Source organism: Platichthys flesus, chromosome 16 (genome assembly GCF_949316205.1).
Source record: "Platichthys flesus chromosome 16, fPlaFle2.1, whole genome shotgun sequence".
Taxonomy (NCBI): domain Eukaryota; kingdom Metazoa; phylum Chordata; class Actinopteri; order Pleuronectiformes; family Pleuronectidae; genus Platichthys; species Platichthys flesus.
Window position 1 is genome coordinate 2,320,946 of NC_084960.1, and position 67,312 is coordinate 2,388,257.

At 45.9% G+C, this 67,312-nt stretch overlaps 9 protein-coding genes across 15 annotated transcripts in view; 2 read left to right on the plus strand and 7 right to left on the minus strand.

Annotated features, from left to right (window-relative positions):
- Window positions 1-8,273: 8,273 nt before the first annotated feature.
- foxd7 (forkhead box D7) lies at window positions 8,274-9,898 on the plus strand. The gene has a single exon (XM_062408637.1). It carries the CDS (start codon window positions 8,786-8,788, stop codon window positions 9,713-9,715), a length of 930 nt encoding a protein of 309 aa, XP_062264621.1. The 5' UTR covers window positions 8,274-8,785; the 3' UTR covers window positions 9,716-9,898.
- A 19,529-nt stretch (window positions 9,899-29,427) lies between these two features.
- Window positions 29,428-31,494, minus strand: si:dkeyp-69e1.8 (uncharacterized protein LOC100001340 homolog). Its single transcript, XM_062408398.1, has 3 exons — window positions 31,377-31,494; window positions 30,963-31,108; window positions 29,428-30,672 (listed from the first exon to the last, which is right to left on the minus strand). Exons 1-3 carry the CDS (start codon window positions 31,399-31,401, stop codon window positions 29,821-29,823), a joined length of 1,023 nt encoding a protein of 340 aa, XP_062264382.1. The 5' UTR covers window positions 31,402-31,494; the 3' UTR covers window positions 29,428-29,820.
- A 568-nt stretch (window positions 31,495-32,062) lies between these two features.
- On the minus strand, window positions 32,063-37,042 carry hmgxb4a (HMG box domain containing 4a). The gene is made up of 13 exons (XM_062408399.1): window positions 36,969-37,042; window positions 36,241-36,346; window positions 35,677-35,813; window positions 35,473-35,548; window positions 34,810-35,397; window positions 34,505-34,708; window positions 34,047-34,231; window positions 33,859-33,940; window positions 33,690-33,754; window positions 33,452-33,548; window positions 33,198-33,361; window positions 32,962-33,084; window positions 32,063-32,795 (listed from the first exon to the last, which is right to left on the minus strand). The coding sequence occupies exons 2-13, from the start codon at window positions 36,275-36,277 to the stop codon at window positions 32,751-32,753; spliced, it is 1,803 nt and encodes a 600-aa protein (XP_062264383.1). The 5' UTR covers window positions 36,278-36,346; window positions 36,969-37,042; the 3' UTR covers window positions 32,063-32,750.
- Window positions 37,043-37,272: 230 nt separating this feature from the next.
- Window positions 37,273-40,873, minus strand: ankrd54 (ankyrin repeat domain 54). The gene is made up of 8 exons (XM_062408402.1): window positions 40,215-40,873; window positions 39,362-39,409; window positions 39,172-39,270; window positions 38,916-38,987; window positions 38,671-38,718; window positions 38,341-38,465; window positions 38,144-38,251; window positions 37,273-37,954 (listed from the first exon to the last, which is right to left on the minus strand). Exons 1-8 carry the CDS (start codon window positions 40,600-40,602, stop codon window positions 37,880-37,882), a joined length of 963 nt encoding a protein of 320 aa, XP_062264386.1. The 5' UTR covers window positions 40,603-40,873; the 3' UTR covers window positions 37,273-37,879.
- Window positions 40,874-41,155: 282 nt separating this feature from the next.
- On the minus strand, window positions 41,156-46,642 carry foxred2 (FAD-dependent oxidoreductase domain containing 2). Its single transcript, XM_062408401.1, has 10 exons — window positions 46,508-46,642; window positions 45,180-45,385; window positions 44,767-45,072; window positions 44,432-44,683; window positions 43,610-43,936; window positions 43,364-43,530; window positions 43,125-43,290; window positions 42,732-42,958; window positions 42,420-42,590; window positions 41,156-41,978 (listed from the first exon to the last, which is right to left on the minus strand). Exons 2-10 carry the CDS (start codon window positions 45,380-45,382, stop codon window positions 41,746-41,748), a joined length of 2,052 nt encoding a protein of 683 aa, XP_062264385.1. The 5' UTR covers window positions 45,383-45,385; window positions 46,508-46,642; the 3' UTR covers window positions 41,156-41,745.
- Window positions 46,643-48,483: 1,841 nt separating this feature from the next.
- On the plus strand, window positions 48,484-50,172 carry hmox1a (heme oxygenase 1a). Of its 2 annotated transcripts, none has more exons than XM_062408406.1 (6): window positions 48,484-48,523; window positions 48,625-48,687; window positions 48,814-48,925; window positions 49,011-49,226; window positions 49,302-49,574; window positions 49,887-50,172. In XM_062408406.1, exons 2-6 carry the CDS (start codon window positions 48,638-48,640, stop codon window positions 50,058-50,060), a joined length of 825 nt encoding a protein of 274 aa, XP_062264390.1. In that variant the 5' UTR covers window positions 48,484-48,523; window positions 48,625-48,637; the 3' UTR covers window positions 50,061-50,172. The 2 variants fall into 2 exon arrangements, with proteins under 2 accessions (XP_062264390.1, XP_062264389.1); XM_062408405.1 differs by having other exon boundaries at window positions 48,491-48,556; window positions 48,629-48,687.
- A 46-nt stretch (window positions 50,173-50,218) lies between these two features.
- mcm5 (minichromosome maintenance complex component 5) lies at window positions 50,219-55,163 on the minus strand. The gene is made up of 16 exons (XM_062408403.1): window positions 54,849-55,163; window positions 54,014-54,140; window positions 53,774-53,902; window positions 53,513-53,685; window positions 53,266-53,421; window positions 53,003-53,172; window positions 52,735-52,906; window positions 52,539-52,650; window positions 52,304-52,447; window positions 52,150-52,215; window positions 51,731-51,907; window positions 51,526-51,638; window positions 51,304-51,432; window positions 51,066-51,208; window positions 50,762-50,889; window positions 50,219-50,629 (listed from the first exon to the last, which is right to left on the minus strand). Exons 1-16 carry the CDS (start codon window positions 55,019-55,021, stop codon window positions 50,528-50,530), a joined length of 2,214 nt encoding a protein of 737 aa, XP_062264387.1. The 5' UTR covers window positions 55,022-55,163; the 3' UTR covers window positions 50,219-50,527.
- An 846-nt stretch (window positions 55,164-56,009) lies between these two features.
- gcat (glycine C-acetyltransferase) lies at window positions 56,010-60,850 on the minus strand. Its single transcript, XM_062408404.1, has 9 exons — window positions 60,566-60,850; window positions 59,199-59,329; window positions 59,019-59,120; window positions 58,787-58,933; window positions 58,469-58,623; window positions 58,275-58,357; window positions 58,005-58,176; window positions 57,024-57,145; window positions 56,010-56,750 (listed from the first exon to the last, which is right to left on the minus strand). Exons 1-9 carry the CDS (start codon window positions 60,783-60,785, stop codon window positions 56,599-56,601), a joined length of 1,284 nt encoding a protein of 427 aa, XP_062264388.1. The 5' UTR covers window positions 60,786-60,850; the 3' UTR covers window positions 56,010-56,598.
- Window positions 60,851-61,684: 834 nt separating this feature from the next.
- tom1 (target of myb1 membrane trafficking protein) overlaps window positions 61,685-67,312 on the minus strand; it is a 6,753-nt gene continuing 1,125 nt past the window's right edge. Inside the window, exons 2-16 of one of the 6 annotated variants that reach the window (XM_062408707.1) lie at window positions 67,149-67,233; window positions 66,959-67,037; window positions 66,724-66,873; window positions 66,473-66,607; window positions 66,246-66,383; window positions 65,537-65,653; window positions 65,213-65,343; window positions 65,066-65,108; window positions 64,847-64,955; window positions 64,684-64,744; window positions 64,089-64,158; window positions 63,689-63,754; window positions 63,223-63,285; window positions 62,755-62,794; window positions 61,685-62,400 (exon numbers count right to left, since the gene is read on the minus strand). In XM_062408707.1, coding sequence (XP_062264691.1) covers window positions 62,312-62,400; window positions 62,755-62,794; window positions 63,223-63,285; window positions 63,689-63,754; window positions 64,089-64,158; window positions 64,684-64,744; window positions 64,847-64,955; window positions 65,066-65,108; window positions 65,213-65,343; window positions 65,537-65,653; window positions 66,246-66,383; window positions 66,473-66,607; window positions 66,724-66,873; window positions 66,959-67,037; window positions 67,149-67,233 — 1,376 coding nt within the window. In that variant the 3' untranslated portion in view covers window positions 61,685-62,311. Of the gene's footprint in view, window positions 62,401-62,754; window positions 62,795-63,222; window positions 63,286-63,688; window positions 63,755-64,088; window positions 64,159-64,683; window positions 64,745-64,846; window positions 64,956-65,065; window positions 65,109-65,212; window positions 65,347-65,536; window positions 65,654-66,245; window positions 66,384-66,472; window positions 66,608-66,723; window positions 66,874-66,958; window positions 67,038-67,148; window positions 67,234-67,312 lie in introns of all 6 variants that reach the window. The other 5 variants (XM_062408705.1, XM_062408704.1, XM_062408710.1 and 2 more) reach the window with 5 other exon arrangements.

Here is a 67,312-nt window from a genome sequence, read left to right on the forward strand (position 1 = left end):
CACTGAACACACACACTTGCTGGATCAGTTGTGTTCACATTGTTTATTTAGCAGCTGTGTAATAAATGTTATGAGGCTTTTAATCACTCAGCTTGTCAGACGTGTGTTGACTCAACCGAGGCTCCCGGTCTAACGTCAGGACAAAGTGCAAATTGGTGAGAGTGGTGTTAGTGGTTCCAGGTGAAATACCAGTGAAATCCTCAAACCAGTCACGATAGCATTAATCCTATTTGTTATATATTTAAATTGTACAGCTAAATAACACAAAATGTGCTTTTCATTTGTTTAATGAGCCGTTAGTCTTGTTTTGACGACATGTAGAATAAAAGTACTTTAAATACACATCTATAAATAAACTGATAACCCTTCATTAGTCCACAGGTTTAATCTGAACCTTGTTATAAAGTTGTGAAGTTGCGTTAACCTGATTGACATCACTTCTCCTTTTCAGACCGACCCCCCCACACGCAGCTCGTTGTATTTCACTCTCACTTTCCCTCCCGCTGCTCGACTGTCAATCTGTCAATCCAAGTCCACAGCAATAAAGATTAAATCATTTATTAAATAGAAATCAGTTCAGAGGCCAGGAGTCAAAGACAGCTCGGACAGGAAGTCCTCTCGCTGGTTCCTGTTTTCTTTGGCTCATCGATAAGCTCGGACTCCGGAGCCTTCAGGAAACGTTCTCATCGTCTCTTTGGACATTTCATAACTCAGCTCTTTTCCCACGTTCACGCTGACACAGTCATCGATAATCTGTCATAGCTGATCATCAATCCTTTTCTCTCCTGATGTGATGTTCCCGTTAACGACGTCAGGTCCTGACTCCGACATGCAGGACCTGTCAGAACCTGTTCGCCCTTTTGTTGCTGCTTGAGATCGTGAGGTCGGACTGACGGCTGGATTCCAGTCAGAGGAGAACACGCATGTAAACATGCTGCATTGATGTAAACACAGGATTTGGCAAGAGCAAACCGGGTCAGACAGGTTTCCAGTTAATTATCCATGTTGTGTTCTACCCTGGAAGCCGGAGCTGATGATGATGGTTGTGTTCTTCGTCTGCAGCAGTTGTCAGCGTCCAGAGTTTTTAACTTATACAGGACCAGAGGCCTTTCCAGATTTTTAGATCCAGAGTAGATGTGTCACCTCAGCAGAATTAACTCAATTTGGCCTTTTGATACTTCACCTTCTCCAAAGCCAGCACAGGGTTTGTGCTAGAGAGTCTAAAATCCATGAATCTGAAGTTCTTAGTGAAGTTTATTGAGATTTGAAAACATTAGGTTTAATATAACTTCGTGACACTGACCCCACAGAAGAGCTGTTTCCCTTCTGTTCGAATCTACACACATTCGTCTGTCAACAACTGATCTGGAGCAACCTGCACGAGCGACGTCGGGGGGGATTCGTGCTGCGGAGCAAGAATGAAAAACTGGAACCTTCTGCCGCCTGTCATCCTGCACGGCCTCACGTGCTTCCAGAGAAAACAGTCTCGCGCCAACAAAAACACATTCTCCCGACATTAGCAGTGGAAAAACCAGCGGCGAGGGCACAGCGTCCACCGCAAATGAGACAAATCTATTATGTGTCTCAATCAATCCTCTCTGCGCCTGTGTTGCAGCGGCTGTCAGAGGTCAGAGGGGTCACGGGGCCGGGGACAGTGGAGCCTGCGGAGCATGTGGCAGCTCACAGGCACCAGGTGGGTGTGTGGAGGCATGTCGGTGCAGGAATGTAACTGTCAGCGTTGAACTTGTCCGGTGGGAATCGCCCCTGGAATGTGTTTGGAATCACAGCTGAGGGCGTCGGGATCAGGTGGCCGAGGGGGGGCGGTGTGAGCTCGAGTGTCGGTGGACGTCCTGCTGAAAACTGTCCTTCAGAAAACTGTCCTTCAGAAAACTGTCCTTTAGAAAACTGTCCTGCTGAAAACTGTCCTGCTGAAAACTGTCCTTTAGAAAACTGTCCTTTAGAAAACTGTCCTGCAGAAAACTGTCCTGCTGAAAACTGTCCTGCTGAAAACTGTCCTTCAGAAAACTGTCCTGCTGAAAACTGTCCTTTAGAAAACTGTCCTGCAGAAAACTGTCCTGCAGAAAACTGTCCTGCTGAAAACTGTCCTGCAGAAAACTGTCCTGATGAAAACTGTCCTTCTGAAAACTGTCCTGCAGAAAACTGTCCTGCAGAAAACTGTCCTGATGAAAACTGTCCTGCTGAAAACTGTCCTGCTGAAAACTGTCCTGATGAAAACTGTCCTTCAGAAAACTGTCCTGCTGAAAACTGTCCTGCAGAAAACTGTCCTGCTGAAAACTGTCCTGCAGAAAACTGTCCTGATGAAAACTGTCCTTCTGAAAACTGTCCTGCAGAAAACTGTCCTGCAGAAAACTGTCCTGATGAAAACTGTCCTGCTGAAAACTGTCCTGCTGAAAACTGTCCTGATGAAAACTGTCCTTCAGAAAACTGTCCTGCTGAAAACTGTCCTGATGAAAACTGTCCTGCTGAAAACTGTCCTGCTGAAAACTGTCCTACAGAAAACTGTCCTGCAGAAAACTGTCCTGCAGAAAACTGTCCTGCTGAAAACTGTCCTGCTGAAAACTGTCCTGATGAAAACTGTCCTGCAGAAAACTGTCCTGCTGAAAACTGTCCTGCAGAAAACTGTCCTTCAGAAAACTGTCCTGTAGGATTTATCTTTACCGTTATTTCTATTTTTAAAAGCTTTAAGAAGATTTGAATCCTGGTTCCTCTTTAATAAAACAGAAATCTCAGGTGGCAGAATGAAGCTGGTGTCCTTGATTGTGTAAAACTTACAAATATATATTTATAAAACCGTGTCTGTATGATTCATCCAGCAGGGTGCATCGTGTCTAAGTGTGTGTGCACATACAGACTAAATATGAATAAGATATAAAGATGATAATATGTCATGTTAATATATGTTTAGACATTTTTCAAACCACAGTAACACACGTCCCAAATTACAAGGATATTTCCACCAGATCATGTACAAGAGAAACAAAATAAACAAAAAAACTTGGAGCTTAGATCTGTCATTTTATTTGGATTTGAACCAAACTCATAAATATCTGGATCTGACCCCTGATCCCGATCAGCACCAACGTTTAATGGCTTGTCCCTGAACGGCTCGACGTCCTTCGAAGTTTCCATCAAGTAGTTTTTGTGTAATCCTGCTAAAATAACTTGACTGGAAACACAACCTCCCTGACGGAGGTAATAAAATAATAAAAAACAAATCTACAAATCCCCTCGTGCACATGTGTGTGTGTGTCAGTCGGGTGCTGATGGCTGATGAAGGGGCCGGAGCTGGGAGGACGCCCGGCCCTCGCTGTAGCAGCCTGACCTCTAAACACACACTGCAGCCCCCAGAGGTCGTGACCCCCGGGCGTCCTGGGACCAGTTGCCGTGTGGCCCCTCTCCCCTCACGAGAGAGCATGTGACCCAACCACTTGCTTCACATGTCAGGGAGTAATTTACTGCGGCGCCTTTGTGCCACAGCAACAGTTCTGACAAATGTTCCAGCACCTTCAGGAAGATTCTGTGAGCGTGTGAACGATTCTCTCAGGGAACCTGGAAGAGTTCTGCAGCTGTGAGGAGATCTGTGCTCAGTCAGAGGAGAAGTTTGGTTTTCTGAGGTTTCAGCTGAAGAAAAAACATCTTAAAGTTCAGATCTGACCAGAACCAGGTGGTCTAGCCCCTTTCCACCTCGGAGAGTTCTTCCATCCAGACTCTGGAGCAGCCTCATGAAAGAAAGTGTGCGGCTGCAGCTCGGCATCATCGCCCACGACTCTGTGCATCTGCCTGATCTCGACCCAGCAGCTCTCAGATCTGCTCATCTCTCAGATCCTCGTCTATACAAACACATGCACTTCTCTGTAGCGGCTCCTTCTCGACATGATGTCATCAACACTACTTGCGTTTTGTATAATCTATTTTAATTTTCTCCAATTAATTTAATGCCCCAATCTGCGTCTTCGGTCCAAATTCAATTTCCATAAAGCCTCCATTGGTACATTTTGAACTTTGCTGACATGTTGTCATGATGCATGCTCATACAGGAACCTTCTTTTGAAATAATAACATTAATTGGTTCCAGAGGAGGTTTCATATCAACTTAACTGACCCATTATAATCATAGTAATGTTTTTATGTCTAAATTCAACTCTGATATTCTGATAAATGTTCGATCTGCATGTACACACACACTAATACAAGATGCAGGATGGTTTTTTATAGATGCATTTGCCTGAGTTACACAAACACACACACAAACACACACACAAAAAAACACACCAGTCCCTCTCGGCCTATTGAGATTTATCTTTCTCCGAAGCCGGGATTTGAACCTTCACGCTGGGAGGCGCCTGTGGCCCTGCTGCAGTCTAAACTCAAAGTATTTCACATGGTGAGATCAAGATGTACAACATGGCAGAGAAACCCACATTTACCAAACGCTGGGTGACAGGAGGTGTCAGACTAGTTGTTATTACGCCAACAACAGCAACGTGTCATCGATACCACCTCCATCCTCCTCCGTCCAGCTCCATCAGGCCCAGCCTCACCTCCTCTCATCACCCTCCCTGCTTCATGAGCTCACTGGTTGCAGCAGCAGCCAGCTCCCTGACCCCCTGACTGGGCTTTCAAACCCGACTCGTGCATTCCTTCCATCCTCAGGCCTCATCCGGCTTCAGGGGTGAACTCGACACTGCAGACAAACCGCCGCTGTCAGTCCTAATATGAAGAAACGCTGGAGGACTCCGCTGTGTGTTCCAAAGAGCGTCTGGCAGAGGGCAGGAGGTTTTCAGCCGAGCTCTGATGTGTCCTGACACCAAAGTGTGTTTCTGTGTCTCACGAGTCAAACGCTCGATAAACAGTCGGGGCTCTGACAGCATGATGATGTCTGGGAGGAGGAGACGTCTCCAGAACCTTAAAGAACCGAGGTGGATAAGTGTGTGTTTGTATAAAGACTAGTGTCTGTCCACATCTTCAAAAGTATAAAAATAAGTGCCACTAGAGGTTTCTTTGGAGAGAAAGAACTTATATTTGGTGCAGGAGCGCCACCTGCTGGACGAGGTAAGGAGCGTATTTAGTTGAGTTCAGTGCAGAATACTTTAGGTGTTCAATAAATTCCAGTTACATCACCTAATTGATCATTTTCCTGCTTTTAATTGGTTTTACTCTCACATTAAAAAGTTGTGTAAACTCCCCCTGTAACATAATGATGTGGTTTGTCCCGAATCATCATCTCATTGTTCAACACATCAACATATTAATTTGATTTTAGAGTTAAAAGAGATGAATAGGCCACATTATCCTGATGAAGGTTGAACCAACTTCGTGTTTTAACATATACATATTATTATCTCTATTGAATTCATCATGAAATTCCACAAAATAAAATGTGTATGACACAAATCCAGTTTAATATAATTTTGTTTATTTATTGTTTTGTTTAGGAACGACAGTGATTTAATAAGAAAAAGTTATAGAGTCATCTTAAAAAAACGAGTTGATGATATTGTGATGAAACACTTTGAATTTTTTTTACTTTCCAGATCGTAGTTGTGTCATTATTGTTCAGTAATTTCTTATCCATACAGTCTGATGTTCCTTGAGTGGAAATTACAACGGATCTTAAAACACAAAGGAATTAACTTCCAATCAAAATGGTGCAATGGAAGAAGCTCGTTGCTGATTGGACGGACACACTGTTTGTTTTTATTTATGAGGAATATGCTGACAAATGCGTTCTTTAATTGGGTGTCATGTTTTCAAGTGTTTTTAATCTGCTGTTGTGTTTTGTTATTGTTTTGTTATTTAATCACTTGTTAATTTGCTATTGTGTTTTATTGTTCTCTGTTGTAGTGTTTTCTTCTTTATTGTGTTTCATTTTTTTTTTTTTATTGTGTAATCTTCTTTATTGTGTTCTTTATTTGTTTTGTCTTTTGAATGTTTCCCATTTAATTGGTTGTATTTTGTGGTTTGTTGTTTTAGTGATCTGCACTTCAGGGCCAATGCACCACCCACTGAGAACCAGCAGATGTCGCCAAACCAACCTCTCCTGTGATTGACAGGCCCTCAGATCTTCTGCTTCCGTCACTCCTCATAAAAAAAGTCTACACACATACGCACGCACACACACAAACACACACACAGTGAAGGGAACAGGTTGCATCCGCGTGCATGTGACAGGGTCACTTCATCAGCTCATAAATGTGAAGTCAGTGTTTTACGCTCCGAGTGTCTCACATGTGTGTTTGGCTCCTCTCACTTTGGTTTCTTGCAGTTATGATTCACGATACCTTCAATTACACGTTATATTATTGTCCGGTGCTCTGCCAAGACTGTAAGGGAATCAAGATGAGGGAGGAGGAGGAGGAGGAGTAGGAGGAGGAGGAGGAGGAGGAGGAGGAGGAGGAGGATGTGAAAACAACCTCAGCTCTTTGAAGCCGTTTCAAACTCTCCCAATGAGAAACACTCTTCTCCTTATTATCAGTCTCTGAATCATGCGAACGGCTTCAGGTTTTCTCTGAGATAAGAAAACATTTCTAACTGAAGGAGCCAGTCGAGGCTTCATCAAGCCGCCGGAGTCTGACCCGCGTTTATCCCCCGTGATCCAGCGAGATCCCCGGGGCCTGTTTAGTTCCTGCCAGATGATGTTATTACACCGAGCCCCTGGTGGCTGCTGCTCAGCCTCCCACTCATTCATCTGCGATACAAAACAAACAGAACACCGCTAACAATGGTGCTTCTTGTGATATAGAGTGGTTCGAACCTGTGCGTAAAAAGGGGCCTCGTCGACTCGCCTGTTTTATAAGAAGAGAAAGAAAAACACCTTAAACTGAGTCGTGGGTTATTTTTTGTCACGATGGGGGGGCTGGGGGGGGGGGGGGTCTTTATTACCAGGAATATAAATAATTCGAGGCCATATCTGCACATATATAACATCAGGAAACAGTCAGGTCTTTTCAATCTCCGTCATCCTTCGTCCCCAGAATTGACTCCAGCACGAGACTCCACACGATCGAACCCTCGGTGCCACATTCACCTTCAGCTTCTCGCGGGGATTTGACGCCCCTGCTCCTGCGTGGAGCCACACAACGCGCACACGCAAGGGGGGGGGGGGGGGGTTGCCTGTTTCCAATCTGAGGACATGCGTGATGAATTTGGGGAAATCATCTGCAGCTTTAGCCTGGTACCGTGTGGCCCACCCAGCCCGGACCCAGTCCCCCTCGGCCCCGGGGTATCAATACGATTAGAGGCAGGAAATGTGGGAATCCCCAACAAAGGGCTCCATCATTAAACACAAACAACCAGAGGCCTCCCAACGCTACCAGCAGCGCCCTCCTCTCCTCGCTCCTCTTTTATGTCTGCGCGAGTGAAAATCTATCACTTTCATCCCAAATATCAGCGGCCTGCTCTCGGTTGCCCATTATTAAAGAAGATAATCCAGCGGACTCTCAGGTCTGAGCCCCAAATGGAAAACAGAGCGCGCACGTTCTGCCTCAGAAATCTCAGGTTATGCAGATTAAACTTTATCCCTTCTCCATTTCACACACACACATTTTTCAATATGTCGTCTGAGTGGGGGGGACGGGGGGGGGGGGGGACTGAGGTGTGAGCGAAACCTCCCGAGTCTGAACCTCTTCACCCGAGAGACGCCGCGACGCAGAGCTGCAGGCGACAAATTATTATTTTCCCCCAGCAGCACAAAATCAGTCATTGCAGTTGTTATCCTCTGTTGTACGTCTGAAAACGTGTAATTGTGCGTCAAGTGTGTGCGTAACGTGCGTCTGCAGGAGCCTTCCAGGGGGATTAGGGTTTAAATCCCTGCCTCACGTGGAGAAGTGTTTGGGGATTTCCCCCCCTCGGTGTTAAAATTCGCGAAGGTGATGTGATGTCCTCGAATAGTCTTTGAGATTATTCAAAAATCTTTATTGTGTCTCGAGTATTTTGTATTTTATTGGTTCCTTTCTTGTTTCTATATATTAAAAATACGTTTTAAAATTTGTTTTTAACACAGAAATACACATTTCACGTAATTTTTTCTCATTCTGTTTTACCCTGGAAATTTCTGAATCATTTCTGAAAACTTAAAATTATATAATAAAGTTAAAGCTCACGAGCAGCCTCCATAAAAGATGGTTGATCACATTGTTCCAAATGATCAGAAACTTATTTTTTACTTAAATGTATTCTAAGTTTTATTCTTCTCCAGATAAAATTCCTTCTGCTCTTGTTGTTCATGCGGATGTTTTCAGAGGCTGGTTTTCCATCGCCCGCGTCCACTTGGCACAGATGCTTGGATGAAGATGATGATGATGATGATGAAGATGATGATGATGAGAGTGAGCTCGGAGGCTGGTGTGTCGACCTCCTTGGTTCCGTTTGCGTCGTTTCTATTGGTCAGGATCCTTCTCCTCGCGCCTCGACGTGACATCACATCCACCCGAGCCGCAGGAAGCAGCGGAGGCTGCAGAAGATGCTGGACACCTCGCAGAGCGCACGCACTTTTACGCGTTACGCACGACCACTCGCCGACTGCACTCCTGCGCTTTAAGGCACCAAAACACAGGAAATCAGCACCGATGTGTTGCGGTTTGGAGAATCCGGTTCCAGAGAAGTAGGGGTGGGGGGGAGGAGTGAATTTGGATTTTCCACCGTTGCTCCATTTGTTTTGTGAATGGAGAGGAGTCGTGCGTAAAAAGGCTTCCCGGTTCAGGAGAAGAGCTGTCACTCTCCCACCTGTTGGCAGGTGGTGTCGGCTCACCCGCGGAAATCTACTATGACATTGGGTCTGGACATCATGGAGGATATTGTTATCGACGTGGTAGGGGAAGGACTCAAAGACACTGGAGAGGAGCAGCCGGACCCTCTGGATGAGAAGGAGCCAGGCACGGAGGCTTCCAGCAGCCCGAGCAGAGACCGGGACACGTACAGCCCCGCGCCGGATTGTGGTGTCCCCGTTAAGACCAAAGGTCCCACGTCGGTGAAGCCTCCATACTCGTACATCGCCCTGATCACGATGGCCATCCTGCAGAGTCCGAAGAAGAGACTCACCCTCAGCGAGATCTGCGACTTCATCAGCCATCGCTTCGTCTACTACCGGGAGAAGTTCCCCGCCTGGCAGAACTCGATCCGGCACAATCTGTCTCTGAACGACTGCTTCGTGAAGATGCCCCGGGAGCCCGGCAACCCCGGGAAGGGCAACTACTGGACCCTGGACCCCAACTCCTCGGACATGTTCGAGAACGGCAGTTTCCTGCGGCGGAGGAAGCGCTTCAAGCGGCAGCACTTTCGCTTCGACCCGCTGAAGGAGCAGCACCTGGAGCCGAGTGGACTGCACGGCTTCCCGGGGGCGTACGGTCTGCAGCTGCCCAGCCTGGAGATCTACCCGTACCTCCATCACCACGCGCCCTCCCCGTGCGCCGGCATCCCACCTGTCAGCAGCATCCTGCCGGCCCTGTCCAGCTTCTTCTCCCGCAGCGCGCTCACAGCCAAGGCTTTCCTTCAGTCGCAGCCGGGCATCGAACCCTTCTCCGCGGCCCAGTGTCCGGCCTACTCCTCCCCGCTGACCCCCGGGACCGCGTACGGCTCCCCGGGTCTGTTGCACCCGGCCGCGGCCCCGCACTTCCTCAGTTTGCAGCAGGAGTATCAGAAACTACAGACTCAGCGCGTGGCCCTGGTCAAACACATGCACAGCAGCAGCGAGTGACGCGGCAGTGAACTCGGGCTTCTCAGGTAAAACAGACAATTCGAGCGGAAGCTCCGAGTTTCTGCAGCGATGGAAGATGGAAGATCTGCTTTTAAAGAATGTTGTAGATAAAAAAACAAACTCTTCCCCTTATTCCCCCTTTTTGGATAAAAACGTTTTTTAACAGGTGCTTTTTTTTATTTGCTCGTGGATTGTCTTCATTTTTATTTCTAAAAAATATATTTAAATGACGAGTTTCCTATACGTTTCTTTTCTGGAAATAAAAAAGTAAATATTTAAACTTTTGGTTCAGTTGTATATTTTGTGCAGATCCGCGCGCTTGTGTTTTATTTCCCTCGTGGAGGAAAAATCATTTTAGGTTTAAAGCTTTAATTTCTTGCTTCGAATTAATATTTGGATCAAACTCGTGATTCTGATATTTAAACAAATTATTCCGCATTATTTAAAGCTTTAAATATTTTAATTGAAATGTTGTTAAAGGGTTGAATTGGCAGATAAAGAAAACGTATTAATAGAATTATAGAAAATGTAATCTTCCTTTTAAACCAGCTGCAGCTCGATGAGGCCTTAATGCATTGAATCACAGTTCAGCTCCAGTTATTTGCCTAATTGTAAATCATAAGGAATTATCTATTATATTGGGATAATAAAAATAAAACTGCAATACAGCTTGTAAAATAATATTATCACATATTTATGTGATCAAATATTTAGTTGATAAAGTGACCTTTTGCATCACGTTGGATAAAATCCTGGTGCGTCAGGGTCAAAGTTAGGAAACGTCCGGATTAACATTAAAATCAATGCAATTAAATTATTGTTATGTTATATTATAATTATTTATAATACCAGATATAATCAAACAGGATGAATTATACTGTTAATCAGCAGAGGATGAACTTCAGACCAAAGATAAGCGCACAGGCCTGTCAGTGTGTGTGTGTGTGTGTGTGTGTGTGTGTGTGTGTGTGTGTGTGTCTGTTTGTGTGTGTGTGTGTGTGATTGGCTTAATTAAAAAAAATGCTTTATATTGCTGACACACAAACACACACCCACACCCACACACACACACACACACACACACACACACACACACACACACACACCTTGTCCCCCTGTTAACACAATAAAAGTAAGACACGCTCAATCATAATCTTCTGTCAGATGTTTATTATGAGGAAGTTAAATCCCAAATATGTTTCTAATTATGTTTTCATCATTTCATTTGAGCACATTGAATAAATCTTAAAAGTCCTAAATAAACATATCAATTCATAATTTAAATATTAGGTCACATGATGAATGATAACATTTAAAAGACATTTGTCTTCTGTGGTTGGTTTAATTAGAATCTAGTTTATTCTTCTTAGTAAATAATAATCCATCTGTAACTTCTCACCACAATAAAAGTTGAATTTTTCCTGTTTGAGTGACATTTCCCAGTTTGACCTCTCACAGGTTATTTCTCCTTGTGTCTAAAAGGTTAAATATGAACTGGTTGAATCAAAGTCAACTATATTAACTGGTAACTATCACCAGTTCCACCTAACCAGTCATCTCCTCTGCAGCAGACCTGGTGGGATTAAGACCCACGAGCCTGGAACCTTCCCCCGTGGCTCCACGGCCCTCATTCACATTAACTCATTTATTTGTCCTTTCTTCTTCACTTAAGAGAGAGGCAGCGCTGCTCTGCCCCGAGATTGACAGTAGTAAAATAATTCTAGGTTTCCGAGCATGGAAGTATTTATTTAATTCTATTCCGAGTCTGGTTTATATGGATTACCGCGCTGGAGCTGCTGGACGGAGCTGATGGATCCCACCACACGCTCATAGAGCTCCAGAGAGAGAGAGAGCGAGAGAGAGAGAGAGAGAGAGAGAGAGAGAGAGAGAAGAGCTCATTCTCTTCTTCTCTTCTTCTCTCTCTCAGCCTCCTCTTTTATTTCCCTCCGTTCAGGGACATCTTCATTTCAGATGGTTAGATTTAATCCAATCTGTTTTGAGGTTTTCTCCCTTTTTCTTTTTATTATTTCACCAAAGCCAAATGTCTAATATTTGCACGGCTGATCTCAAACAGTGCGGCACGAGCTGCGGTTGGAATGAGATGCAAATCACACACACCACAGTATTTCTGCTATTAGAACTTATCTGATTTATAAAAACCAAATATACAAATGAACGGACGGATGTTTCCTCTGAGATTCGGTACTTTGCTAAAGTCGTAAAACTTTTGAAGAGGTCCTTGTGTCTGGAAATCATCGATGCAGGAGTGAACGAGTCCTGATGAACCTTCTGAGCTGCAAGTTCAGCTTCATGATGCATCTCCTCACTTATGTCCTATAACACAGGCTCCCAGTAAACCCAGTTAAACCACTGAAATACACTGGAACCACTGTCTTCCTCCTCATGCACCTGCAACATGAAACAATCTGAACCTCAACTCATTTTCATCCTTTGAGTATTTGAAGTTCCTAATCTCACCTCATTTTACCTCCTGCTCTTCTGGTTTGAGTGGATTCATTTGCTTTAAATCAAATGTTCTGTATTTATTCCTCAGACTTTTACTTTTCCTCTTGTTTCTTCTTCTTCGTCTTTTTCTTGAAATGTTCTGTTTATTTTCTGTTCTTTCTCATAGTTAATGAGATCCTCTGTCTCCAGAGGTGAAGTAAAGGTTGAATGAATCTGGTTCAACCTCAGAAATCCGTTTTCATTATAATGGAGCCTGTTTTCTCTGTGAGGAACTCAGAGAAGAGAAAGTGAAGCAGTTACAGCAGCTGATCAGCAGCCAGGGGGGGGGGGGGGGGGGTCAGGGTCTTTTCTTTGGAGGGGGTGTTGGGAAGCTGGTGCACCTGATAAAATAAGCAAGTCAGACACTCCAGACTGTGTGTGTGTGTGTGTCTGTGTGTGTCTGTGTGTGTGTGGCTATGACTGCACATCAGTTTTCCATCCTGGAGGAGGTACAAGTTGCCAGTTGCGCCGCTGCAACTCTTTCTACTTTCCCTTTTTTCCTTTGTGCGTCACTGAGTGTGACACGCTTTATTAAATCTTCGCCGGTATTAAAAGGCAAAGCCTCGTTTTAATGACCAGCAGCAAGATTTTCCTGTTTTTTAACATAACTTTTCCTTTATGGCCCTTTTTTCGTTTTTGAGACGTCTCAAAACTGTAAAATTTAATGTAATCTGCAAAGTCACTCAGGATCTGAAACAAGGGGCATTGTGTTTCAGATTGGATTTGTCACCAGAGGACTTCACCCGGTGTCGTATTAACATGATTCATCTCTGCAGTGGAAGTTCTGAATGTACATTCATGTGACAGCCTGTCAGTGGAGCGTCCCATGATGCACTGCTGCAGCGTCCCAGGTCCACGAGGACGATCGGCTCTGAGGTATCGTCCCTGTGAGCGAGTGGATCCAGTCAGATCTGCAGTGAAGCCTGACATGGCCGCTCTGCCATGCTCCCACTCCCCACTCCTCAAAGGCCAAGGCAAACAGGCAAGATAAACTCCATCTCCTCCTGCTTCCAGAGGCTGGGAGAGAGGTGCATTCTGGGACGACCCCCTGCTGGTCCAGTCAGGACAGAAACACCAATGAGTTCATTTGTGTTTTTTTCCAGATGAATGTGAAATGCACCATTTGGATCAAATTCCCCTCGAACGTTTTATTCCTGTCTTCGAGCCTGATGGGTTTTCTTTTAACTTTTGTAATTTGGAGCAGAATGAAACTCACAAAGGTCAAAAAACGTTCACTCATTCAGATCTGAACAGTGTCAGTCACAGTAATGTGGAGTTAAAACAACACAACACACTGTATTAGAGTGTGTGTGAGTTATAATTGAGCACCAGAGCAACATGTTATTGTTTCCTTGTGTGTAGAAAACACAAGACAACGATTATATTATAATGAGAATAATCCTTCGTCTTGGGCGACTTTCTGCCCAGGATCTATTTTAATCCAGCGTTCTATAGTTTAATAACATAGGACAGTTGAGAGCTGCTGTCTGCTTTCCAGAAGAAGTTCATCCTCTCTAGAGTGAAAGTCACGTGCACGTAGTTACCTGATGTTTTACATTGTTGGTTTAAATCCGCCCAGTATCTTCCTTTCAACTCACTTTTCTGTGGATGGACATTTTACCTCAATCATCAATTACCTTTTATTTGTTTAGGTCCACATTCACAAATCACAGTTTTAACATCCTCTGATCTTAACGCTCAACTATAAAGTGAGGGAAGCTACCAAATAAAAAATAAAAAAACAAATCAACAGGAGAAGAAAACGTGGAAACCTCGGGGACATGTGATGGATCCATCGCTGAGGACGGACAGAAGAGCAGCAGAGGACATTGATGAGGAAAGACAGCGTCTAACATGAGGTGTGTCAAACAGTATTAATACTTAGGAAAACTTCAGACACAGATGAAGTGAATCAGTAGAAAACTCAGTCAATCCAATGTTTGAGATATTGTTTTTATGAGTCTTAATAAATTCATTTTGAGTTTTCAGATCTTTATAATCCTTTGTCCTTGGTGACATTTAGTTCAAAACTCCAGAAGCTTCACGTCAGTGTTGGTCTTCCGTTATTGTCATTAAATACTCAAACCAACATATAGTTCAGCTCTGAACTGTCAACATATTAAAGTCTCCTGCACATGGATCTGTACGATTGAAAATGAATCTGTGACAGTTTTAAGTTCAAACTTGAGATTGTTATGTTTAAGACTTTGTCAAAATAATCATATTTCAGGTGAGCAATAAAAAAATCACATTAAAAACCAAGCAACTTGTTCTTTTTGACCCAGAGACGGTTTTCTAAGTGCCCGAGGCTGATGTGTGTTTGCTGCTGTGGAATCAGAGTTCGTAGAATCCAGAGGACGGATCGGTGTTGTGGTTTTTTCGGTTATCATTCGTAAATCTCGCACCTTCCTCCTCTCACTTTAATGGCCGACTTCCACAGGCCTCGCTCGCTCTTCGGCGTTTGCTTTTCCTGGCAGGGCCAATCCCCTCTGCCCTGCTTCAGGGAGTTATTCAATTATAAATCTCCCCCCCCCCCCCACACACACACACACAGACACACACACACACACACAAACACCCCTGCCTTCCCTCTCTCACCGGTCCTTGTGTTGCCCTGCCAAGCCCAGTAAAACACACTGCTCCGTTGGTGCACCCCTCTCCAGTCTCGTGCCCAAGAATTTATTATGCTCCGGGTGGCGAGGCGGAGTGCGGTGTGTTTCTGGAAAAAAGGGACCCCCCCTCTCGCCCCAGTGCCAACAGATGACAGTGACATATAGCAGGAAAGCCACCCAGAAGGAGAATGATCTCACACCTCAGCCACGCGCTCAGAGTGGGGGGGGGGGGGGGGGGGTTGGGAGAAAACAGAGGGATCTGCAGCTGGGGGTGGAGGGGACAATAAAATCAAGATGAAAAGGAGGAAAGGATGAAGGAAGGAGAAATCAAAAAAAGGTGGAAGGAAGGAAAAAGCAAACAGGGGATGATCTGCTGAACCCAGACATAACCGACACGTCTATAAATACTTTGCTAAACTTGAACACGTTGTCCTGATCTTTTCCAAATTAACCAAACTCCGCTGATCGTCTAACAGATTCTGCCTCGCCCTCAGACCAGTCTGCAGGAAACGCACAGCTCCATTAGGCCTCTAAAGAAAATCCACAGTTGCATTAAAGGTTTTATTGCAGATAGATCCTCCTCCATTCCACATCTGTTTCTGCAAAGCCCTTGTGTAGAAGCCAATCTGTACGTAACTGGCAAACACTTGGTCTTGACCCCCCCCCACACACACTCTATTTTTCTTCCCGGTGCCGGTACCGTTCCCCAGCTGGCGACCTCATGCCCTCTCGCTGCCCATGGTGCCTGGCATCGCCGCACCGCTCCCCCTGCCAGGTGTCTGCATATCCCCACGTGTGTGTGTGTGTGTGTGTGTGTGTGTTCGTGTGCGTCAGGGACGAGGCCTCCGAACGCCAGGAGAGGTGCTCGCCCTCCACGGGGCCGACATGAAAGGCGGCGGGAGCGTGATGTCACCCACAGCAGCCCCTAAACCACTTATTGCACCAAATGAGAGCCATTAGCCGCACAAACAAAGACTTAAAACGCTGTCATTTAATCATAAGGGGAGCAGGAAGCACAATTAGCATCTGGGCCGGGATGTGTCAGCGAGGGGCCACGCCGGCTCTCGCAGCGTCCGAGGCCCCAGCGGTCGGTGCACGGCCTAATGAGAGCAGTGACCCCGGCCTGGTCCCACTGATCTCTGAGGAAGACAAAGTGGTCCGCCCTCCCCACCAGGCATCGCCATGAAGCGCAGGATGTTTGAAAAGCAGCCAGTTAATAGTTGGAAACCTCCCTCGCTCCCTCCACTCACCCTCAACGTCCCTCTCTCTCTCACTCTCTCTCTCTCTGTCTGCACTCTGCCTCTCCACCTCTCTCTCTCTCCCCCCTCCATTACATTTGGTTTTCTCCCCTCAATAACGTCTGCAGTGGCACATTACAACTTGGAAATGGATTTTTCGAAGGGAGTGGAGAGAGGGTGCCAGAATGGGAAAAACATGGATTGGCTCGCTGGGAGCAGAATGAGTGGGCAAGCCAAACCTCACGCTTTGTAAGAAACAAGAAAAAGAGCCCTTTCTCCATTAGAGCCCCCGGAGTTAAGGACCAACCGCATCGTGGGGGGAAATCAAAAAATCCCACCCTCCTGGAAAAAGAGAGGATGAAAATACCAGACGGCGAATTGTCACCTCATACGAAGGAAAATGGTTTCCTCCCCAGTGTCACCAGTGTGAAACGACTGGGTGCCGGGGTCAGAGGGCAGGCCGGCGGTTCCCCGTCGCTCCGGCAGACCTGTGTGCTCAGGGAACCTGGAGCCGACTCAGGGGCCTGCAAACATCCTGCAACAGCAACACAAATCCACTAATTCAGGCCTTTGTGTTTGGTAATGGATGTTGTGCCGTGCTATGTAGATGTGATATGATAGGATTGATTGCTCTGTGGAACGCCGAGGCTGCCGTCTAGCTCCGCCCTGCCACCCAAACCGTCGGCCAGCGAGCCGTTCATCCCCACGCTGCCTCTGTTGGTGGTCCCTGGTGTAAGCTATATTTTCCCCTCGCTTCTCCCTCGCTCTCGCTCTTTTTTTATAGCTAACACAAAATTGTTCCTAATTCGCTGCTGCTAGAGGGGGGTAATTTGCGGCTTTTGGCTGAGTGTCGCAAGCCCCAAATTTGAAAAAGCTGCTGAGTTGAAGGCGTTCTGTGAGAGGCAGCGGCAGCAGCAGCAGCAGGGAGAGCAGAGAGGGAGCCGGGTGGCCTCCACTCAATCAGCTGAAGAGGGGAAAACAGCAAAACATGATAAGCCTCAGAAGGCAGAGGGCTGAGATGTAATAATAACTGTTGGGTAATGTGAGACTCAGCCACTAATAATTGTGGCTGTTTTAATGAAATTACTGCGATAATGTCTCCTCTGCTTCTCACAGTTGGTTTGATTTTCTCGATTTAGCCGTTAGCGTAAAACACTCGAGTTCTGATCAGACTCTTCAGGCCAGAATGATGTCCCTCGTATTTCATCTGACTTTAGTTTCTCGCAGATTTAAACTCTCGCCAGTTTATTCTGTTGCAAAAAGGAAAAACACGACTACATATTCCTTAAACCAGATTAATGACAAGCTGGTTTAATAATTATCTGTCAGGCTCACTCACGTTTTTATTTGCCAAACAAAACGATCTCTGTCCGGTTGAGAATCTCGGCTCCGGTGTTAATCTTTAACATGTCGCAGGTTGCTCGAATAACAACTCGTCTCCAGCAAACATTGTGTTCTTATTTAAGTGCAGCTGTTTGCCAAAACAACAGGGTCAGAAACACGTGTGATAAATTATCCATGTCGTTTTCTACACTGGTAATTGAGGCTAAAGCTGTTTCCTCCCAGTAGGGGGTCATGTGATAGGAGTCGGACGAACCAGCAAAGACGACAACATGACCGAAAAGAGAGTCTACTCCATCGTTTACAAACTTTCCCCGTCCAGACTAAAATGCAGCTTCTGTAGTTTTAAAACTAAAACGGGTCCAGCTGTGTTTCCGAACTTTATTCCGGGTTCGAAAACTCTGGAGCAGTTTGAGCTACAGGCGATGCTATGTACTAGAGTGTTTTCAAACTAAAGCGTAGTCGTGTGGATGAAGCTTCAGTGTGTGAATGGTTCAAACTAATGGAGTTCCTCAAGCTTCGGTGCTCGGCCCACTTTTGTTTCCAACTCCAGCAAACAGCTAATAGTTCTACAGATGATATAGTTGCGTGTAGCTTTGGCTCTTCTCTCCACATTCTGATATCTGACTGAGCTGCGGTTGAGTGTAACACACGATGGGAGTAACTGAAACCAAAGCTGAAGTAAAACTCCAATAATGTTTTTCAGTTATTCTGACCTGCCGAGGCTGGACGGATCAAACCAGCAGTAAGTGATGGTGACTTCAGATTCCAGGCCTGTGGACGGTGGCTGCTCGCTGTGTACAGGAGGACGTCCGGGTCTCTGCACCCGGAGGGCCGAGTTCCCACAGCTCCTCTGGGGCCTCGTCCACACCACGGCCCTGAGAGGTGCTCTTTCATTATGATTAACAGGCCCCTTCACACTCTCATCCCATCCTCGGTGGTTCACTCTCTCCTCGGGGGGGAAGCCCACATGGATGTTTTTTCCTTTTTTATCCCACATGGTTTTTCGCTTCGACAACAGCACATCATTACCCGAGTGTTTAAACACTTAAGAACAGTTTAAAAAGGAGGGCGAGGAGGAGGGAGAGGAGGAGGAGGAGGAGGAGTGAAAAAACACTCGCTAGCAATGAGCAGTTCTACATTAACTCTGTATCACTCGGGGGAGCAGTAAAAGCCGCCCCACAAGCGAAATGAAGTCAATAAATAAATGTGGCTGTTGTCAGATGTCTGGAAAAGCTTGAGAGGGTTCCAGCGCCGGGGCAGCCCACCATGTTGGAATGAAGGGTGATAAGTTTGGGCGGCCCCCACAGAATTAGACGCTACAACTTGCTGAGAGCCTTTGACTAATGAGGGTGGGTTTGCTGCAAATGATGAATTCAAAAAAAAGCGAGTGGAACGTTTGATCTGCAGCAAACTGCAGTTTGTTGAACGTCACGCCGCCTGCGCCGCTCCGGCTGCAGGGAAACGCCATCGCAACACAGAGGAGGTGTTTTGTGTTATGCAGACCCCCCCCGCCCCCCCTCCCTCAAGATGGCTGCAGCAGTCAATCAAAGCAGAAGAGACAACAAACAGCAGAAAGAGACAGGAGCTGTCAATGGACCGAGAGACGCCTCCTTCATCACGTCACTTCATCGGATTAAAATATGTCCCCGAAACTCTGCTGCAACTGTGGCCCTTCCTCCGCCGGTCGGCCCTGAGGGACACCGGCAGAAAACACACAACACAAGGAGAAGCAGTAGCAGCTGGATGAGTGTTTTTCCAAGTTAAGCAATTGATCAGTGAGGGTCCAGAGGGTCCGAGGAGGAGGAGGAGGAGGGGAGGGGTTCAGAGGAAGCTGCAGGTGTGGGGAAGAGAAAACACAATCACATCTCAAGTCAAACAAATGCGTCGCCCCTGATGGAGATGGATGGAGGGTCAGCATTCCAGTCCACGCTGAAGAACCCCACCGCGCAGCCCCAGGTCTTCCCTCTCACTGCTGCTGCCGCGGCGGCCAAACATCTGGACAGAGAGGGAGAGAGAGAGGGAGGAAGCAACAGAGAGGAGTGGAGGAGAGAAAGTGTTGGAGAGGGAGAGGGAGAGTGGAGGGATGAACTGAGGTCAGCGGAGGAGGTGAAAGATGTTCAAGCCGTGTTTATCTTTGGGTCCTCTGAGGAGGAGGAGGGGGGCCACATAAGTGAGCTTGTGTCGGGGGGGGGGGGTTCACACCCTCCTGCCTGCTCTCTCTCTTCATCTTCATCTGCTTCAGCTCTTTCCCAACATGTTTCTAACATGGTCCAGGCCGCTGAAGGTCAGAGGCTGTGGTAAACGGGGCAACGTTCTGTCTAATCCTGCAGCCAGCGCTCCTCCTGCCCGGCTGCCGGGAGCAGAAGCTCCTCAACTCACTGCTACAAACTTTGCTGCGTTTTATTCTTCTGCCTCCGTCGCGGTGGTTTTCCCCGGAGTCCTGTAAAAACCAGCTCTGGTCTTGTTTTCTCTGCAAGTCAACAGATGAGCTGGAGCTCATAAAGAGAGAGCTCAGAGGGCACACCGAGGTCCTGGGCTCTGTAAAGAGGCTGCGTCCACAGCTCTGCTGGTGGAAGCAGCAGTGGAGAGGGATATTACACACACACAACACACACTAACACACACACACACACTAACACACACACACACACTACACCTTGGGAGTATTTGATCCCTGTGAACGGTGCACGGCCCGAGGAGGACACGCTCTGTAAAGTTCCCTCCCGTGTGCTGTGTTCTCTGTTACAGCAGCGTGAGCTTGTAAAGAGAAAAAAGAGAAACCACACACATGACAGGTGCCAGAGTCGGAATGTGAGCAGAGTCAAAGATGAAATATTATCACTGAGGCTGCTTGTTATTTCCTCTGCTTTTAATTGTTTTTAGAGGTGTGTGTGTGTGTGTGTGTGTGTGTGCACATCTGTAAGAAATTGTGTTTATGAGCTTGTATATAAACATTTGAACATGCAGTACTGGAGGAAGTACTCACATCCACTACAAGTAAAAGTCCTGCATAAGCAAAATGCTCTCTGGGTCTCAAAAGTAAAAGTATTGTGTTATACTGTATTATATAATTGGATTATTAATACTGATGCATCAATGTGTGAGCTGCATTTTTCTGCTGGAGTTATTAACTATTTTATAAACTGTTGGATTAAAGTCCAGTCTTTTTTAAACTTGTTTCCTGCAACAAGCAGTTTTATGCCATTACACATGTTTCACTTTTAAAAATACATTTATTCCCCCTTTTTTTTCCAAATAAGTTGAGCTATACTTGAAGATCTGTCAACACAAGAAAACTGTGGAAGTAGAAGTATCTGTTATTGGGAATGCAAACAATATATAAACTTATATTTACCATTTTCTATCACTTTTAGGAAACGTCTCAACTTCTCTCAGTGTGTGGATTCTTACAGAAATTCAAATTGAGTTAGTTTATAGTTCTTCAACTCAAAGTGGAGGTAAAGCATATATACATACTTGTTTTTGATATATTTATACTCTGTTATGACTTATAGCCAATGGTTTAACACTCGTTTTAACATGTAGTGAAATGTTGACACTACATATGTCTCAATATGTGGATTTTATTAAACTGTAGAGGAAGAAATATTACATTTTCTAATCTCATCATATGATGTAGAATCTGAAAAGTCATAAATAACCAACAGAGTAAGAAACACATTTTTCATGAAATGTAGTGGAGCAGAAGTTCTTGAGTAACTTTGTTATATTCAGCCTGTGTGTGTGTGTGTGTGTGTGTGTGTGTGTGTGTGTGTGTGTGTGTTTTCACTGCTGATGGCACAGTGGAGGTTTATTTGAACAGATGTGAACTCTCAGTGCCAGGCTGACCTCAGGTCTTACTTGGCTACTCTGCAGCTGATCTCTCCGCCCTGGAAAAATAACACTCACTTTAACAGACTGACCTGAGCAGGAGAACCGCTGGCTAACACACCGTGTAATAAGTCCAGGAGTAAAGCTTCACTTCCCCTCCCGGTGGAACTGAACCTCAGCGCTGCCTTATCAGTGCAATGCAATGTGCAGAGCACGTGGCCGGCTCTGTCCTCGTCCTCTGTGAAACACCTCGGCTACAGAAACCACAGTTTACAGTAAAAACCAGAAGTCCTTCTCCTCTCAAAGTCAGATCCACGTTGAGCAGAGGATTTACACTCTCATTGATTGAAAATGGACGTTTACACCCCAGATGCAGGGCGCATAAACGGCACGGAGCGTGAGTTCGGGGGGGGGGGGGGGGGGGGGGAAGCAGAGGTTGCCGACAAGAGCCATAAAGGAGGTGGATTTATGTGCTGGAGCGATGCAGGCGGGAGGTCAGAGGCAGAGTGAAGTGTGGAGGGTCGACAGGGATGAAGAGACAGCAATGTTTGGAGAGAGGACAGGAGAGAGCGGTGCTAATTTATACTCCGCTAATTGGAACCAGCAGAGTCCTGCACCTGAACCGCATTCTGGGCCCTGTGGCCGCGGCGGGCCCCGGGGCAACGTGGGAGGGTGATGAGGGCCGGGGGGGGGGGAGGGATGGGATGGAGGTGAGGGTCAGTGTCAATGGCAGCCTTGTTGTTTCTGTCCCTGCAGATGGGACAGCGAGGCCAGAGGTGCGTGTCTGAGCAGAATGTGTGTGTGTGTTGGAGATTTTCCGGGGGTCATGTTGTTGTGACAGTCTCACACACACACACACACACACACGCACAGACACACACATGGCCGGCCGAAGCAAGAGTGAGGACCACCCGGGAAAAATCAGCTTAATGTGTCATGGTTTCAATCCGACACGTTTCTAACATAGGACACGGCCGGACTTCAGCGGTCTTAGCTTCCTGCTTAAATAAATACGACAGGCTCCTCAGATAATCACCGAGCTGCGACCATGTTGAGTCATAGCATCCGTTAATTATTAGACGGGCCGTGCGACTCCGAGGGTTCGTTCCTCAGATCGCCGCCGCCTGTGAGTTCCTGATGTCTGTAATATTTCACTGAGTGATGGTGGATTCAGATGTTGGCTGTGACTGGGCTCTGGCACGGTGCTAAACAATGAAGTAATCTTTGGAATTTAGATTGAAAAAACATTGGCCTTTGCTTGATGTGCTTTCATATCTGCACGATCTGTTTGCTCTGCTGAGTCTCGCTGACGGCCTGGTTAGGCCGGCGAGCCCCGAACTGATCTGAGAACAACGAAAAGGACATTTCATTATTATCAATAACAGTTTTTAAAGGACTCATTGTCTCAACTGTAACAGCTGGACACATGATGCAGGAGAGAGGAGATGAAAACCATGAACTTTAAATAAAGATGGACGACATGTCTCCACTTCCTCCAGCTATCCAGACATGAAGCTAAGAGCGTGAACTTTGACCTTTTAGATAAAGGGGAAGCGGAATTTACGACGAGTACTGCAGCCAGCCACCAGGGGGCGATCATTAGAGACAGTCTGTGGAGAAAACTAATTAACGCAAGAGCAGTATAAACAGGGAGCTGGATTTAACAGTTCAAATAGTTAGTTTAAAGTTATAAACTGTTTAAATTATTATATAAGAAGTTTGGTTAATGGTTAAAAGAGTTAGCTAAAAGTTTTTAAATATTCATATTTGTAATGAATTAACAGTTAAAAGCCTGAACCATTAAATGAGTTCACTAAAATGACAAAATAGTTTAAATTATGGGTTGATTGAAAACAATTTGCTCAAAATATAAAGAAGGGAAAATACCTAAACTGCTAAAATAGAAATAAAAAATAATGAATATGTTTTAAATAGTCACATAGAATTACTGGATAAATCATATAAAATATAAGATATATTAAAATGTCAGAATTAAATAAACAGTCGGGGTTGTTAGGGGAGTAATTGACGGATGACTGAAATGTCCAGCTTCAAAAAACAATGAAACAAAAAATAAAAATGTACAGTTACAATTGTATGATTATTATAACCTTATATATGGAACATGTGGTGTTGATGCAGAGGTCCCAGAATCCGGTTCTTCTCAAAACTCCAGAGCTTCATCACATCAGAGCCGAGCGACGCAGAACTCCTCTGATATCCAGGAGGCTCGCAGCAAACAGCAGATAAACACACGTGTGTCCAAAAAGCCAGATTCCTCCCGAACAACAGAGCGGCCTGGGACATGTGGGCAGCACATTGGTGGCGGGGCTGCGATCACACACGTTTCTAGTGAGCAGAAGAGAACACAACACGATTTAGATGTGGTAGGGGCTGTTTTGTTTCCCTTTAAAGGCGTGTCAGTTGTCTGCTCTGCTCCGGGGACATTTGAGAAAAAACCCTCTTTCTACTTCATCACTCCCTGAGATTGACATCTCAATAGTCTGCACACATGAATGAGTGTGTGCAAGCCATTTGCGAATTACAGCACCGAACGTGCACAACACAATCCTCCACTGTAGCGGTTGGCTGAGACATCGGTCCTGTGATATTCCTCTTTTTCCTTTTTCCACCTAGTGTCTATTCTGAGGCCCGAAGCTTCAAAGCCGCCACAATCTGTCTGTTTCTCTCACGACTCGTCTCTCACACACGCCTGTGCACAAAGCGTGCACAAACTGAAACACATTTGTGTAAGAGCATGTTATGAGAGGGACTCGATGTGTTCTTTGATCAGCGGCCGTCTGACAGCGACACACACTCTGTCCAGAGACGAGGCCGATCCCTCTCTCCACATCCAAGCTGTGATTTGAACCATTTCTTCCTTTGACAGATGATATTTAGAAACATTGAGATGACACATCAGAGTGGATGCTCATGTTCTGACACTACACACGTTAGGATTGGTTCTGCTCTCCTCTCGGGTCCAGAGCGACGCTGCTGCACGTCTTCATCTCCTCTCTCCTCCGTCCGGCCTGTCATGTTGACTTGAATTTCCCCCCCCCCCTCTCCTCTCTCTCTCTCTCTTCTGCAGGATGCTGGGTTTCAAAGGGACCACAGAACAAATCAGAGGCCCGCTCCTCAGCACCGATGGCCTGTCTCTCATTTCGGATGGAGATTGAAGGGCATGTCTGCCCCTGGGGCGTCAGTGGGGATCAGGGGCCCTCAGCAGCACCCTCCGCCCCGGGGCCTCTGTGTTTCCACTGCGTGGGAGCCGGACCGTGACACACACTAAACGTCGAGCCCACCGCAAGAGCCTGTGCGCCGCGATGCTCCGTCTGGTGCACACTGTCATTGGGAAAGCCCTGAAAGCTTCGCCTGCATCCCTTGTTAGCCCAAGGTTGTGTGTGAGCGCAGTGTGTGTTTTGGGTTTCGCGTCCTTTGAAAAGATACGACAGTAACAGGCTCTTATTATGTGTTCGGTCGAGTGCAGGAGCTTGTGTTGCCGTGATGGAAGCCGGATGCTTCCCGGTGTTGTTGTGAGGCGCTCTGGGTTTGTGAGTCATAGCTTACTGTGAAATGTCTCCTAAGACGCTCCACTTGAGGGCTTGTTTTGAGCAGCGCGGCTCTGAAGTGGTGCGACGGGTCAGCTCCTCTGGGCTTTTCCTGGCAGAGGATGTGTGCGGCTTTCGGATCTGTGAACACAACACGGCAACACAATATCAGTTCCAGGTTGACGGCGCTCACAGAATCTCCCTGCACGTCTGTCTCCGGCTCCGCTCTCTGCGGGCCTCCATTAAGCTCCCTCGGCTTCCACATGACACGCTGATACCCATCGTACACTGCATGACAGCACATGGACCTGAGTGACATGTGATGTGTGTGGCAGGAGGGAGAGCAGCTCCTCTTTGTGTCTCCCCTTCATGTGGTGAGGGCAGGATTAGGACTTGATCCAATAGAGCAGGAGTGGAGGAGAAGGATCTGGGGTCAGATCTGCGTTGAGTTAAGTCAGTGTTGCAGCCGGAATAATACAATCACCTCCCCCAGAACCCTTTAATACAACTGGAGGGGAACGTATGTGTGCATGTGTGTTTGTTTGTGTGTGTGTGTGTGTGTGTGTGTGTGTGTCTGTGTGTGTGTGTGTGCTGAGCCTGGCCTGTGCCGAGGCTGCGACCAAACCACAGGGTGGTGTCCTTTACAGAGAAGAGGGGTCTCCGCTGACGGTTCAAACACAGCCCACGGCCCCCAGCTTCAAAAGCCCCCCCCCCCCCCCCAATCATCGCACCCACTTACAGCCAACGGCGCATGTCACTTAATGTGGACCACACTATTCATCAATTATGGTGAGCTCAGGGGCCATCCAACACCCGCACCGCAGCTCCACAAGTAGTGAGTTGTCTTCCTCCCTGACTGGAGCCCCCCCCCCCCCCCCCCCGCCCAGGACTCCTCAAAGCCCATGTGTTGCAGGAGGTGTGGTGCGAGACCGCTAACTCCTCGGAGCTGTCACACTTACAAAATCCAGCTTTTCTCGCTCCTTTCATGCAGCGTTATCTCGCCACAACCCCCCCCCCCCCCAAAAAAAAACTCCTCTTCCTCGTGCGGCCCTGTCCTCCTGCTGTCCGTCCCCGTCTGTCCCCTCCGTCCCTGTCCGTCCACACCCCCTCTCCTCATCCCACAGAGGCTAATCCACAGGCCTGTACGACACGCCGGCCCTTGGCAAGTGAACCGAGTCAAACTGGAACTCATTAGAGCGCCGTCTGATTCCGGCAGGTCCGCGGGTTAGGAGCTGAGCCCGGGTGCTTTGCTCTCTGTTATTCAAGTGACATGTTCAGGTTGTTGCAATGAAAAGTAAATGACATAAATGTGGCGGCCATGTTTGGAATTCCCTCTGAACGAGCAAGATGACGGAGAGCCGTGCAAACCTGAACCAGACCACACAGCATCAGCCGAGTCTCAGGCCTCCTCCTCCTCCTCCTCCTCCTCCTCCACCTCCTCCTCCTCCTCCTCCTCCTCCTCCTCCTTCACCTCCTCCTCCTCCATCATCCAGGGCTCGGGTCAAATCGGCACGAGGAGACGGAGGTGTGACGGTTGTGCACCTCCACTTGAGTCGTGCCTCTTCTCTCCACAAGAGCTGCTGGTACATGTGCAGCTGACTGAGTGTGTGTCCACCAGGCCTGTGACCTCAGCAGCTGTGTGTGATTGTGTGTTCATGTTGTCTGGTGGGCTTCTCTCATGTTGTATCATCCCCCTCTTGTCGGTGCTGACACCTTGTTTTCCGTGTTCTGGATGTAATCTGCTGTTCGGCTTCTCTCTTCACCTGCGACACATTAGATCAAACTCACTCCACAGACACTCGGCAGGAGAAAGAAGGGAACACGTGAGATCTCCTTCTTAGAATTAAACGGAAAATCTTTTTGAATTTGAAGTGATTCTTTGCAAGTTGCCAAGATAAGTAAAAAAAACTAGGTTGCATTTATTAAGTTTTGTCTTTTTATAGTATTTATTAACCATTAAATTAGCTGTTGTGCAGTTTTAGATTATAACCAATGTATAAATTGTTGAAATAGCAAAAAGAACAGTTAAGTTGCAGATTAACTTTTTGCAGAATTAATGCAATCATGACTTTTACAAATTGAGGATTTTTAGTTATATAAAAAGCATGATAATATCCACTTTTATATATTATTAAATGATGACCCTTTGAAATAAAAGAATCTAAAATAAAGTCATATGAATATTTTCGAGTTCTGGGCTGTGAGGGAACATCTGAGTTAAAGAACACTGGGTTTGGAACCACTGCTTTAAATTTAGCTGCTTTCCTCTTCCAACTGTAAACAATAATACAAAGAGAGGAAAATACAAGTTGCTGCTCTTGAAATAACATTTTGTGGATGTGAAATATTTTAATAGATAATTCAATGAAAGATGATTTTTGTTTTGGTGTTTTTTATGAAATTACGGTCAACCTTTTGCATGAATTTATGTTGCACACACACACACACAGACACACACAGACACACACACTTGGACGGGGCGAGCGCGGCTTCATAAACAATCGGAGCCACACACACTCACGCTAGGAAAGAACATGAAAACAGCACTAATGGGAAAAAGATGAGAGGGCTCACAGTGAGCACGACCAGAGAGAGGAGAGAGAGTGTGTTGCACACCGCTGTCTCTCACACACACACACAGACACACACTCACACACACACTCTCACTCACACACACACAGCCCTGGGATCAGATAGAAAGTTTGCAGCCTGAGGTCACATTGTTAGGAAAAGTCCACAGAATTGCTGGGTGGAGGTTTATGCATTTGAACTGCAGCACATGTCTGTTATTTTAAACCGTTTCTCTCCCTGTTTATGATTTATTTTTTTATGAATTTTACTGAACTGAATCGTTTTATTTAATATATTGTTACGCTACTAAATATATTAGTCACACGTATCATATAATTATATTTTTAACTCTTTTATATTTCTAACATTTTTCTGGTGGCTATAATGTTTTATTTCCGAATAATTTGTAGTATTTTGATCTTTGCAAATAAAATTCAAAACTGAACAGGATCAATTTCTTTTGAGACATTTTACATCTACCATCCTTTTTGTGTAGAACTCTGTAATTGTTTGTTGTCTATCTTTTTTTTGTATCCAGGGCTGTTCTGCATTATTATGCATCATTATGCATCATTATCCCGTCCAGATAATTTACATTAATTAATTATTCTCTCAATTTTAAATGTTTGATCGTTGAAAATTGACCGACAATATCCAGTTCAGTTAAAATACGTTTTAGAATAAAAGCTGTTATAAAGTTTTGTGCAGTCACTGATGAAGTTTGACGTCAGTGAGAAAAGCACCTTTTGCTCTCAAGGAAAATCTGTGTCATCCTGTGTTTGCCTCTGGTTTGCTGTCTTTTCCAGACGATAGATGATAACAAGGAAATATTGCGGTGTCCACGTCTCGCAGTGGACCCCCCCCCCCCCCCCTCAGTCCGACCAGGGACCACGGGGCCCTTACAACAACAGGCAGGCTCCGAGGGAGAGGAGCAGAAGTTACAGCTTGTGTGTTAATGATGGCTCACTGGTGATTCCCTCACATGTTTGTTCAGATTTTGGCTTTGCTTATACACACATTCACAAATCAACTGGGCGTCCCCTCCTCTCTGCTCCTCTCTGACCCGGCGAGGCCTCGGCTCCACTCAGCAGATAGCACCTCCTCGATCTGAGCTGCGTTTGATCCAAGGGAGAGATTTTCCTCCAGAAATAACCCCCCCCCCTCCCCCCCTTCCAAAGAAATTTCTAATTAATTTTACTTCATAACACCGAGCTCTGTGCGTGTGTATCCAGTAAGACTGGATAATATTTGGACAGGTGCTCCCTCACATACATTAACTTCAAGGCTCTGGTTTGCTGTTTCACTGCAGCCTCATAAAGAGCGGGCAGCAGCAGCAGCAGGCTGGTGGATCCTGAAGCTGCTGGATGTATTTCTTCATGCTGCACGTGTAATCCCCAACAATAAAAAACTGTTTAGCACCAATTTTCCTTTACTTTTAAAACTTTTTTTTTTTTTTTTTTTCCTTTTTCAGACAAACTGTGGAGGCCACATCTGGAAGACAGATGTGGTCCCAACGCTTGTTCTCTGCCTTTGACTCTCTCTCTCTCTCTCTTTCCCTCTCTCTCCTTTTGCTGCTTCTCACCCACTCTCTCGCCACTCTCTCTTTTTCTCGTGTCTTTCCCTCCCTCCCCTCTCTCTCCCTTTGGGAAACATGAGAGCTGAGTTAACTCTCTCTCTCTCTCTCTCTCTCTCTCTCCCACCCTGGCCGGACCACCCACATTCGGAAACGCCTAGCTGCTTCTCCTGAGGCAGAGCCGGCGGCAGTTTGGAGAGACAGGGGGGGGGGGGGGGGGGGAGAGATGTAAGGATGGGTTATGACTGACGGTTTTAGCAGAGTATCAATTACATCAATGTCAGAGCCCTAACCTGCCATTGTGTGTGCAGGAGAGAGAGAGAGAGAGAGAGAGAGAGAGAGAGAGAGAGAGAGAGAGAGAGAGAGAGAGAGAGAGAGAGAGACATCCCAGAGAAGACGTGGCCTTGTGCTTCCACTTCCTTGTATCCATGCAGATTAAATCATTTCACATTCAAAAGGCCTCAGAGGAAGAATAAAGGAGATGATCTGAAAACAGCAGCTTTTATTTGCTTGGTCGAGCAGGAAGTGAAACGTCTCTTTCAAACTTGTACAATTAAAAAGGTCAATGTCTCCATCTAGTGGTTGCTTCTTAGTTTTGCAAAAAAGTTGTTTTGAATGTTTCTTCATAGAGATTATGACACTTCTTTTATTTAGTTACTTTATTGGTATAATAAATAACTTATAAGTTCTTATAGCTTGGTTTGAATACTTCCTCCACTTCTATATAAAGTGTTTAGATAATACAGAGAGTGGTCAAATATAAATACCTGCAGGATTTCAGTGGTAAGTACTATCCTGACAAGGGCTAGCTGTTAGCATGTAGCTTAATCACACAGTGAAGTGACTTTAAGGTGCACGTTATTCTATAATAGATTATCTCTTATTTAGTTTTCTGTGTTTTCCTTCTGCCCACCTCAGTGGCCACTGAACCCACAGTGGTCCCCAGCATGCCCCCGAACGGCCCCCCCATAAACAGGCCGACCAGGGCCCCCAACAGGGCCTCCCTCCTCACCAGTCCAGGCAGCCACTTCAACCAGTCCCTCAGCTTCTCCCACAGGCCCTGGAGGAAGGAGGGGGGGGAAGGCGTGACGCTGGTGGACGGGAAGATGTCACCTAGGTCCACATCCAGGACGCCGACGCTCCTCTCTGCTTCGTCTCGCACTGATTCCATCTCCTCCTCCGTGACGTCCTCCTCCGGCTGGGAGTCAGTGGGAGACGCCTGCTCCTCGGCTCTCCTCCGTCTCACCACCTCCACCTGCCGCTCCCTCACTCTCTCCTCAGCCTCGTCATACAGAGGGCAGCTCAGGTGACCCGTCTCGCTCTCCTTCACCATCTGCTCCACCTTCTCCAGCAGCTCCTGAACAGGGTCCCTCTCCCCCGCCTCTTCTCCGCTGCGGGTCTCCAGGGTGTGGTAGCGGCCACCGCATCTGTCCACCAGCTCCTGCAGGTCTCGCCACGTGGCCAGGTATTCGTCCAGCTGCTGGTCCTCCTCCAGCTCCTCCGTGTGGGTGAAGAGCACGATGGTGTGTCTGCTGAGCACAGAGGGGCCGAACAGCTTGGTCAGGGCGTCCAGAGCCTTGTCCTGTCCATCGGTCGGCTGGTTCAGCGGGACAAAGAGCAGGAAGGCGTGTGGCCCGGGGCTGGACAAGGAGATGAAGGAGGAGATGTGTTTTCTTCTGTCCTCGGGGCTGCAGCCGGAGCTGAACCAGGCCGGACCGGAGACGACCGCCAGCTGCAGAGGAGGAGCAGGAAGTCAACATCAATAATTATATTATATCATATTATTCCTACATTGGCTTCTGAAGTGGTGGCCATCCAAGTAAATATGTTGCTGCTGGTAATAAACATATAATTATGGGCTTCACTTTTCAAGCCTAACCTGTCTGCCTGTCTGTGTCTCTCCCTCTCACCTGTATGTCTGTCAGTCTCTTTGTCTCACTCTCACCTGTCTGTCTCTTTGTCTCACTCTCACCTGTCTGTCTCTTTGTCTCACTCTCACCTGTCTCTCTGTCTGTCTCTCACCTTTCTGTCTGCAGCTTCTCCTCTGTGTTTACACTCCTGGCTCTCAGGTTGGTCTGGGCCCTGCCCTGAGTCTTGCAGGCCCAGGATGGTGCAGCCTGCGGGGCTCTGTCCTGGTCCGGTTTGGCCCAGCACCACCAGCCTCAGCTCTGACGGAGCAGGGACAAAAACACACGACACAAAGTTCAATAAGACAACACAACTTTAATTAATATGTCCTCTTTCTATTTGAAACCAGCAGTTTTACTGTGTTCTACAGATCCAGCCTGATAGGTTGTTATCATTTCAAAGAGGTGACACCGCCCTTTGCTTCTCCTCGTCTCGCCCCGCACTGCCCCGCACTGACCCGCAGCAGGGGGCCGCTCCCTCTCCCTCCCTGTTGTAAAGCTTCATAATAAAGAGTTTCAGTGTGTTTACCTGACTGCGGGGCAGCGGCTGACATTTCTGCTTCTCTTCTCTGTCGTGGATCTGAAGCGGGATGAAGTCACTTCCTGGTTCCTGCAGACTGACTCACTCCTCCAGGGGTGAACACAGCTCCATCTGTGGCCGAGGCAGGGCGACTCAGCCCGGGGCCCGGGGACCGAGAGGGGTCGGTGATCTCACCACTGCAGCCCGGAGGTTTATTATGACTCGAGTCCTAGTACTTTTATTTTTAAGTACCAATCACAATGTCACATCTTTCTTTTTTTGTTTACAATTTTCAATATAGCCCATACTTTAAATCAAGTAACAAATATTATTTCGTTATATTATTGGGACATTACAAAGAATAAACTATCGTGGGGTATTATAGTCTAATATTACAAGAAGGTCCTGCAGAACATTGAGCATCAGCTCCTTTAGAAATTAATTATATGGATTTTAGATTTGTTCACGATTTAGATTTAGAAAAGAAAAAGCTGAAACTTCTGTTGGTTCTGCATTTTCAGAAAATCACATCAAGGACCAACATGGAAAAGTGGACGTGGAATATGAAAGAGAAGCAGGAAAAAAATCACGACTTAAGAAAGGGAAGATGAAGAAAGAACTGAAGAAGAGAAGGAAGGAAAGGGGAAGAGAGAGAGAAGGGACGAATATAAAAAAAAACTTTGGGAGGCAGAAGCTGCATCTTATCTGATCAGATCATATTTTAATGTTGCGATAGTTGTGGATTTGAAGCTCCGACAGTGAACTGCTTGACCTGCTCATTTTAGAACAAACGGTTTTCTATCGCTTCTGAAACTCTACAGTACAGACAAAATCTAAACGCTGTACGGACAGTGAAATATCAAATCTATAAAACGAGCAAATAAGGCATAACAGTACTTTTTACATGGTAAAAGAAACAAATAATCAGGAGTTAAATATATTATGTTTGTTGATGATGAGCAGAAGATCAACTACAAGGTTCCTGTACATTTCAGTAAAAAAACAGGCAGGGGAAACTCATCGTTCACACGGTCACACCCACTTTACAGCTACACACATTCAGCACATTACATACACTCACTCACACATTCACACAACAGCTGTACAGTAACAGTAAAACTAAGCTGATACGCCAAGGAGAATTAGAATGTCCAGTAAAATGCTTCATTTAAAAAAATATGACAATTACAAAATTAAAAGAATGACATTCCTTTTTTTCTAAAAATACACTTTTAAAAACATGTCGACACTAGAAATATCCAAGTTTTCAGATGCAGGGCAGTGGCTTTAAATCAAAGTCCGAGGGTCGGTCCTGCTCCAGGAACCAATCCAGACACGTCTGCTGACTCTGAGTCTGCTGAACAATCACTCTGCATCCTCCACTCACAGTCCAGGCATGATGTAGGCGATGTTGTCCAATGTATTCGACTGATGTGAAAAGAGAAATCACAGTTAGAACTCTGTTATAAAAGGTGCGTCTTCATCTCCTGAAGCTAGACGTTTTTGAGTCCTGTTCTTCAACTGAATAAAGATGTGAAATAAATAATTCATAAACCAAATCTATTCAAGCTTTTAACAAATGTCAGTACTGTACCAGGACGTTTCGAGGACAGCCGTTTAACTGTGGTATCTGTGCTGTGAGACAGGTCAGTGGCCCCAGAGCACACAAGATGGAGTCCAGAAGTACAGACAGACTCCCGGACACAGCCACCATCCCCTAAAACAAACACACATTCACATGATTCACGTTGTCCGCTGCATTAATGAAACATCTCAACGTTTTTTGTTATCAGCAGGATTATGCAGAAACACGTGCATATGGAGACTCACCTCTGTTTCCTGTAGTCGATGCCCAATCAGGGACAGGGACTCTCCCAGTAGCTGCAGGTGAGCTGCTGCATCGATGGGATCGACCTCTGGGATTCGGGCGGGGGACAGGGACAAGTTGCCGGGGGCTCTGCTTGGCGACACAATCCCAGTTCCTGTTGCTACAACTTATATCAAAGAAAACACCAATTAACAACCATTCTAATGAGATGCAGCGGTGAAGGGACAGAGAGTTGAGAGAGTCGGGCTAAAAATACCTTTGCTTTTGCTCTCGGTGGAGCTCTTGTGTTTGATCGTCGTGGCCTCGGCTTTGTTCTGTTTGTGCTGCAGATACTGAGCCTTCTGCCTCCAGACCTGCACAGTGTGAACACACAGAGCACAGGAAGCAATAGACAGTTAGTGCACCACCACAACTGCAAATATATCAGGGATATTCAAATTAGTCAGATAAACTTCCAAAGCTTTTTCTTTTGTTAAATTACACAAAAAACTTACGAGTTTGTCTTTCTCGGGCATCGCCTTCCACACCTCTGCCAACCTCTTGCTGAGCTCACCGAAGACTGAGGACCAGACGTACAGACAAAATGTTTAGATGGTTTCTTTTAGTAATTTAATATATTATAATATATTTTCAATATATACACTTATACTATATGTTACCCACCTAGTCCTGGCTGTTCCGCGTTGATGTTGACTCTGTACTCTTTACAAAACACCTGATAGGCTGTTGTGTTCTTCTTCTTGGGCTAAACGAGGAAAAAGAGGACAAACTTTATTGTAAGAGAAACACAACAAAGCACAACAGCATGAGAGGTGAGTTGTAGAGTAAATAACGACCCCACAGTATCTTACCTTCTCTTTATCTTTATCATGCTTGTCCCTGTCCTCCTCTTTCTTCTTCTTCTTCTTCTCTGGTACTCCGTCACTGCCTTGATGGTGGTGTGGAGGGATGGGTGCGCTCATAGCATACATGGGGCCGACAGCACTGTGAGTGACAGTGGGATGGGAGTGGCCGTGGCTGTGGCTCTTCGAGGAGTCTGAAGAAAGGAACAAGAGTGAGGGTTTGAGAACCTGAAAATGTTTAACAGGACTTTCGATCCGCAAGAGTTCTACAAGGGAAGAGCCGGTATAAAAGTTTTAAAGTTTTTCAGATGATGTCTTTTCCATCGCTCATTGGTACATAAACATTACTGAACTGCCTGCTGGGTAGATGTAGCCAATTGGAAATGACAGTAATATTAATTGTTGTGACCAAGTTTCACCACAGTACTTAAACGCTAGTAGCACATCTCTTTACTGGATATACTCGCCTCCAAATCCTTTGCTGTGCTTCTTGTCTTTCCCGCTTTTTTCCTTATCTCTGTCCTTCTCCTTGTCTTTTTTCTTCTTGCTCTTCTTGCTCTTCTTCTTCTTTTTCGTCAGATGTGTGTATGTATCATCTATGACCAACTCTCCTGCCTCCAGCTCAGCCCCAGATGAAGAACTATCATCTCCCATGCCTCCTCCGTAATGACCTGTTTAACAGAGGCAAATATGAAGAAACAAAAGAAAACACAGAGTTCCAGAATCAAGTACAACCAAAGGAAATGTGTTTCATCTTTTAGGTTCATCTTACCTTCCACCTCCACCTCCTTTCCCACCACAGGCAGTGGATCTCGACTCTGCTGCTGCTTCTTCTTGGACGACTTCGAGGGCTGCGTCCTGTCTCTCTCCTTCTCCTTCTTCACGCCTCCTTTGGATGAGTGCGGCGTGAAAGGGAAGCTCTCCCCTTCCTCCTTCTCCGGCGACATGATGAGCTTCATCTTCAGCCCGTCTGCCTCACGCAACGTCAGCGGCTCCTCTTTGGGAGCTCCACCGTGGAACAGGGAGGACTTTGAAGAAGAGGACGAGTGCTTCTTGGAAGAAGAGGAAGAGGAAGACACGGGGCGCGAGTGAGAGAGGGAGTGGCTTCCTTTGCTTCCACCACTGCTGTTGCCCTCACGTTTGCGGTCCTTGGAGGAATGTGAGGAGACGGGGGGGTAGGAGGGTTTCTTGTGTAAGTGGGGGCTGGGCTCCGAACCTGTGGCCAGGGGAGAGGTGATGGCCTGAAGGAGGCCCATCGCTGTATCTGTCGGAAGGGAGGACGAAGGGGAGGACAGGGACGGGGAGCGGTCTGCAGACTTGTGCTTTTTCTTGTGAGAAGTTGGACCTGAACCATCGTGGTCTGACAAAGGAAGATTATGGTGTTAGAGTCAAATCTTATTAATAAGAAGATAATTGTAATATATAAATATCTCACCTCTGTAATAGTGCTCATCGCTGTGTTTCTTCTTCTTTTTATGCGAATCCCCTCCCAGCATGAAAAGTTCTGAATCCTAATTAGAAATGACACCAAATCAATAAATAATCGTACATATTGTTCAAATTATCAAAAGATCCAATGACAATGTACTAAGCTCATATAAACCCAATAGTTAAAAGTTGCAGAACAATGATAATTTACCTTTGGTCGCTTCTTGGAAGACTTTCGGACCTGAGCAGCCATCTCCTCCTCCTCCCTCAGCAGATCCTTGTACGACCTCCTTTTCTCTCTCTGGCTCCGACCAGCAACAAGGCCCCTGTCTCCCTCCATCCCCACGTCTAAAATATAAGAAATCTGGATTATAATCCTTACTTTCAAAGTAAAACATAGATTCTGTGGGACACACGCAGTGAGAAATATCTAACTGACTGAGCTCATACTCAGAATAGGCAATAGTTGAATTTAGACTTCGACCTTTGGTGTATTATATAGACATGCATATGTCGTTACATATTCACAGGTTTTCACTTCCTTGCTGCATTACGCACTTCGCAGTGTTATTACTATTTATAATTCAAAGCACTTGAGTGCATTGGTTTGATAAATCAATACTAACAACTTCCTCAATTTGAAAATATTGATGAACCTGCGGACATTTCTGGAGTTGTCTGTATTTTCATGTGTCGTCAAATCGATGAAGTTGTTTTCTTAATTTCTTCGTCACCGTGAGAAATACAGTTAAACCACATAACAAGCAGACATTACCCATTCCTCCTTTACTCTTGATCTCCTCAAAAGCCATAGTTGGTCCTTGGTCAACACGTCTTCTTGTCACAGGATGTCACAGACACCATGAAGGCAGGATAACGACCTGTCAACAGAGCACAGAGAGAAACAGTCAAATACAAGTCGAGGTGAAGAAGTTCTGTGTATGAACAGAAATGAGCCATGAAGGAGTTTGAATTGAAGGAAATAGAAAAGTTCACAGGATCCTTCCTCGTGGTGTACCTCGTTACCCAGACATGAGCAGAGATGACTGCACCTAAGTGTGTGTGTGTGTGTGTGTTGCCTCAACTCCTGCTCAACACTGGAGAACTTCATGCAAAATCAAATCAGCGGAACATTCACAAAACAATGCAGTGTGCCTCCTGCACGAGAGAAACAAACGCTAAACAACTTCCCGCCTACTTTTGTAAAGATACACAAACACACCCCCTCTCCATTCACTTTCCCTCCGCTGCGTCCCATTCCCCTATCTTTCCAGGAGCCCGGATCGGCCGCGCCGAGCGAGCGCTTCGCCGGCCGGCATGAGCCGCCGAGGAAAGCCCGAGGCTTCCACCCGCCGCTAGGCCGCGGTCCCCTCAAGTGACCGAAAACAGCGCCGCCGAACCGCGAATAAACTGCTCATGTCCCCGGCTTCTCTGAGGTGATGGACCGTGACGTTTACAAACCCCCGGAGCTAAGAAAATCATGTGTTTATTAGATTTAACTACCTCCAGGAGATCTCCAATTTACGCGGGTCCAGCCGCCATCTTTATTATCGGCGGAACAATACGTGTCTGCGTAGGGGAGGGGCTTGGAGAGGGTAGCCAATCAGCGTGGAGGAAAGCAGCTATACATTATCCATACACATGCTAAATCTAAGATCTACTACTAACGAGAACTTTATATAATAAGTACGTTATAATACAAACATATATATAAATAACATAATATATCATCAATAATATAATATACAAAATAAGCCAAAATAGATATAAAAGTTCTCACATTGTACAAAAGACAATATTTCCCCAATATAGACAAACACTCATTTATTGATTCACAAATATAAATTTCCAACAACAGCCAAACAATATGTTTACACCACAGTTCACATACAAACGTATCAACATGCAACACAAGAGAAAAAAGGCATCGTGATTGAAACATGGTGCTGAACACAAACCCAGATAAGTCACAACAGGGGAAACTGTTAACTCATTTCATAAGAACTACACACATCTCATAGTGATCACAGAGCTGTGTCTAATAATGGCAGGCAACATGTCAGAGAACACACACACACAATAGAGAGCTGAGGTCCCACTGCACTGGGTTAGCTTCTGTCTCCACAAGCTTCCTGTTTGAGTGTATTTTTGCCTTGAGGGCCTTCTTTCATCTTTCCTCTGAAAAGCGAATGTGTGTTACGTCCATATGCTGAAAGTATGTCAACTCCATTACTGTGGTTGCTGTTGAGATCTGAGCGTCTTTTGAATTTAACCAGGCTAACACTACTTCTGTTAGCCTTGCTGTCATATTAATACGCTAATAAATAAAATGTTAAAAAGTTACTGCAGGTTAACTTGTCTGACGAAGGATGGTGGAGCAGAGCAGGACCTCAGCTCTCTATAAACATGGTCTTCTACCTATCCCCCAAATTCTGTTTCTGTAGACTGAGCGATGTAAAACTGGCCAATAAATCCGTCACCTCATCCACCTATGGAAAAACAAAACATATATCTATGAATTGATGAAAAACAAACGAACAATGAATCCTCAATACCAGCAAATTGAAGAATATAAACATGAATGTACACATTGACTGCATCAGGTCCGGGGTCGGGCTCAGGCAGAAAAATGCAGCCTGAGATGCAGCCTGATGTGAATCTTTGAATGTGGGTCTCACCTGCTCTTTGGTGCGTGTGTGCTGCAGCTGTGTGGAGATGTGTTCCAGCCTCTCTTTAGCTTCACTCTGGCCCATTAGGTTCAGGTATTCCCTCAGCATTTGAATAATCTACGAAAGACAGTCACATCATGATCTGTATGTACCCAAGCATCCAGTTCTGATTCATTAAGCCAGGAAAGGAGATTTTCTGTCTCTACCTGTGTGACTTCCCCTCTCAGGGTTTCTAAGCTGCGAGAATCTCCCTCCTGCAGAATGTTGAGTTTGGAGCGAGCGAGATGCAGCGGGGTCCTGCCTGCTCGGTCGAGGGCGTCCACACGGGCGCCTTCACAGAATCAATAAGAACAAATGTCTCCATTACATATAACTGGTGAGCCTAACACCCTGCTGAAACTTCTTCTTGGCTACAGACACCTCTTTGAAATGTATGCATGTATGTATTTTTAGCTAAGTGGTAAAGATCTCTACTTTAATGGGAAGCTGAGAAAAATGGATTCACAGAGAATTCAACACTACAGCTGTGGCCTCACCTCCTCTCAGCAATGTGGTGATAACAGGCACATGGTTTGTACAGGCCGCTGCACAAACACAAAAAAAGTACAATAACAGAGATAGTTGTCACTTGTTGCTTCACAAAAAATACTTTATTTCACTCTGCAGTATAAGTGTAGATGGAACAGGTGTGAGCTGCACAGCTGTGTGTCGGAGACAAGCCACAGAAAGATGTACGACTACCGTGTGGTTTTATGTGTCATCGTGGTGATTGTTCTCTTACCCAGATGGAGGGGGGTATTTCCGAGACTGTCTCGCTGGTTAGGGTCAGCGCCGTGGCTCAGCAACAATTGTACTTTATTCACAAGGGGGCAAAAAGAAGACTTGATAAATAAATTGATAACTCTAAATCGAGTCAAGGACACTTCAACAGCTGGATCATCGTTGAATTTGAGGTTAATGCTCTTTGCAACCGTCCTGCAGCATGATGTGTAATCCTTCATGCTACTGTTCGTCCATCTTCACAGCTGTCAACCTACCGATGTTCTCGTTGCCATTGCAGGAAGAGAAATGAAGCGCTGTCCTTCCCTTGTCGTCGGCTACACACGGGTCTATGTCGTCCTGCAGGAGTTTTCGAACTGCAGGAACACAACTTTATTAACACAAACCCTCAAACAGCCTTCCGTTACTCTGCTTGAATAACTTACAGAATGACCTTCCTGCTCGTACCTGTGTCAATATCATTGCTGTTGGCTGCTTCCCTCAGTCTTTTCACAGCTGTGGAGATAAGACATTCAAAGTGAGAGACATATGTAAATGTTAGATCCACAGAGGTCGCACTGGATGTCATCAGGAAAACAATGTAAGTACTGACAAGGACACTGGCTTCACACTTTAAAAACAAATTGGCAGCACATTAAACTACTGTTTACTGCTCATCTGTGCATGTTTGAGATTTTACTAGATAACTAGCATGTTTTGAATATTGAAATGTTAAGTTCTTCTGTTTCACTGCTACACAATGATTACCTGTATCTGTTTGGTTACATTTTATTTGCATAGCGACAAATTACAACACATGTTGTGAAGGAACTTAACATGTGGTAGAGACCTTAGAAATATAGAGATTATCATGACTAACATTTTCAAATTGAATGAAAGCACCATAACAAAAATATATGAAAGTAAGAAAATAGAATAAAATAGGCAATGAAATAAATAAAATACAGAGGTCATGTACAGAATACTCTCATGTTACTACAGATACAGTAAAGATGCAGTATACAGTATGAATATGCTAATAAAAGGGTGCTGAATTGATGTGGTTTGAATTTTCTAAAACTTTCACTACCTCCATGACTTCAGAGGACATTACATGGACTTCCTAGAGATGAAATATTAACCATAGCTACTACTTGCCTAACTTTAAACAACACCTTTAACTAACTTTAACTTCACCTTATCCCAGTCTAACCTCACTTTAAACTAACCTAACCTGCACTTCACCTCGTCACAGTCTCTAACCTAAACTTAAACCTAACTTTAAAACCTGTCTTCACCTGAAGATGATTCCCTCTCTTACCATACACATCTTTCCCGATGGGCCCCAGGCTCCGCACGGCTCGGTGTTGTCTCCTGGCCCGACTCCCAGTCACCTTCCCCAGCTTGGTGGCCCCTCCAGCGGGGACACTGAGCTCAGCTCGTCCCGGCTCCCACAGCAGGTGCAGGTACCGGAGTTCTTTGTCGTCCCTCGGTCCGACTCGACCCAGAACCACTTTGCCCTCCCCGATGCTGCTCATCCCGAAGCCGACCGCCGCGGAGCCCCCGTCCTCCATCCTGTCCGCGGGGCCCCGCTGCTCCCGGGCCGGCGCCTCCCGGGGCTCCGGTCCGGTCTCCACCATGTACTCCCCCTCGGAGCTGGACGGGTCATTGTCCGAGGCGGCTGCTACGATAGGGCTCCAGCCGTCCATGCTTCACCCTGACATGTGGAGGCGGTTCCTACAACAACACACGGTCCTCGCGCCTCCAGGAAGAAAACACACCCGACATCAACACGTGAACATCAGGAATCCATTTTGTTCACAGCGTCCGGTGCGGCAGCAGCGTCTGGAGCCATTGTTCGGTCCGTCCTCACAGATCCTCTCCCGTCAGAGCGTCTCCATCCCGGGGACCGAGCTGTGTTTACACCGATGCGTTTACCTCCACAAAACCAAAATGTCTCCTGGTTCACGTTTTCCCCATTTCATCAGTCGGAGGCAGTAACACTCGCTCCCATTGGACGATCGACAGCTCCTGTGCACTGACGACCAATCAGCTTCCGTCTTCTTCAGCTGCTCCAGTCCAATAGGAGCAGTGCAAGCTAAGCAGCCTGTCAAATTTTACGAGTGACAGGACTGCGCATGCGCACTGGGAAGATAACATTGTTAAATACTTGAATATTTGTTAATGATTTTATTTATCCATAAAAAAATTAAGAATAAAATAAATTAAACAAAGAAAAACATTTGAATCAGAATAAAACCACAAACAGTTTGTTTTTCCTCTTCACTGTGTATTTATTGTATTTATTAAGTTAATGTCACTTAAAATGCATAATCATTGTGTAACACCCACCCTCCACTATATAGTTTCATGTCACCTACATGTACATAAAGTGATAATGGCACATTATAATAGATATATGTATATTTGAGGAATGCTAAGGGACAAGCCGCCTCTCGCTGAGGAGCAGTGGTTTCCAGCCGGCTGGTCCGAAGCCACGTGATATGTGTGAGGGATTCAACCTGAAGGAGAAACACACTCTGCTTATTAATATCAGATTTTCCTCTAATTTTAACTTTTTTCTTTCTAGATAGTAAATTACAGGATAATTTAACTCATTCAGGTCCATAAAAATATGAAAATAAAGCAAGGGAAAATCACTCTTTGGTTCAAATGGCAAAGTGGTATAAATCTGCAACTTGGTGATAAGGGGTTGCAAGTAGAGAAGGTTGGGAACTAATAAACTGTGAAAAATATTTGGTCTCGTGGGGAGAATGATTATTGGTGCTGGAGGTAGAAAGTCTGAGGGGCACATACAGCATCATAGGCTTTAACACGCTTCGGTAAAACAATCAGAGGTCAAGTTTCAGTCCTGAAGACACAGAGGCTCCAGTATGTGCCAGGTAGCTGGGGAACGCTGGGTCGGCCTCCGATGTGCCGGCGTCCTGCTCGGTGGGCATCAATCCAGCGTCGTGTGCGTGCTGCCACAGCCGACTGTCGTGAACCACACCCTGCTGCTTCAAGTATCCCTGCTGACAGAACAGCGGCGGCTCGCGGTGGGTGAGGGTCCAGCGGAAACACGATTCTAAAAGATGTGATGAAACACAGGAATGAGTCACGGTCCTGCCCTGCTCTGCAGTTAGTGAATAAAAAATGATGAGTGTTCTAAAAAATGTAAGTCGCTTTGGATAAAAGCGTCAGCTAAATGACATGTAATGTAATGTAATGTAATGTAATGTAATGTAGTGAAATCACTCAGTGAGAGGTGCAAAGTAAAAGATTTGAAATTTTTTTTTCATTTTCTGAGCATCATAGTTGTTTCAATTGACCTGAATTTAACAGGTAAATGGTTCATCAAGTGAGAATCAAAGTGGAAAGACTAGGATTTTAGTTAGAGGTGGCTGTGGTTCAGGAGGTACAGCAGGTCGTCCCCTAAACAGAACGTCTGTGGTTCGATATACTAGAAAATCACTATATTGATACAGAATTCTCTCTGTAAATAGAGGCAGCTGCTAACATGCTTTACCTGCATAGAAGGCCCTGAGGTCGGTCTGGACACAGTGCTCCAGGAAGCGCCGCAGAGGCTGGATGTGAGATATGGGACTGTCCCATTCTGCGAGGAAGTCTTCAACCATGTGATGAAGAGCCTTAGGCCTGGGCAGCGGCCAGCCACTGGGACGGAGCTTCATTTCTTCCTCTGGGATCAAAAAAAGAATAGTTTGAAAATGGTTTGCCAGTGTCATAGTATTTTGTGATTTAATATTGAGTATATTCACCTTTCAGAGTCTACATGGAAGAATTACATCTACTTTTTAATGGCAGCAGAATTCTTACTCACCAGTAGGAAGTTTGTCATAATAGTATAAAACAGGGTGCAGGAAGTTGGATTTCCAAGCTTTGGTCCAGTCGGTTTCCGCCCTGTTGCGCCCCAGGTAGTCGATCTTCTTCTTCCCGTACTGCATGACGAGAACAATCAGGCCCTGGCCGGACACCTCATGACCCGAGAGAGCTGAGAACTGAGGCAGCGCCTGGACCGGAAACTCCTCCACGTATTCACAGTGGGAGCTGAGAGTGGAAGAGGGAGGAAATGAGAGGAACGGGGATGAGGAACAGCCTATGTTGACCTTACGTGTCACTTTCAAAGTTATGGACAGATAACTTGTACTCAGCAAAGGAAAGCAGGCAGATCTCATGCAAGTTCATGATAACTGATGATATCACATGGACTCACCCTCGAAGAAGTATAACATCCCCGAGCACCTCAAACATTTGGTATGGCCCAGAGGCCTCGCCAGCCCGCTTCAGGATCCAGGCCTGCAGCTGCGTGGTCAACAGCTTTGTGGATGACCAGGGGCTGCCATGGTAGCGCTGTTCGAGTACACGATGTACAGCTCGGGCTGTGGCAAAAAAAATCCTAATAATTCCTGGATCATTCGTCAAAGTGTAAATAAACATCTGTTAGACTGTCACCTGTGTAACGGAACCCGTGGATGAAGCCGCCGGCAGACTGGCGGTGGTCCCTGGAGTGAGCGGCTGTTCCCAGCACAAACAGGCCGGGGGTGCTCTTCCCTTCATACCAGGCCGTCACCCCCGGCAATCTCCCTTTGGCATTGTCACTGTTCGGTGGGCAGGCGGAGCTAAAGAGAGAGTTATCTAAACAAAACATCTCATATATGAAATATGGGAAAAACACAGTAAGTCTGCGTAAATCTCTACCTGTCAAATACGCTGAAGTTGAATCGGAATCCAAGACATCGAATCACACGGTCGTAGGGTTTCCTCATGGAGAAGTTGTCTATGTGATACGCTGGCAGCTCCTCTGCAGTCGCGTCAGAGCGGTTCCTCCCCTCCTGGTTCTGTATGTACTTGTTTAGAGTCAAGTACAAGTGTCTCTTCTTCTTCTTCTTCTCTGTCTTCTTTCCTCCTGATCTCCTCCTGCCCTCCTCCTTTCGCTGAACGATAACCATTTTCTCCAGCTGAGCCTCGACCAAACCATCAAGAGACTTCAGCTGGTACGTGTCCAGCAGCTCATTGTTCACAGCTCTGAAAAGCAAGAAGATGTTCATTTTAAAAACCTCCAATTCAGAACAGTTGATACTGAAGCTGACATAAAAGAAATAATTATGATTTGATAAAACATGTACATGAACATACAGAATAAGTCCTGAAAGCTAAAATAGATGGATCCAAGAGGGACTAAATGTACAAACTTCACAGAAATTCATGTGCATAAAAAACACTGGGGATATCCACCTTTTTGTACAATAAACAGCTATAACACAAAATCCAGTTTAAATATATGTAGAACTGCTAACAGCTAAATAAATTCTTTAGAAGTTAATTTGTTCTTCACTGAGCTAAACCACATCTTTAATATCCTGACCACTAACAAAAGAAACAAACAAATAAATGCTCTTTGCCGGACGTAATAAAGTCCAGATACATCAAGGTGGATTTCCTGGATCCTCTTGTGTGATTGTGTCTGATCAAAGTTTGGGAACCAAAGAGACAGAAAATCTCCCCCTTCTTCATCTGTACCTGAGGTCTCCGACATAATGCGTCTGCCACGCCAGTCGAACGGGGCTGGAACTCAGCATGTGCACCCGGCTCGCCTGTCCCATGATGCTCTGGGCCGTTTCAAAGGCAGAGTTCCCCTTCCCCAGAATGAGCACGGCCTGGTCCCTGTAGTCGTCAGGGTTGGTGGAGATGGACTCGTATCCCTCAACCAGCTCAGAACCGACGAACTCCACCTGCTGAGGAACCCACAGGCCTGTGGCCACCAGGAGGACGCTGGGGGGGAGCACAGAGCACACGATGCAACTCACAATCCAAACAGAAAACGTTCACCACAGGTTCAGTGTGAAGACAACTACCTGCATTTGTAGTCAGATGCATGTTGATCAGTGAGGACGTAGCTCCTGCCAGTGGCCGACTGCGTGGCCCTGATCCTCCCGATGTCCACGCCGTAACGCACCCTCAGGCCGAGCTCCTTCTCAAACAGGGACAGATAGAGCGGGTAGGCGTCGGCCGGAGGGTAGAACTCGCTGCTCACCCGCTTGAACAGGAGGTCGCGTCTATCGCTCAGCAGCGAGTTCCAGTCGTGGCGCAGGTTGAACTCCTGGTTCTGCCTTCCTGTGTGGATCTTGTTAATGCTTATGAGCTTCCTGTGTCTGGGATACCTGCACGCACACAAACACACACACACAACAGGAGCAGAGAGGGCAGAGGTCAAAAAGGATTCTGGAGGAAACCCAGACGTCCTCCATGTTCTCACAAAGTCTCTCACTTGTGGAAGAAGCTGCCCGGCCCTGCGTTCCTCTCCAGGATGATGTAGTCTCTTCTGGCTTTGGAGAGGAAGTGTCCCATCTGCAGTCCTGAGGGCCCGGCTCCCAGGACGCAGTAGTCAAAGTGGCGGGTGACATTATCAGAGGAGGATTCGACCCAGCCGACCAACACAAACAGGAGGAGACAAGGAAGGTTCGAATCCATAACCTGAGGAACAGAAAGGAAAGGTGGTAAACATATATAACATAAGGCTGGGCAAGAAAACAATATCAATATTATCCCAATATAATTTCTATCAATAGCAATATTAGAAAGGTCCAACAACATCAATATATGTCTTATGTCTACATGTCAGATTATTTTGTATTTCATTTATTTGTGTCTGAATTCAGTTCATTTATCATTTGGATCAGGTTTGTAAAATGTTTGGCTGTTTATCACTTTACATGATTAAAACCACGACCTTCACTCAGATCGTGACAGAAATAATAATGTGACATTCATCGTGATATCGACTGAAGTGAAGATTTTTATCTGGACTTTTTTTAACCATATCATCCAGCCTTGATACAACACAATACAAATAACACGATAATAACATATATTTATTTTTGGAAAACAAAAAATCCACTTTGCACAAAAGCGTAAAAAAGTGGTGGAGAATCATTTAATGATATTATTATTATTATCATCATCATGTCAATTATCACCACTCAGTCTGACCAAGTTTAAATTTAACTTTACACAATTGTTCCCAGTCTCTCTCTCTCTTCTCTCGCCCATGTTCCTCTGCTCTCTCCAACCGGACGAGGCACATGTCAGCTAACTCTCACTCCGGAGGTTTCTCACTTTTATAACGAAGTTACATATCTGAGCTTGTTCTTTGTGGGAACTGGTGTGTTTCTCTGTAACATTGTGATGTAAACTGCCTTGAGATAATGTGTGTGGTTATTCAGTGATGCACCGTAACAACTTATCTGCGCAGCACCAAATCAAAACATGTAGAAGATATACATATAAATAAGATATACTAAACTGTGATGTTTGTTAATGTGTGTAACTCTATTACATGTTGTGTATGAACGCGGCTCTGTGGGGATCTGGGCCTCGATGCTCTGGATCATACCAACACACACACACACGAGCACATACACGCGCATCACATGTTACCGAACTAAAATCTGTGATTCTCAGAATCCGCCTCTTCCTCCGGAGACCCGGCTCCGGCTCCACTCCGCCGCCGAGCTCGTCTCACTCTGCGGCGGCGGCGGCGGCTGCCATCGACCGCTGAACCAGATGTGAGGTGTGAGAATAAACAAACCGCGTTACCTCTTATATCCGTGGATCAGTCTGGGTTCCAGCGATCATCGGACCTGCTACATGTTTACTATCCCGCATTCTTAACCCGGGTCAGTGTGAGATTATCAGCCCCCATGAAAAATCCACAAGCTCAGCCCACTTCCCCCTTGGGAGGAGGAAAACCAATGGAGGGCTTCTGTCACCAGGGGGCGTGATTAGAAAATACCAAAGCACATAGAGGAGCAGGCCTCTTGAGAGGAATGATGAGACCCCACATTCCCCAAGAAGTGCTCTTCACAGATTTAAAATAATAATCTACAGAATGTGTTCAAAGAGTAGATCTGCAGAACCAGAGAGGACAGATGTGTGACATGTTCAAACTTGATGTCAGGGATAAGTGTGAAATGATTGTGGCTGCAGGAGTCAGCACTTTACAATCTGTCCTGAGAGATCTTACGTATAAATGTATTTGCTCTATGACTCTTTATCAAATGTCAGGGTCACAGGAGTCCAGTTCCAACGGCGGATCAGGTTTCATTAAGTTTGTCTTTATTGAACGAGAAAATCTTTAATCTGCAAGTGTCAGACAAATGTGGTGGAGTCAATAAAAACTGTAATTGGATTGGAAGTGTAAGGTCCTTCCAAATTAAAATCAAGCCCAGGTAATGTGCTACCAGAGCAAAGACCATAAATAATTATAATAATAGCATTTATATCTAGAGGTTACAGTGTTTGGTAAAATATATGGGATAAAAAAAGAAGACGAATCAATATTACAAACAAAAAAAACATTAAAACACAATCTAAATCTGTTAAAACTAGTTTAAATCAGCCATTGGAAAGATTTCCTATAATAATTAAATTAAATCTTTAAGTGCTGACAAGTCTAATCTCCTCAGGTAAGTGATTCCTGATTCACCCTCAGTTTCCAGCCCTGACTGACGATTTCTGCCCCATCATGGTTTCTGTTGTTTTATCCACACATTGCTTTGTCATGTTAAGCAGCAGCAGCACTGCTACATGTTTACTATCCCGCATTCTTAACCCGGGTCAGTGTGAGATTATCAGCCCCCATGAAAAATCCACAAGCTCAGCCCACTTCCCCCTTGGGAGGAGGAAAACCAATGGAGGGTTGCTGTCACCAGGGGGCGTGATTAGAAAATACCAAAGCACATAGAGGAGCAGGCCTCTTGAGAGGAATGATGAGACCCCACATTCCCCAAGAAGTGCTCTTCACAGATTTAAAATAATAATCTACAGAATGTGTTCAAACAGTAGATCTGCAGAACCAGAGAGGACAGATGTGTGACATGTTTAAACTTGATTCAGGGATCAGTGTGAAATGATTGTGGCTGCAGGAGTCAACACTTTACAATCTGTCCTGAGAGATCTTACGTATAAATGTATTTGCTCTATGACTCTTTATCAAATGTCAGGGTCACAGGAGTCCGGTTCCAACGGCGGATCAGGTTTCATTAAGTTTGTCTTTATTGAACGAGAAAATCTTTAATCTGCAAGTGTCAGACAAATGTGGTGGAGTCAATAAAAACTGTAATTGGATTGGAAGTGTAAGGTCCTTTCAAATTAAAATCAAGCCCAGGTAATGTGCTACCAGAGCAAAGACCATAAATAATAATAATAATACATTTATATCTAGAGGTTACAGTGTTTGGTAAAATATATGGGATAAAAAAAGAAGACGAATCAATAATACAAATAAAAACATTAAAAAACAAACTATACTGTTCAAACTAGATAATTAGATTTCCTGTAATTCTTAAATTAAATCTTTAAGTGCTGACAAGTCTAATCTCCTCAGGTAAGTGATTTCTGATTCACCCTCAGTTTCCAGCCCTGACTGACGATTTCTGCCCCATCATGGTTTCTGTTGTTTTATCCACACATTGCTTTGTCATGTTAAGCAGCAGCAGCAGCAAAGTGAGTCAGCACTCACACTTCCCCTCTGACTCAGCATCAGTGTGTATAAAAGAGGCCAGAGAGGGCCACTCACTCAGAGAAGGAGAAAGCTGAGCCTCCACCAGCACGACAGAGACGAGACCCCCCCCACCTGGATCACAGGTAAATAAATCACATTACACTGTTCTGTAGCTTTTCATTCAGATCGGATCTAAAACCAAGTGTTTGTTACAGTCTGTAAAGATGGAGAACATGAAGAGTGCGAGGAAACAAGACACAGGGGTCGTTGGGAGGTAAGAGAGCTGGGTCATGTGTCTTGAAAATAACTTTTAAACTCATGTTTTTTATTAAAAGCAGCCAATTATAAGAGTTTTTCAAGATGTGATAAAAGTTCCTCCTGCGTCCTGTCTTGTCTTCAGTGATTTATCAGAGCAGATTAAAGCAGCAACTAAAGAAAACCACGTCAGGGCCGAGAACACACAGCTGATGCTGAGCTACCAGAAGGGTCAGATCACACTGCCACAGTACAAGGTCGGTTCTGCTCTCCAGCCCGGTCAGTGAACTCTGGAAAGTCAGTCAACGTCCTGTAAAGTGGGTTTTTAATCACGTCCCTCAGGTGCTGCTGTGTTCCCTCTACGAGATCTACAAGGCCCTCGAGGAGGAGCTGGACAGGAACTCCACCCATCCAGCTGTGGCACCCATCTACTTCCCTCAGGAGCTGGCCCGTCTGGAGGCTCTGGAAAGCGACCTGGAGGTGTTCCTGGGCTCGGACTGGAGGAAGCGGGTGATAGTTCCCGCAGCCACACACAGATACCAACAGAGGCTGCGACAGGTGAAGGGAGCTGCTGTGAGATGATCCATCGATCCAAACAAACACACAATCTGATTACAGGCTTTAACTCTACAGATAGGGGAGGAGAACCCGGCGCTGCTGGTGGCCCACGCCTACACCCGCTACCTCGGTGACCTCTCAGGAGGTCAGGTGCTGGGGAAGATTACCCAGAAGTCCCTGGGGCTGAGCGGCAAAGAGGGGCTGTCGTTTTTCTCCTTCCCTGGCGTGAGCAGCCCAAACCGCTTCAAGCAGCTGTACAGGAGCCGCATGAACAGCATTGAGCTGAAGGAGGAGGAGCGGAGGGAGGTGCTGGAGGAGGCCGTGTCCGCCTTCGAGTTAAACATCCAGGTGAGGAGACGCACACTGAGGCAGTGGAGGATTGTGGGAAACCAGGACTGGCTCCCTAAGAGAAGGGTCACAGGAGAAGCTGCCACGTAAACAGCATTTTCTCTTTACATGAACCTGAATAGGATCATAATTAAAATAGGAAATAACTAGTACATGTGGAGCATTCTCACACTTTATGTGACAGTGATACTAAACCAGTCAAACCAGTACTGAACTCACATCAACTCTTAAGAGGAAGTGAATCTGTGGAATAAATGCAGAGCAAGCACAGCTCCGCCTCAATAACAGTTTCTGGATCTCGTTCTCCTGCAGGTTTTTGACGACTTGCAGAAAATGCTGAGTGTCACGATGGCGACAGCGGACCAATCGCAGAGCGGCTTCCCGGCGGCGCCACAGATCAGCCAGTTCACCATGAGACTGTGTGCCGCTCTGGCCACTGTGGTCACCGCCACCAGCACTTTGCTCATGATCCAGTACAACAAGTAAAACTGAGAGTTGTGTCCAAGCTCTTTATGATCAAATCACAACTGAAACTGGGAACTTATCAACTTGTCGTCTTTTTATATGTATTTTTTATTAAACGTTTACTAAGTGAAAACTGTCTGAGTTGCCTTTTTATCATTGAAATTACGAAAAATACCAAATTAAACTTAACATTTCAATACTTTATTATTTTTTTTACAGAGAATGAAGTCACTTAATCTTTATATTGACAAAAAAACAGCATCAACAGCTGAACAGTTTTATCCAACAACTTTCTTTATAACATCTGATGAGACTGTTGTTAACAGGAATCAAGATTTTACTGAATCAGTCAGGAAACAAACAAAGGAAGAGCTTTCACCCCGACTGAGATCAGAGATTACTGGTAAATACAGAGAAGCACAAACATGGAGATAAGAACTATTTACATCAGCATCAGTATAGTAGAGCCACTGGAGCGGCAGGTCGCTCTACTTGACTCTGTAGAGCACTTTCCTCTGCATGCGGTGCTGCATCTCCCCCCTCCTCAGCATCAGGTGCAGGACCTTGTAGACGGCATGCTCCGGATATTTCTGTAGACGGGAGGAGGAGAAGAATTTAAGACTTGGAAACCACTTCTTCTCTGCTCCAAAATGGTATCTCTATTCTTAATTGACCCCCCCCCCGTCTGTGCTTTCACCCGTTTACGATTCGCTGTGACCGACCTGTTTGGTGAAGTCCTGGACGATGCTGTGCTCCGACACCTGTGAGCCGATGGCGAAGCGTCTCTTCATCTGCTTCTCGATGCGGGAGATCATTTCCTGGTCCTCCATAGACGTGAAGCCCTCAGCACCTGAACACAACATGTGGAGACACGTCAGAGCAGGAAACTACTGTTTAGTGGTTTGCCTCCCCCTGGTGGACTGGATGGAAGCAGCTTGTTCTAGATTAATCACACTGTGGTGCATTTGGTTCCAGTGTGACAGCTGATATATATACATCTAACAAATCAAAACCAAAGCCACGCACCTGACAGGCTGCCGGACATGGCAGCGTCCAGTGTGGAGACCTGGAAGAGTCTGAGGGCCTCGTCCACCTCCGCCTCTCCAGCCACCGCCTGCAGCTTCATCTTAGCCAGAGACTCTGCGATTCGCACGACCGCCTCCAGCTGCCTGCAAAACCACATACACAAGGTTTATAAGAGCCTGAGAGAGGCAGAGGTGTGAGAGCACGTCCATCACAGACGTGTGGGGGTGGTTGAAAGTACCTGACAGTGATGGGGATGGAGGGTCTTTTGTCGCTCTCTCTCTCGTGCTCCCTCGCTCCGCTCCTCATCACCACGTATCTGTTCTTCAGCTTCTCAGCAGCGGCCGCAGAGAGTCGGGGGCCACATTTACTGTGAGCAAACACCCAGGGCAAATTACATCTAATTCAGTTAGAGGCTTTCAGGAATGAAATGCTTTGTGTGTGTAAAGGCAGATGTACTCACACTCGGGCATAGGCGATGTATTTCTTGTAGGTGGCCAGTGGGATCTCTCCCTCAACACCCTCCGTCTGCGTGTGAGCACTGAGGTGAACGTTCATCACGTGACGGGCCAGAGTCTACGAAGAGTCAAACACCAAACGTTACTCTCAGGGAATAATCTGTTGATCTGAGGATTTAAAAAAAGCAGGAAACCCTCCGGCCTCCTCACCATGTCTCTCTCCGTGTCGTGGTGATCCTTGATGATGAAGATCATGTCGAAACGGGACAAGATGGTGGGCATGAAGTCGATGTTGTCCTCGCCCTTCGAGTCGTCCCAGCGGCCGAACACCGAGTTGGCCGCAGCCAGGACCGAGCAGCGGGAGTTCAGGGTGGTGGTGATGCCGGCCTGGGAGGAGTCAGCACGTTAGACATTTCTGATGAGCTGACCGAACTACAAGCATTTACAAAAACTTTAATTTCTCAGCCTCTGAAAATAGAGACATGAAAGAAATAAGATTTGATGCCTTAAAAATTTGGTTTTTCTTTCTAGAATGTATTCATCAATGAAACTCTAACCCTAACCCCCTTCGCAGTCTAGGAGCGCTAACAAACAAACTACATTTCCATTAATAAACATGTGGGTGATACCTTAGCGATGGAGATGGTCTGCTGCTCCATGGCTTCATGGATGGCCACTCTGTCGTCTTCCCTCATCTGAAGAACACAATCAGAGGTTTGTTTTAAATCCTGCTCAACAAATGAAAAGTTAATAAACAGCTCCTGCGACTCAAACTCTTCCTACCTTGTCAAACTCGTCGATGCACACGACTCCGCCATCGGCCAGCACCATGGCTCCGCCCTCCATGATGAACCCTCGGGTGTTGGGGTCCCTGAGCACGGAGGCAGTCAGACCAGCTGCACTGCTGCCTTTACCTGAGGTGTACACCTGAAGGCAGAGGATCCAGACTCAGTATCAGGGGGTGGATTTAAAGATCTAGCAGTTTCTAATGAGGACAGACTCCAGAGAAGATAAATACCCCGATAGGTGAACATCTCTCCACGAACTTCAGCAGCTGTGACTTGGCCGTACCCGGATCTCCCAGCATCAGCAGGTTGATGTCGCCCCTGCGGTTGAGACCATCAGGCAGCCTGAGGGACGGGGAACCAACACGTTAATGCACCTGAGGGAGGAGGTGGATTTACAGCCACTGCAGAGATTGAGAGTGTTTGTACCTTTTCCTCGAGCCTCCGAACAACAGGCAGGTGATGGCTCTTTTCAGATCGTCGCTGCCGTAGATTGAGGGAGCGATGGAACGCGCCAGAGATTCGTAGATGTTAGGAGACGCCGCCAGTCCTCTCAGCTCCTCCTCTTCCTGTGGAGTAACTGATCCAGCGGCAGCACGTCCTGCACGAGACCAACATCCCATTAACATCTGAATTCCTCCCAGAATGCATCGGGCAGATACACAGGCAGAGTTTGAAAGCAGATATGCATGTTCACCTGTTCCTTCCGTGTCCACCTGGATGCCGATCACTCGCAGGTAGGATGCACGGATGCCCACACCGGAGCTCTTCTCTCTGCCGTACGTCTTGGCAGCAGCCATTTTTTTGATGGAGAAGATGCCCATGATGGTCACCCTGTTGCCCGGGACCACACGGTCACACAGGTACCTGAGAGGGGGGGGACAGAGGAGAGGCACACATGTTAGTGTCTCAGCAGCAGGGAGCTCTGGCTCATGGATGGAAGGGGAACGTGCTCCTCACCGGTCGCAGTAGAGCTGCATGTGACGCGGCATCTCCCCGTGAGGCACGGCGTCCGGAGACTCCTGCAGCCGCAGCGTCTGGAAGTCCACGCACACGCAGCGGTCGGGCAGGATGAAGTACGGGTCGATGGGACACTTCACGCTGCCGGCGCCCTCACTGAGAGGAGAGAGAATCCAGAGAGTTTAACACCAGGACATCGTGTTGGAGAGTGAAATCCTGTCTGTCTCAGGGAGCTGGTGGAACTCACCTGTTGCACTTGCGGGGCAGAGCGTAGCCCTGCAGGCCGGGGGGCAGGGGGATGTTGCTGATGAGGTTGCGGCAGCCGCGACACTGCAGACACACCTTGGTGGCCTTGGCCCTCACGGGTGTGGCCGATATGATGATGCCGTGCACCTTCACCAGGCGAGACACCTGCTCCGACTGAGCAACGACAGAAACACAATGTGACCAAACTGTTGACGAGGAATGGAAGAAAGGATGAAACAAAGGAGGTGAAGTAAGTCGTTACCTTGAGGCAGCGGATAGACGCGTGATGGGCGTCGCTCTTCACCATGACCTGGATGTCCTGCACGGTCTCCTCCCCCACAGGCCGGGGGCGGGTCACCTCATCAGCCACCTCCTTTGCAGCTTCCTCCAGCTGTCAATCACAACAAGTTGTCAGAGGAGAACAATCGAGGAGAATATTTCATGTCATTTTACTTAGAGAGCTTGAAAAGTGGGGCGGTGTGGATGTCAGCCGCAGACGCACCAGTGGGAGGTTCTCCGTGGGCAGCTTGTAGAGACAGTCGGCCAGATCCTCCTCAAAGCTGGCGAGGTCCTCCATCTCCACCTCCACCCAGTACTCCCCCAGGGTGTAGTGTCTCTTCAGCTCATCTCTGAACAAAACAAAGTAGAACCATATCAGGAATGTTACTGGAGGACAGAGCTCACGCTGCCTTGGTCATCCTCAATTTAAAAAATAAAAGATTATGAGTCAGAGTAAAAGTTAAAGCTGAGTTGGAAAACAACTAAAGTTCAGAGTTGTTGATTAATGTCATAATTACCTCACAAGAGTTTGGTCTAAAGTTTGAGTCATTGCTGAAGATATATCACATAAATAACTTGTTGAACAGAAGTTAGAGATCAGTGCACAGTGTCTGAGACGTGAACAACACCAGTGTAGTACACTGTTAATGGCTGCCACACCACTGGAGAGTGTTCTCACAGAAATATAACGAGTTTGAAGATGTGAGTTCTGCAGATGTGACAGCATCGGTCCAGATGTTATTGTTTCAGAGTGAATGAAAATGGAGAAGAGAGAAGAATCACTGATGTGGATCCAACCCCAGTTATTATGGACCCTACACTTCCCACAATGCAACGCTGTGTGCAGACTTTCCTCCCTCACTTTGGCTTAATGACATCAGGGTTTTTACTTTAGAGACTTTAGAGAATCCACATCATTTATCTATTATGAATTATTATACATGTATTTACTCGGCCCTTGCCACACGGTGGATCCAGATGTTTCCAGACCACGCCGCCTCTTCCTCCTCACAGTCCCACATGACACCATCGCTGCTCATCCACATCTGGAGCCTCACCTGTATTTGTATGTGAACCCGGTTCGGTCCGTTCCCACTCGGAACTGCCGGAGGAACTCGCGGAACCGCTTCTTGATCTGGGTCCGCTTCAGTCCCCCCTCATCGGGACCGGTTCCCTCTCCGCCTCCGAAGCTGTCGCTGTAGTAAACTCCCGGGTCGTCGAAGCCAGACATTCTGCAGCGGGTCGGTCCGAGCGAGCTGGGAATCTTTGATTCAGTAAAAATAAACTGCGATGGACGGAAAGTGGCGGAGCACGAGCTGCTCTGTTCCGCGGCAAAATCTCAACTCCTTCCTGTCTGTTTCCCGCGAGCCGATTCTCGCGCCGCCCCCTATTCTGACCTCTGATTGGCTCAGGGCAAAGAAGCCCCCCTGCCATTGGCCGAACAGACTCAGAGGAGGCGCGGCTTCGATAAGAAGGCGGAACTGGGGAGCAGTGGTGGCGCGAAAGAGACAACAGAGCCGACTCCTATTGGCTCAAGCGACACAAAGTGGGCGTGGTTAGTGGTTCGAGGAGGGGTTGGTGAGTGGTGATGGCGCGAAAAGGACAAGAAAAGCACGAGGAGGAAACATGGAGGAAGTTTTTAAACAATAAGTGAACTGAAAAGATAAAGATGATTTGATCCGAAACGAAAAGACAAACAAGCCCTGCAACTTAATCACTTTATTAATTATACTGTTGTTAACTATTGAACAATTTCTTTCAGTTTATCTGAGCATTAACACTAGTATCTCAATTGTATACTTAAGTACAGTACTTGAGTAAATGTTCTTAGTTACTTTCCATCACTGATTAGATCGACAAAAGACAAATTAAGACTGACATAAAAAGAATAATCCAAGGTGAGTCCAGGTGTAGAAATTCCCTTTGTTAAAATGTAATAAATAAAACTGATATTTAAGACTGAGACAATGTTCAAGGACAAAATGAGAATAATAATTTATGTCTGATGTGATTCTCATTTTACTACCGTGTTTTCAAAATGACATCTGCTCTTTCCATCCCGTTCAAGAACAATCATAGCATGTCCTCTACTGATCATATCATGAGTGTGTGTGCACCAAAGGTTTCTTTATCACACTTTTGCAAGTCACCAAATCTGCATCATTTTTGCACATTAATGATCAAACATCCAAATAAAGAAACAATAAGCAAGATGCACATTTGATTTGAGAGAATCTTTAATGTTTTTTCATTATCTCCACGACCAGAACGTTGCAGATCTGCTGTTGCATCTGGACAAAGCAGCTCCACTGAGATGATATGAGACACAACATAACTCATTCATAAATGTTGGCAATGGCGGAAAAAAAATATGAATTTTATTTTCAGTCACTTAAAAACTAATATTTGGTTCTTTCACTAGTTTTAAGGCATAAGTTCAATGTTAACTATGATAGGTGCTGACAATCTAAGTTTATTTCCATTACATTTATGTTCTTAATTATTAAAAGAACAACCTGCATTAGGCTTGACTGACTCATCTAAATAAACTTGTCTATCGTCGACAGGTAAAATAATCTGAGAGAAATGTTGTTGCTCATTAAATTAATGGGGAATAAGGAATAAACAGCCCTTTTGTTTTAAATACACACGTAACCACACGGTCTTTATCAAGCCAAGCACACACACATACACAACATAAACATCTGTAACCAATATATCCATCACAATCATTCACAGGTCTCGAGTAACAGGCAGCAGGCTTCACGGTTTCTTTAGCAGCGGCTGATTCTCCCTGGCCGGGCGCCCTCAGGACACCACGCCGTGCTTCCTGCCCGTCTGGATGAAGGCGTCCACGCAGCGGTCGATGTCCTCGTCCGAGTGAGCCGCAGAAATCTGAACACGGATTCTGGCTTTGCCCTTTGGTACGACCGGGAAAGAGAATCCAACCACGTACACTCCTGTGGAGGGAAGAGGGGAGTTAACAGAGCCGGAGAGCATTTTATACAGAGCTCTTCAAATGTTATACAGTTTATATATGGTCCTGTACAGTGTGTATGATTCACATTCACACACACATAGAGGGGTTGCCCCTAAAACTGGGCCCTAGTTCTGAACGCAGACTTGAGAAGACAGGGATCGAACCCCCGACCTTCTGGTTGGTGAGTGGACAACCTTCTCACAGGGTTTATTTAATGTTCAGCTGTGGTTTCAGGTTTTCACCGCGGACTCACCCAGCTTCAGCATGTCGTCGGCCATCAGAGACGCCAGCCGCGCGTCCCCGAGCATCACCGGACTGATCGGGTGGGCCGAGCCCGAGATGGTGAAACCAGCCTCGGTCATGTTGTCCCTGAACCTGAACACACAGCAGAGAGACACATGTTATAGTCACATTCACAAGCTGGACTTCATTTAGCCGTCAGAAGGTAAAATTACTCTTATTAATCCTGAACATTTCCTGAGGCAACGAGAGGATGAGTCAATAAAAGAGAATACATTGAGTTAAAGTTTGTCTTTCTTGTTTGTTTTGGACGGAGGCTTCATGCATCCACATAAACAAAATCCTTCCAGATGAAGTATCTGTGAATTCTGATTTCGATGATGTCAACATTTCTTGCTGTTACTGTTTTTATTTACATGTTTATATTTTTGAGAACAATCCTTAACCGGAGAGAGAGGACTTTTCAAATGGAATTGTACCTGAGCATAATAACAATAAAGATCTTTCATTAATTGAATTTATTCTGAATAATGCTTTGTTCAGCGAGTTGTTCACTGTTGCATAATGTGGCCTGAAGGTTGTGTGGGAGTTTCTGAGGAAGGTTTTGTAACTAGATGATGGGAAATGTCGATTTGTTCCCTTTTTTCATTAAGAACCACTGAGCTGCCGACACTAATAAAAGCTTATTGGTGACTAAGATCAGGATCAAGATCAGATGTTTCTCCGGTTTCGTCACTTAGATGTTTACAGTTTCCATTTCCTCCTTCAACAAACTGTGCGTTTATATGGACCTTTTAAAAAATGTACTTTCTGACAAAAGGCCGACATGACCAGCTGAATAATAAGTTGCTCCTGAATTTTGGAAAATGTTCCAAAGACTTTGAAAAAGACCTTGACCCGTTACCGCTGACACCAGCTGCCACCGGGCTAACAGCAAAACCAACAATAGCACACAGCTCCACCCTCCCAACCCCCCCTCCCAGAACAAACGCACCTCATGGTTTTGGCCGTCATGCTCTGTGCGATCTCATTGGAGGCGAGCAGCAGCTCCACAGCCCGGGTGGCACAGCCCACCACAGGGGGGGGGAGGGAGTTGGAGAACAGATACGGCCGTGAACGCTGCCTCAGCAGGTCTATGAGGGGCTTCGGGCCGACTGTGTAGCCACCTGAAAAGAAACAGGGCAGAGAATGAGAGAAGGTCACATCTTATCTCAATAAGCTGCTTTCAGACCAGTTGATATACCAGAAGCTGTTGAAGACCCACCTGCTGCTCCTCCCAGTGCTTTCCCCAGGGTGGAGTTCACAATGTGAACTCGGTCCATCACTCCCAGCAGCTCGTCCGTCCCTCTGCAAGTCACAGTACTCATTAACGAATAAACTGAGCTACTCCATCATTTCAATAAACTCTAATATAAATGTATATTCTTTGCATTTTAGATGACTCAGCATCTGACTCACCGGCCCCGGGGCCCCAGGAAGCCGGTGGCGTGGCATTCGTCTATAAACACCATGGCTCCGTACTGTTCAGCCAGGTCACAGATTCCCTGTAAGGGAGCCACGTCTCCGTCCATGGAGAAGACGCCGTCTGTGACGACCAGGCGCATCCGAGACGACTGAGGAGGACGAGACACGATGAAGAGTCAGTGAAGCAAACAGTCATTTGTCCTCAACACTCATTGGTGGACATCTTCATCCCTGCACGGCTCATAGTGGTGACGGCTTGTGTCAGATTCTGAATCACGTGGTTTCCTGCAGCTCAGGAGGAGATCCACTCACCTGCGACTCCTTGAGCTGGACCTCCAGATCGTTCAGGTCCATGTGTTTGTAGCGAAACCTCTTTGCTCGACACAGACGGATCCCGTCGATGATGGAGGCGTGGTTCAGCTCGTCAGACAGCACAGCGTCGTCCGGGCCCAACAGAACCTGGAGTAACAGGGATATGAGGCCTGGTTGAGCACCACAGGAGAGATCTTCCTCGTCTCGGTGTAGAGGGTAAAGCGTGTCGTACCTCAAACAGCCCGGCGTTGGCATCGAAGCAGCTGGCGTAGAGGATGCAGTCCTCCCTCTCGTGGAACAGTGCCAGCTTCTGCTCCAGATCTTTGTGCAGATCCTGTAGATCACAGATCATCAGCTTCTAATCGTCGTCTTATACGATTTAGGTGGAGTTTGAGTGTTGGAGTTATCGTACCTGTGTCCCACAGATGAATCTGACGGAGCTCAGTCCAGCGCCGTGCGATTTCAGGGCATCGATCCCGGCCTGCACCACTTCTGGATGACTGGACAGGCCGAGGTAGTTGTTGGCACAGAAATTCAATATGTCTGAAAGAGGAAGTTAGAGAGAACATGAAGGATTGGAAGGTTGATGGTTCTGTCCATGAAATCAAGACAACAAATTCAAAAAAAGAAGTAGAGACATAAACAACACAACCAGGTCAACACATGAGAACAAAGAGTGACAACGCAGTCATCCCTGGGAATTCAACACACGTGCCCAGAAGCCAAAGGGCCATTCATAAATCAGCAGAGTCAAACACTGTTGAAGGTTCATCCTGGAGTGTAAACACCGACCTGCTGTCTGGAACCCACAGCAGCAAACAGGTTAGATATTAGTATCTCTGAGCACATATTAATATTTTGCTCACTCTTTTTATTATTTACGCAACATCTCCAGAATCAGTTTCTCTGTCAGTTGGCGCAACACAATACTTCTGATTCATGAACTGGTCACTTCCCACACGGTCTCCTCCTTCTTACTGGTATTTTATAACAACTCCAAACCATCCGACTTTCTGCTGCTGCCTTCGTCACCTGCACCGAATCTCCAGACCACATCAGACCAGTACACATCCAGCTTCACTGGCTGGAAGCTGGATGAGATAATGTCCCCATGCAGCGAAATTCTGAGTGTGTTATGTATGAGATATTGAAATATACGTACACATGTATGTATAAGTATATAGGCAGGTATGGTAAACAACATGGATGAGTATAAATATTGCATTAATTCCCCATTGGATATTAAATAGCAGTATACTAAAGTAAAACTATGTGGAGGATGTATGTAAACAAGTATATTATATAAATGCACAATACAGTATGATATGAATGTAAAAGGTATTAACAATATAAAATAGGAGGATTTCACGATAATAGCTATACATATGGAATAATATAATAGGTATATGTTTAATAGAAACTCATGTATTGTAGAGAGGACATGATATATGTAGTCCTTGAGTGACCTGAAAGGCACCATGAAATAACATGTATAATTATTACTATTATAACAAACCTATTTATTAGTAGTTATTGACTTTAGGTAGTTATTTTCAATTGGATTGAGATTAAAACGTTGTTTCCTTGGTGTTGAACCAACAAGCTCGTGTCCTCCAGTGTTTAAAGGTGAATTAAATTGAGTTGAGTCAAGTTAAACAAGAAGAAAACACGAAGTCAGATCAACAACAGTAAACAGCCACGTTTCTGTGTGCATGGTGCGTTCAGGGGCACGCTCCCCCCCCCCCCCCCGTAAATCTCCCATCTGTCACTCGAACTCACTGCCTCGGCTTCCGTCCACGTTGATCTGCGCCCCCTGTTTGGACGTGATGACCCGCTCTGCCTTCCACGTCCCGGCGGCTCGGATCGAGTCCAGCTCGCCCTCCAGCACCGCTCGGGCCGCGGCCACGGCGGCGTAGGTCCGGCTCGGAGCCCCGGCCGATGCCCGAAGGAGCCCGCGGGCGGAGGGCACCAAACCCCGGGCAGCTTTTCCGAGAGACATGACGGTTCTTCCACCCGAGAGAGAAAAGTGTGGATGAAGCGAAACGTGCAGCGGAAAGAAATCTGTTATCCTACCCGAGGTGGAAGAAGCCCCGCCCCTACCCTGCCTCTGATTGGCCCCCTCTCACACCCTTCCGCAATTGTAACCAATCATCTCTCTTTCTAGCCTGAAGATAAACCAATAAGAGGAAGGGTAGGGTTGGGGCTTCTTCCACCTTCGGTTGGTTTTAAAGCCCGTAATTTTACGTCACGTAGGAGGAGTGGGTGTATGCGTGGCGGGCCAATCAGGTGGCAGAGCGAAGGGAAGGTGGGCAGCGCTTGTCCAATCAGATTTCAGATGGTGGTTGTTTACTTCTTAATAATTAAATAAATACATGAATACATAAAAAAAGTATTGTATATTGCATATATTATTATATTTTTATATATTGAGCTTAGTTACTTCATTTAAATTTACTGTGTGCTTATGTGTTATTTAACTGAGCTGACCTTAGTTTCTCGTTCACGACACAAGACAAATAAACCTGGAAACTACAAACATTAAAGGTTAAAACCACTTCACCTTGTTTATTCCATGAACTGGGATAATGTTAAAATATGTATGTTCTGCTGGTTTCAATGAAGTAAACACTGCAGTGAGTGTTTTGTGTAACTGATAAATAAGAGCCAAGGTGATTTCAGTCACTGTGTACGACACGTTCAAAACCAAACCCACAAATCAAACCTAACATCTACGGATGCGTGCCAACTTTGAATAGATTCTTTCTTGATATATCCCATCCAACAAGTTTTGAAAAATTCTATTTGATTTTGAAACAGACACTAGTGAGATAATAATGATAAAACGTCCTTGGTGAAGGTAACAGACACTTTGACGGTTAGAATAAGAAAAAGACAAACTTCCAGTTAACGGACTTAGTTTAATATATGACAGTCGTCTGTCACAACTTCCAGTTAAACTTCCACATAAAATATCTTAACAGGGGAAATTGGATGTTAAAAAAAACAAGTTTACTCTCATCCTACATCAAGGATGATGTGAAGCTTCACACGGATCCTGAATGCAACAGCTGAGCTTCTCTTACACACACGTTTACACGGGGGACTTCTCAGTAACCTTCACGTTATATTCAACAATATACATATATATTTATCAGCGATATAATACATAATCTATGTTACAAAAACCCCTTTGTAACAACAATCCTCTCTCTCCTCCAACAGCAGGAATGTAACTTTATAAAATGTGCAAATGTTTGCATTCCACACATGGACGAACTCGTAGCAACGTAAAGTAAAAACCTCTGTTCCTCTTCATTAACTTCACCAATTAAGAAAAACACATTTTCTCCACTGTGACTCGCAGTGTACACAGTTACAAAGTCCTTCCTTGATTATGGGATGTAATTCCCCATGTTTCCAGTGTGCCATTGAACTATTGGTCTGAAACAGATCTCCGTTCCTCCACCGGTGACGCAGGAGCAGGTGAGTGTTGAGTGTTGTTGGTTTGGCTGGTTCCAGTTCAGTTTAGGACTCGGAGGTGTCCTGTGAGGACGCCCTCACTGACGGCAGGCGCTCTGCTGCTTTAGCTCTGCCTGCCAGAAACTTGTCGAACTCTGCAGAAGAAGACGAGCAGGTGAGATAACTCTTCATCGATCAATAATCAATACAGGGAAATTACAGATTTGAATTATGGGACGAAGAAGCAGATGAGAAAAGATGCAAACAACATTGTAAGTAAAAACCCATTAGACTGTTGTTTTCAAGCTGAACTGATAAAAAAAGAGATTTATCCAATTTGATTCTGTTAAACATTAAGAAGATTTACTGCAAGAGCCATGCTGAGTTGATATTTAAAAGTTACATGTTTGGAATTCTGTGTTTACTGGGTCTAAAAATAAAATTATATGGCACCAGATGCCCAATATTTAAGCCTCTAGTTCCCCCTGGTGGTTCAATAGTAAACTCACCTTCACTGGTCACACCATCCGAGTCCTCAAAGTCATCGTACTATAACACAAACAGAAAAGACATATAACTTACCTAAACATATAAACAAGTGCAGCTAAGACATGTAGAGTTTAAGGATAATTCTGGTTATTTGATGATAACAATTATAACATTAGAAAATCACTACAACTAACTCAATCTCTCTGTTTTGTAGTTGTTGTTATTCCAACACAAGTCACTGAGCTGACAGGCTGCCTCGTGTTCATGATTTCTTTATTTAAAAATGTCTTAAATGATTAATAGATAAGCAAAGTGTGAAATAACTCTGTTGATCAACTTATCAGTTGAGTTTCTTTCATGATCGGTTTTCCATCTGCTCGTTGTCATGTCAGTGATATTATGTCACCATGTGGGTCAGTTAACCTTGTCTGAGTGGGCGGCCTATAACTAGTTCTCATGAGCTGGGTGAGTAGAAACTAGGTCATTACCTCATCATCCAACTCCAACCATTTCTCAACATCATCCATGACGTTGGCCTGGCTGAGAGGAATCTGAGGAGAGGAGGCAGAGCACCAGGTCAGTTCCAGTAGAAAAAGGTTAAAATGCTAAAGAAACATAATGAAGAAGAACCAAACAACAACAAAAGAGCATGTGAATGTCAGTGGAGCTGCAGGTGTGACAAGAATGTGGCAAATCAGGACAAACCAAACACGATCATGCTGTGGAGGAGGCGTCGGCCCCAAAATAAACTCACAGTAAATCTTCTTTATCTTCAACACATCGACAAAAACATGCAAACCAAGGTCATTTGTCTCAACACGTAAACCAACAAATCCAGAACATGATCCAAACCAAAGAAAAAACAGAATCACGTCAAAACTAAATGACAACCACAGACACAGCAGGAGTGTGGAGAGGTGAACCACTGTGAAACCAGTACGGACACAGACCCACCATTCCCCTTTTTATCATCCAATCTAACTTTGGTGAGGAGCTGCTGGTGGAGGCCGGGCTGTCGTCCTTCGTGCACACACAGAAAGTTCATTTAGGGAGCAGAACACATTCCGAGTAAAATTACACAATGATACAAAAACTAAGGAGTCGTCTGCTCCTCGGGGGATCCTGAAACTCACTGACGGCCGCACTTCTTCTTCAACTCTCTCCTCCTACACAACACAACACACATTCTGCACAAACCTGGCAGGAGGTTTGTGAGAAATTGTTGAAATGTCTCTTGAGCCAAACGAACACTCCCTACTTCTCTTGGTTCACATGACAGATACAAAACTTTTTTTATCATGTCACTTGATAAGATCTTGTGACTGAACATTGAAGCGTGTGAATCTGTGCTCACCGTTCCAGGGTTGAGGAGCCGGTTGTCCAGAGCTTGAGCCAGGCCGTCCACTGCTACTTCACTTCTCTCACTGAAACAGAGGATTTTTATGTTGCTGCATGAGCCGATAATTAAAAGGTTCACACGCGGCAAAACTCTGGACACGTTACTGAAAAGGACTTAAGACGGTATAAGTCCGAATTAAACCCCAAAGCAAAAGATCAGGATGTCTGCTAATGCAGGATCTGAGAGTTTAACCCAGAAAGAGCTGCTGCAGGACGGCTGTGTGAGATTACATCTGTTTCACATTGTGACGTAACTGAACAACTAAAGCTGCTGCTATTCAGACGGAATTCCAATAGGTGGAATGAACGATTGGAATGAAAACATGGTTTTTAACTGGGTCAAAATGCAGCCAGATCCTTTTGATTTGAGTCCGCAGGTGCTGAATATCCTCACTGTCTTCAAAGTAAAAGCACTCTTGCTGTCATGCTTTATATCAAGCTGAATTACAGAGCTTTTGTTTTGAGGAGTTGCCAAAGTCGTTTCCTTCACAGTAATCGGACATGGAAAAACGAAATTACACCAAAAACATTTAATTATATACTTTCTGTACCTCGGTGTTGGTTGAGATGAGGCGTTGATTTTGGATAATGTGTCATCTGATTCACTCATACCTGCACGAAGAACAACAACATGAATCAAAGGGTGGCTACAGTTACAAGCTTCTTGTGTTAATCACGACACAAAAACAATGAGGATGAGACGGGTGAACTTACTGAGTTTAGTCAACTGACTGGACAGACTGTCGCTGGTCGCTGAGGCCACCCCCGACTCCTGAGACTCAGCCGTCACATCCAGTTCTTCCAGGTTGACGTACATGTGACTCTGCAAAAACAAAGAGCAACAGAGAATTCAATTCATGATGTAATAAAAATGAAAATTCACAATGAAACTATTTCATAAAACGATGAGAAGTAACAAATTCAGTTTTTTACCTTCTGTGTTGTATCATGACCGTTTGTTATGCGTCTTTCAAACCTGCAGCAGAACAAAGTGATCATTGACAAACAGAAACTGAAATGTTCATAATAAGGCAGTAAAATGATGATAATATTAATAATAGTGATGATAATGTCATTAACCTGTGGTAGCGAGTGAAGGCGGAGTTCATGTCATCGTTTGTTGCCAGCAGCTCTTCAATCAGCTTCTCTTCACTGAGCCGGGGGACGATCTTTACTATCCTGTCCTGCATGTCCTTACAAACTGTGTACAACTGCTAATGATACAATCAGACAAAGCATGTGTGGGTGGGGGTTGTGGGGGTACGATGCAGTACAGACACGTACACAGTGCTAGATCAGTTAAGGGAAACGCACTGTTCCTCAGCTTGAATGGATGGAACACGTGAGAACAGAGGAAATGCTGAGATCACTGCAGGATGGTTTTTATCCTCCCTTCGTTTTTACCTCCAGCAGCTCCATGTCGGCTTGTTTCACCGTGACGGGATCCAGCTGGCTCATCATGTCTGACATCATGGTCAGGTTGCTCCGCACCACGCCCAACTCCGTCTTCAGCTTCTTCACCTGGAACATTCACAGCATCTCCTCAACAAACACAGCCATGATAAACGCAAAAGCACACATGGATTTCTTAAGTGGAGGCACTGAAGCTGGGCATCCGCTGTGCGACCTCAGTAATGTTCAGTTCCAGCTCACACATCATCGATTGATGTCTGGCACAACCTGACTGCTCTATACGCTGCATGGGCTGCTCTGGATTCATTAGGTACCAAAGCATCCAAATATGGACATGGACACACAGGTGGACGTTTAGATTGGGCTGTTTTGCAGAAAGAGAGTGAATTTGAGGTTATTATATTGTATATTGATCACTAGCTTCCCTCCGAACCCCTTTATCACCAGCCACTGAGGGAGAATGTGCTAATTCTGGAATCGAGTCGTATCTATTCTTCAAATGTGCGAGAAACCTGACGTCAGAAATTCACCCGACCCTCTGTTGATTGGTCGGGAGCATCTGATCTGCTCTACAATGAGTTGTGGGACTCAGAAATACCATCACAATCTGGCTCATATCACACTGGGTATACTCAGCTTGAAGTGGATTATCAGAAACACAGAGCAATTGAAATATCATAGAGCAGTAAGGGCCCATCACCTGGCAGGCAGTGAAGGCACTGGTCCCCTCCAGAGCCTTTTTGAGCTCACAGGTCTGAGGTGGCAGGAGCGGCGGTTTGGAAGAGAGCAGCGCAGCAGGCAGAGAAGTGACAGCCGGCCCATTCCCAGGCACAGTCTGCTAAGCAAAGGCAAAGAAACCACCCAGAAGCCAAATGAGCAAAGGCGACAGATGAGCAGCAGCAGCAAACCACAGAGCACAGTCTGCACCTGTTTGGGAGGTTGAGCCGAGGAGTAACCATCCAGCTCTGTCATGGGGAACTCGAGGCCTTTCCTGCGCAGGTCTTCATACACCGACACCACGCCCGTCAGGTCGGGCGAGCTGCGGAATGCATCGGCCCACGCCTAGACGAGGGAAAACCACAGATAATTACAGAGAGCGGGGCAAGGCCACCGCAGGAACTCAAACAGAGCAACACCTTCTCTTTGTACAGGTGAACAGTAACCCCTGCCTCCCTCACCTGAACGATGCTGAGCACCCGGTCGTGCAGGATCAGCGGAGGGTTGTTCCTCGGGATGATGGCCCGCACCAGGACCCCCTCCACAAAGTCCCGTGTTGTCACCAGGATGTGGAACCTGTAGGCGCAGTTCTTCACACACGTCTCCAGGACCTGAACGCCAGGAGAACACAACAGATCACAGGGCTGATGACACCCGAGCACTGAACAGGAGTGGAGCCGCGAACACAACACTCACAGTCAGCGCCAGCATGACCTCCTTGAAGTTCTTATTCCCCACGATCCTTTTCTTTATGGCTCTGACGGCGTCTCTGGGGCTGTAATCAGAACATTACTCATGGTCAGAGGCAAGAAAAGCTCCAGAGAATGACCTTGTTCCTGATAAAGACTGATACACCACACACACACAGACACACACAGACACACACCCTTCCTCTGAGCTGTTGATCATGTCGCAGATCTCCATGTTCAGGGCCCAGTCTTCTGACGGGAGGCTGGAGCTGGTCGCATACTCTGAAAAATAAACAAAAACAAATAAAACACCGTCTGATATGAAACTGAGCTGTAAGATTATAAAAGTTTCTTATTACAA

Coding starts and splice junctions, on each gene's coding strand:
- si:dkeyp-69e1.8 (XM_062408398.1), bottom strand. CDS start 31,401: ATGTCAGCCGCTGCCCCGCAGTCAG. Junction 31,109..31,376: donor AGCCGCTGCCCCGCAGTCAG/GTAAACACACTG, acceptor CTGCTCCGTCAG/AGCTGAGGCTGGTGGTGCTG. Junction 30,673..30,962: donor GAGAAGCTGCAGACAGAAAG/GTGAGAGACAGA, acceptor CCTCCTCTGCAG/CTGGCGGTCGTCTCCGGTCC.
- ankrd54 (XM_062408402.1), bottom strand. CDS start 40,602: ATGGACGGCTGGAGCCCTATCGTAGCAGCCGCCTCGGACAATGACCCG. Junction 38,719..38,915: donor AAATACCCCCCTCCATCTGG/GTAAGAGAACAA, acceptor GTGTTTGTGCAG/CGGCCTGTACAAACCATGTG. Junction 38,466..38,670: donor CACCACATTGCTGAGAGGAG/GTGAGGCCACAG, acceptor GATTCTGTGAAG/GCGCCCGTGTGGACGCCCTC.
- gcat (XM_062408404.1), bottom strand. CDS start 60,785: ATGTCTCTCGGAAAAGCTGCCCGGGGTTTGGTGCCCTCCGCCCGCGGG. Junction 57,146..58,004: donor ATGACGGCCAAAACCATGAG/GTGCGTTTGTTC, acceptor CTGTGTGTTCAG/GTTCAGGGACAACATGACCG. Junction 56,751..57,023: donor CGACGACATGCTGAAGCTGG/GTGAGTCCGCGG, acceptor TTCCCTCCACAG/GAGTGTACGTGGTTGGATTC.
- mcm5 (XM_062408403.1), bottom strand. CDS start 55,021: ATGTCTGGCTTCGACGACCCGGGAGTTTACTACAGCGACAGCTTCGGA. Junction 53,903..54,013: donor CCACGGAGAACCTCCCACTG/GTGCGTCTGCGG, acceptor TGTGATTGACAG/CTGGAGGAAGCTGCAAAGGA. Junction 52,216..52,303: donor GCATCGACGAGTTTGACAAG/GTAGGAAGAGTT, acceptor TGTGTTCTTCAG/ATGAGGGAAGACGACAGAGT.
- foxd7 (XM_062408637.1), top strand. CDS start 8,786: ATGACATTGGGTCTGGACATCATGGAGGATATTGTTATCGACGTGGTA.
- foxred2 (XM_062408401.1), bottom strand. CDS start 45,382: ATGGATTCGAACCTTCCTTGTCTCCTCCTGTTTGTGTTGGTCGGCTGG. Junction 45,073..45,179: donor CCGGGCAGCTTCTTCCACAA/GTGAGAGACTTT, acceptor GTGTGCGTGCAG/GTATCCCAGACACAGGAAGC. Junction 43,291..43,363: donor CCACGGGTTCCGTTACACAG/GTGACAGTCTAA, acceptor TTTTTGCCACAG/CCCGAGCTGTACATCGTGTA.
- hmox1a (XM_062408406.1), top strand. CDS start 48,638: ATGGAGAACATGAAGAGTGCGAGGAAACAAGACACAGGGGTCGTTGGG. Junction 49,227..49,301: donor ACCAACAGAGGCTGCGACAG/GTGAAGGGAGCT, acceptor TTAACTCTACAG/ATAGGGGAGGAGAACCCGGC. Junction 49,575..49,886: donor CCTTCGAGTTAAACATCCAG/GTGAGGAGACGC, acceptor GTTCTCCTGCAG/GTTTTTGACGACTTGCAGAA.
- hmgxb4a (XM_062408399.1), bottom strand. CDS start 36,277: ATGGCTTTTGAGGAGATCAAGAGTAAAGGAGGAATGG. Junction 34,709..34,809: donor AAAGGAGGTGGAGGTGGAAG/GTAAGATGAACC, acceptor TCTGTTAAACAG/GTCATTACGGAGGAGGCATG. Junction 34,232..34,504: donor GCACAGCAAAGGATTTGGAG/GCGAGTATATCC, acceptor TCCTTTCTTCAG/ACTCCTCGAAGAGCCACAGC.